At 40.4% G+C, this 72089-nt stretch overlaps 2 protein-coding genes across 5 annotated transcripts in view; both read right to left on the bottom strand.

Moving 5' to 3' along the window:
- Positions 1 to 20697: 20697 nt before the first annotated feature.
- On the bottom strand, positions 20698 to 41919 carry LOC121844783 (low affinity immunoglobulin gamma Fc region receptor II-a-like). 2 transcript variants are annotated; one of them, XM_042315302.1, is made up of 8 exons: positions 41621 to 41918; positions 40753 to 40797; positions 30863 to 31123; positions 30444 to 30704; positions 26147 to 26422; positions 25688 to 25930; positions 24480 to 24605; positions 20698 to 22549 (listed from the first exon to the last, which is right to left on the bottom strand). In XM_042315302.1, the coding sequence occupies exons 1-8, from the start codon at positions 41643 to 41645 to the stop codon at positions 22527 to 22529; spliced, it is 1260 nt and encodes a 419-aa protein (XP_042171236.1). In that variant the 5' UTR covers positions 41646 to 41918; the 3' UTR covers positions 20698 to 22526. The 2 variants fall into 2 exon arrangements, with proteins under 2 accessions (XP_042171236.1, XP_042171237.1); XM_042315303.1 differs by lacking the exon at positions 26147 to 26422 and having other exon boundaries at positions 41621 to 41919.
- Positions 41920 to 52023: 10104 nt separating this feature from the next.
- The window catches only part of LOC121844784 (unconventional myosin-XV-like), a 46051-nt gene continuing 25985 nt past the window's right edge, over positions 52024 to 72089 (bottom strand). The window contains exons 18-26 of one of the 3 annotated variants that reach the window (XR_006082177.1): positions 69920 to 69997; positions 69257 to 69353; positions 68844 to 69004; positions 67852 to 67985; positions 62198 to 62331; positions 56266 to 56406; positions 55929 to 56157; positions 52183 to 52233; positions 52024 to 52037 (exon numbers count right to left, since the gene is read on the bottom strand). Coding sequence is in view for 2 of the 3 variants with exons in the window: in XM_042315304.1 (XP_042171238.1) it covers positions 56056 to 56157; positions 56266 to 56406; positions 59651 to 59784; positions 62198 to 62331; positions 67852 to 67985; positions 68844 to 69004; positions 69257 to 69353; positions 69920 to 69997 (981 nt within the window). In the remaining variant the exon portion in view is untranslated. Of the gene's footprint in view, positions 52038 to 52182; positions 52234 to 55859; positions 56158 to 56265; positions 56407 to 59650; positions 59785 to 62197; positions 62332 to 67851; positions 67986 to 68843; positions 69005 to 69256; positions 69354 to 69919; positions 69998 to 72089 lie in introns of those variants that run through there. The other 2 variants (XM_042315304.1, XM_042315305.1) reach the window with 2 other exon arrangements.

The raw sequence follows: 72089 nt of genomic DNA, 5'->3' as shown, positions 1-72089 counted from the left end.
CTGTATGTGGTAGACAGTGTTTAATGACTGTATGTGGTAGACAGTGTTTAATGACTGTATGTGGTAGACAGTGTTTAATGACTGTATGTGGTAGACAGTGTTTAATGACTGTATGTGGTAGACAGTGTTTAATGACTGTATGTGGTAGACAGTGTTTAATGACTGTATGTGGTAGACAGTGTTTAATGACTGTATGTGGTAGACAGTGTTTAATGACTGTATGTGGTAGACAGTGTTTAATGACTGTATGTGACTGTATGTAGACAGTGTTTAATGACTGTATGTGGTAGACAGTGTTTAATGACTGTATGTGGTAGACAGTGTTTAATGACTGTATGTGGTAGACAGTGTTTAATGACTGTTTAATGACTGTATGTAGACAGTGTTTAATGACTGTATGTGGTAGACAGTGTTTAATGACTGTGACTGTATGTAGACAGTGTTTAATGACTGTATGTGGTAGACTGTATGTGTGTTTAATGACTGTATGTGGTAGACAGTGTTTAATGACTGTATGTGGTAGACAGTGTTTAATGACTGTATGTGGTAGACAGTGTTTAATGACTGTTGTGGTAGACAGTGTTTAATGACTGTATGTGGTAGACAGTGTTTAATGACTGTATGTGGTAGACAGTGTTTAATGACTGTATGTGGTAGACAGTGTTTAATGACTGTATGTGGTAGACAGTGTTTAATGACTGTATGTGGTAGACAGTGTTTAATGACTGTATGTGGTAGACAGTGTTTAATGACTGTGGTAGACAGTGTTTAATGACTGGTAGAGACAGTGTTTAATGACTGTATGTGGTAGACAGTGTTTAATGACTGTATGTGGTAGACAGTGTTTAATGACTGTACTGTATGTAGACAGTGTTTAATGACTGTATGTGGTAGACAGTGTTTAATGACTGTATGTGGTAGACAGTGTTTAATGACTGTATGTGGTAGACAGTGTTTAATGACTGTATGTGTTTAATGACTGTAGACAGTGTTTAATGACTGTTTGGTGACAGTGTTTAATGACTGTATGTGGTAGACAGTGTTTAATGACTGTATGTGGTAGACAGTGTTTAATGACTGTGTGGTAGACAGTGTTTAATGACTATGTGGTAGACAGTGTTTAATGACTGTATGTGGTAGACAGTGTTTAATGACTGTATGAGACAGTGTTTAATGACTGTATGTGGTAGACAGTGTTTAATGACTGTATGTGGTAGACAGTGTTTAATGACTGTATGTGGTAGACAGTGTTTAATGACTGTATGTGTTTAGACAGTGTTTAATGACTGTATGTGTGTTTAATGACTGGTAGACAGTGTTTAATGACTGTATTTAATGACTGTATGTAGACAGTGTTTATGACAGTGTTTAATATGTGGTAGACAGTGTTTAATGACTGTATGTGTTGTTTAATGACTGTATGTGGTAGACAGTGTTTAATGACTGTTTAATGTGGTAGACAGTGTTTAATGACTGTATGTGGTAGACAGTGTTTAATGACTGTATGTGGTAGACAGTGTTTAATGACTGTATGTGGTAGACAGTGTTTAATGACTGTATGTGGTAGACAGTGTTTAATGACTGTATGTGGTAGACAGTGTTTAATGACTGTATGTGGTAGACAGTGTTTAATGACTGTATGTGGTAGACAGTGTTTAATGACTGTATGTGGTAGACAGTGTTTAATGACTGTATGTGGTAGACAGTGTTTAATGACTGTGTGGTAGACAGTGTTTAATGACTGTATGTGGTAGTGTTTAATGACTGTATGTGGTAGACAGTGTTTAATGACTGTATTGACAGTGTTTAATGACTGGTAGACAGTGTTTAATGACTGTATGTGGTAGACAGTGTTTAATGACTGTATGTGGTAGACAGTGTTTAATGACTGTATGTGACTGTAGACAGTGTTTAATGACTGTATGTGACAGTGTTTAGACAGTGTTTAGTGTTTGGTAGACAGTGTTTAATGACTGTATGTGGTAGACAGTGTTTAATGACTGTATGTGTAGACAGTGTTTAATGACTGTATGTGGTAGACAGTGTTTAATGACTGTATGTGGTAGACAGTGTTTAATGACTGTATGTGGTAGACAGTGTTTAATGACTGTATGTGGTAGACAGTGTTTAATGACTGTATGTGGTAGACAGTGTTTAATGACTGTATGTGGTAGACAGTGTTTAATGACTGTATGTGGTAGACAGTGTTTAATGACTGTATGTGGTAGACAGTGTTTAATGACTGTATGTGTGGTGTTTAATGACTGTATGTGTTGTTTAATGACTGTATGTGGTAGACAGTGTTTAATGACTGTATGTGTTTAATGACTGTATGTGGTAGACAGTGTTTAATGACTGTATGTGTTGTTTAATGACTGTATGTGGTAGACAGTGTTTAATGACTGTATGTGGTAGACAGTGTTTAATGACTGTATGTGGTAGACAGTTTAATGACTGTATGTGGTAGACAGTGTTTAATGACTGTATGTGGTAGACAGTGTTTAATGACTGTTTAATATGTGGTAGACAGTGTTTAATGACTGTATGTGGTAGACAGTGTTTAATGACTGTATGTGGTAGACAGTGTTTAATGACTGTATGTGTGTTTAATGACAGTGTTTTAATGACTGTATGTGGTAGACAGTGTTTAATGACTGTATGTGGTAGACAGTGTTTAATGACTGTATGTGTTTAATGACTGTATGTGTATGTAGACAGTGTTTAATGACTGTATGTGGTAGACAGTGTTTAATGACTGTATGTGGTAGACAGTGTTTAATGACTGTATGTGGTAGACAGTGTTTAATGACTGTATGTGGTAGACAGTGACTGTATGTAGACAGTGTAATGACTGTATGTGGTAGACAGTGTTTAATGACTGTATGTGTTAGACAGTGTTTAATGACTGTATGTGGTAGACAGTGTTTAATGACTGTATGGTAGACAGTGTTTAATGACTGTATGTGGTAGACAGTGTGACTGTATGTGGTAGACAGTGTTTAATGACTGTATGTGGTAGACAGTGTTTACTGACTGTATGTGGTAGACAGTGTTTAATGACTGTATATGTGGTAGACAGTGTTTAATGACTGTATGTGGTAGACAGTGTTTAATGACTGTATGTGGTAGACAGTGTTTAATGACTGTATGTGGTAGACAGTGTTTAATGACTGTATGTGACTGTAGACAGTGTTTAATGACTGTATGTGGTAGACAGTGTTTAATGACTGTATGTGGTAGACAGTGTTTAATGACTGTATGTGTGTTTAATGACTGTAGTGTTTAATGACTGTATGTGGACAGTGTTTAATGACTGTATGTGTGTTTAATGACTGTATGTGGTAGACAGTGTTTAATGACTGTATGTGGTAGACAGTGTTTAATGACTGTTTAATGACTGTATGTAGACAGTGTTTAATGACTGTATGTGGTAGACAGTGTTTAATGACTGTATGTGGTAGACAGTGTTTAATGACTGTATGTGGTAGACAGTGTTTAATGACTGTATGTGGTAGACAGTGTTTAATGACTGTATGTGGTAGACAGTGTTTAATGACTGTATGTGAGAGTGTTTAATGACTGTATGTGGTAGACAGTGTTTAATGACTGTATGTGGTAGACAGTGTTTAATGACTGTATGTGGTAGACAGTGTTTAATGACTGTATGTGGTAGACAGTGACTGTATGTGTAGACAGTGTTAATGACTGTATGTGGTAGACAGTGTTTAATGACTGTATGTGGTAGACAGTGTTTAATGACAGTGTTTAATGACTGTATGTGTAGACAGTGTTTAATGACTGTATGTGGTAGTGTTTACTGTATGTGTTGTTTAATGACTGTATGTATGTGTAGACAGTGTTTAATGACTGTATGTGGTAGACAGTGTTTAATGACTGTATGTGGTAGACAGTGTTTAATGACTGTATGTGGTAGACAGTGTTTAATGACTGTATGTGGTAGACAGTGTTTAATGACTGTATGTGGTAGACAGTGTTTAATGACTGTATGTGGTAGACAGTGTTTAATGACTGTATGTGGTAGACAGTGTTTAATGACTGTATGTGGTAGACAGTGTTTAATGACTGTATGTGGTAGACAGTGTTTAATGACTGTATGTGGTAGACAGTGTTTAATGACTGTATGTGAGACAGTGTTTAATGACTGTATGTGGTAGACAGTGTTTAATGACTGTATGTGGTAGACAGTGTTTAATGACTGTATGTGGTAGACAGTGTTTAATGACTGTATGTGGTAGACAGTGTTTAATGACTGTATGTGGTAGACAGTGTTTACTGTGTATGTAAGACAGTGTTTAATGACTGTATGTGTAGACAGTGTTTAATGACTGTATGTGGTAGACAGTGTTTAATGACTGTATGTGGTAGACAGTGTTTAATGACTGTATGTGGTAGACAGTGTTTAATGACTGTATGTGGTAGACAGTGTTTAATGACTGTATGTGGTAGACAGTGTTTAATGACTGTATGTGGTAGACAGTGTTTAATGACTGTATGTGGTAGACAGTGTTTAATGACTGTTTAATGACTGTATGTGGTAGACAGTGTTTAATGACTGTATGTGTAGACAGTGTTTAATGACTGTATGTGGTAGACAGTGACTGTATGTGGTAGACAGTGTTTAATGACTGTATGTGGTAGACAGTGTTTAATGACTGTATGTGGTAGACAGTGTTTAATGACTGTATGTGGTAGACAGTGTTTAATGACTGTATGTGGTAGACAGTGTTTAATGACTGTATGTGGTAGACAGTGTTTAATGACTGTATGTGACAGTGTTTAATGACTGTATGTGTTGTTTAATGACTGTATGTGGTAGACAGTGTTTAATGACTGTATGTGGTAGACAGTGTTTAATGACTGTTTAATGACAGTGTTTAATGACTGTATGTGGTAGACAGTGTTTAATGACTGTATGTGGTAGACAGTGTTTAATGACTGTAGTGTTTATGACTGTATGTGGTAGACAGTGTTTAATGACTGTATGTTTAATGGTAGACAGTGTTTAATGACTGTATGTGGTAGACAGTGTTTAATGACTGTATGACTGTATGTGTAGACAGTGTTTAATGACTGTATGTGGTAGACAGTGTTTAATGACTGTATGTGGTAGACAGTGTTTAATGACTGTATGTGGTAGACAGTGTTTAATGACTGTATGTGGTAGACAGTGTTTAATGACTGTATGTGGTAGACAGTGTTTAATGACTGTATGTGGTAGACAGTGTTTAATGACTGTATGTGGTGTTTAGACAGTGTTTAATGACTGTATGTGGTAGACAGTGTTTAATGACTGTATGTGGTAGACAGTGTTTAATGACTGTATGTGGTAGACAGTGTTTAATGACTGTATGTAGACAGTGTTTAATGACTGACAGTGTTTAATGACTGTATGTGACAGTGTTTAATGACTGTATGTGTAGACAGTGTTTAATGACTGTATGTGGTAGACAGTGTTTAATGACTGTAGACAGTGTTTAATGACTGTATGTGGTAGACAGTGTTTAATGACTGTATGTGGTAGACAGTGTTTAATGACTGTATGTGGTAGACAGTGTTTAATGACTGTATGTGGTAGACAGTGTTTAATGACTGTATGTGGTAGACAGTGTTTAATGACTGTATGTGTTTAATAGACAGTGTTTAATGACTGTTTATGACTGTATGTAGTAGACAGTGTTTAATGACTGTATGTGGTGTTTAATGACAGTGTTTTTAATGACTGTGGTAGACAGTGTTTAATGACTGTATGTGGTAGACAGTGTTTAATGACTGTAGACAGTGTTTAATGACTAGACAGTGTTTAATGACTGTATGTGGTAGACAGTGTTTAATGACTGTATGTGGTAGACAGTGTTTAATGACTGTATGTGGTAGACAGTGTTTAATGACTGTATGTGGTAGACAGTGTTTAATGACTGTATGTGGTAGACAGTGTTTAATGACTGACTGTATGTTTAATGACTGTATGTAGACAGTGTTTAATGACTGTATGTGGTAGACAGTGTTTAATGACTGTGGTAGACAGTGTTTAATGACTGTATGTAGAGACAGTGTTTAATGACTGTATGTGGTAGACAGTGTTTAATGACTGTATGTGGTAGACAGTGTTTAATGACTGTATGTGGTGTTTAATGACTGTATGTGGTAGACAGTGTTTAATGACTGTATGTGGTAGTGTTTAATGACTGTATGTGGTAGACAGTGTTTAATGACTGTATGTGGTAGACAGTGTTTAATGACTGTATGTGGTAGACAGTGTTTAATGACTGTATGTGGTAGACAGTGTTTAATGACTGTATGTGGTAGACAGTGTTTAATGACTGTATGTGGTAGACAGTGTTTAATGACTGTATGTGACAGTGTTTAATGACTGTATGTGGTAGACAGTGTTTAATGACTGTATGTGGTGTTTAATGACAGTGTTTAATGACTGTATGTGGTAGACAGTGTTTAATGACTGTATGTGGTAGACAGTGTTTAATGACTGTATGTGAGACAGTGTTTAATGACTGTATGTGGTAGACAGTGTTTAATGACTGTATGTGGTAGACAGTGTTTAATGACTGTATGTGGTAGACAGTGTTTAATGACTGTATGTGGTAGACAGTGTTTAATGACTGTATGTGGTAGACAGTGTTTAATGACTGTATGTGTAGACAGTGTTTAATGACTGTATGTGGTAGACAGTGTTTAATGACTGTATGTGGTAGACAGTGTTTAATGACTGTTTAGACAGTGTTTAATGACTGTATGTGGTAGACAGTGTTTAATGACTGTATGTGGTAGACAGTGTTTAATGACTGTATGTGGTAGACAGTGTTTAATGACTGTATGTGGTAGACAGTGTTTAATGACTGTATGTGGTAGACAGTGTTTAATGACTGTATGTGGTAGACAGTGTTTAATGACTGTATGTGGTAGACAGTGTTTAATGACTATATGTGGTAGACAGTGTTTAATGACTGTATGTGGTAGACAGTGTTTAATGACTGTATGTGGTAGACAGTGTTTAATGACTGTATGTGGTAGACAGTGTTTAATGACTGTATGTGGTAGACAGTGTTTAATGACTGTATGTGGTAGACAGTGTTTAATGACTGTATGTTTAATGACTGTAGACAGTGTTTAATGACTGTATGTGGTAGACAGTGTTTAATGACTGTATGTTTAATGACTGTAGAGACAGTGTTTAATGACTGTATGTGTTGTTTAATGACTGTATGTTTAATGACTGTATGTGGTAGACAGTGTTTAATGACTGTATGTGGTAGACAGTGTTTAATGACTGTATGTGGTAGACAGTGTTTAATGACTGTATGTGGTAGACAGTGTTTAATGACTGTATGTGGACAGTGTTTAATGACTGTAGTGTTTAATGACTGTATGTGTGTTTAATGACTGTATGTTTAATGACTGTATGTAGACAGTGTTTAATGACTGTATGTGGTAGACAGTGTTTAACTGACTGTTTATGACTGGTAGACAGTGTTTAATGACTGTATGTGGTAGACAGTGTTTAATGACTGTATGTGGTAGACAGTGTTTAATGACTGTATGTGGTAGACAGTGTTTAATGACTGTATGTGGTAGACAGTGTTTAATGACTGTATGTGGTAGACAGTGTTTAATGACTGTATGTGGTAGACAGTGTTTAATGACTGTATGTGGTAGACAGTGTTTAATGACTGTATGTGGTAGACAGTGTTTAATGACTGTATGTGGTAGACAGTGTTTAATGACTGTATGTGGTAGACAGTGTTTAATGACTGTATGTGGTAGACAGTGTTTAATGACTGTATGTGTGTTTAATGACAGTGTTTAATGACTGTTTATGACTGTATGTAGACAGTGTTTAATGACTGTATGTGGTAGACAGTGTTTAATGACTGTTTATGTGTAGACAGTGTTTAATGACTGTATGTGGTAGACAGTGTTTAATGACTGTATGTATGTTTAATGACTGTATGTGGTAGACAGTGTTTAATGACTGTATGTGGTAGACAGTGTTTAATGACTGTATGTTTAATGACTAGACAGTGTTTAATGACTGTATGTAGACAGTGTTTAATGACTGTAGTGTTTTTAATGACTGTATGTGGTAGACAGTGTTTAATGACTGTATGTGGTAGACAGTGTTTAATGACTGTATGTGGTAGTGTTTAATGACTGTATGTGGTAGACAGTGTTTAATGACTGTATGACTGTTTAATGACTGTATGTGTATGTTTAATGACTGTATGTGGTAGACAGTGTTTAATGACTGTATGTGGTAGACAGTGTTTAATGACTGTATGTGGTAGACAGTGTTTAATGACTGTATGTGGTAGACAGTGTTTAATGACTGTAGACAGTGTTTAATGACTGTGTGGTAGACAGTGTTTAATGACTGTATGTGGTAGACAGTGTTTAATGACTGTATGACTGTATGTGGTAGACAGTGTTTAATGACTGTTTAATGACTGTATGTGGTAGACAGTGTTTAATGACTGTATGTGGTAGACAGTGTTTAATGACTGTATGTGGTAGACAGTGTTTAATGACTGTATGTGGTAGACAGTGTTTAATGACTGTATGTGGTAGACAGTGTTTAATGACTGTATGTGGTAGACAGTGTTTAATGACTGTATGTGGTAGACAGTGTTTAATGACTGTATGTGACAGTGTTTAATGACTGTATGTATAGACAGTGTTTAATGACTGTATGTGTAGACAGTGTTTAATGACTGTATGTGGTAGACAGTGTTTAATGACTGTATGTGGTGACAGTGTTTAATGACTGTATGTGGTAGACAGTGTTTAATGACTGTATGTGGTTTAATGACTATGTGACAGACAGTGTTTAATGACTGTATGTGGTAGACAGTGTTTAATGACTGTATGTGGTAGACAGTGTTTAATGACTGTATGTGGTAGACAGTGTTTAATGACTGTATGTGGTAGACAGTGTTTAATGTTTAATGACTGTATGTGGTGTTTAATGACTGTAGACAGTGTTTAATGACTGTATGTGGTAGACAGTGTTTAATGACTGTATGTGGTAGACAGTGTTTAATGACTGTATGTGGTAGACAGTGTTTAATGACTGTATGTGGTAGACAGTGTTTAATGACTGTATGTGGTGTGTTTAATGACTGTATGTGTGTTTAATGACTGTATGTGGTAGACAGTGTTTAATGACTGTATGTGGTAGACAGTGTTTAATGACTGTATGTGGTAGACAGTGTTTAATGACTGTATGTGTAGACAGTGTTTAATGACTGTATGTGGTAGACAGTGTTTAATGACTGTATGTGGTAGACAGTGTTTAATGACTGTATGTGGTAGACAGTGTTTAATGACTGTATGTGGTAGACAGTGTTTAATGACTGTATGTGGTAGACAGTGTTTAATGACTGTATGTATGTGTTTAATGACTGTATGTGGTAGACAGTGTTTAATGACTGTTTAATGACTGTATGTAGACAGTGTTTAATGACTGTATGTGGTAGACAGTGTTTAATGACTGTGTTTAAGTGTTTAATGACTATGTGGTAGACAGTGTTTAATGACTGTATGTGGTAGACAGTGTTTAATGACTGACTGTATGTGTTTAATGACTGTATGTGGTAGACAGTGTTTAATGACTGTATGTAGACAGTGTTTAATGACTGTTTATGACTGTATGTAGACAGTAGACAGTTAATGACTGTATGTGGTAGACAGTGTGTTTAATGACTGTAATGTGGTAGACAGTGTTTAATGACTGTATGTGGTATTAATGACTGTGGTAGACAGTGTTTAATGACTGTATGTAGACAGTGTTTAATGACTGTATGTGTTTTTAATGACTGTATGTGGTAGACAGTGTTTAATGTGGTACTGTATGACTGGTAGACAGTGTTTAATTTTATCGTCTAGACGTTGAAGTAAAAACCTCCAGGCTTCCTTAGTTTAAAAAAAACTGTTTGGAAAGACACATCCTGTGGAATAAGGCATAAGTCTCTAGTGATGGTACAGCTGTCTCTCTCCCCCCTATTCAAACGTTCCTGGTCAATTCATTTGATAATAATAATGACTATGTTTTTAGGAAAGGAGACATATGTCTGAGTTGGAAAAGGAGATATGTCTGAGTTGGAAAAGGAGAAATATGTCTGAGTTGGAAAAGGAGACATATGTCTGAGTTGGAAAAGGAGAAATATGTCTGAGTTGGAAAAGGAGACATATGTCTGAGTTGGAAAAGGAGAAATATGTCTGAGTTGGAAAAGGAGAAATATGTCTGAGTTGGAAAAGGAGAAATATGTCTGAGTTGGAAAAGGAGACATATGTCTGAGTTGGAAAAGGAGACATATGTCTGAGTTGGAAAAGGAGAAATATGTCTGAGTTGGAAAAGGAGAAATATGTCTGAGTTGGAAAAGGATAAATATGTCTGAGTTGGAAAAGGATAAATATGTCTGAGTTGCGCTGGTGGCTTTGATTGATGTTTCCTTTTAGGATGTGTCTGTGTGTGTGTGTGTGTGTGTGTGTGTGTGTGTGTGTGTGTGTGTGTGTGTGTGTCTGTGTGTCTGTGTCTGTGTGTGTGAGTTCGCTAATTCTTTCTATGTCCATTCAGAAAGTTTCTGTCTGGACTCCATCTCCTAATAAGAAAGAGGGACATTATTTAACAGAAATGAGCATCATAATAATGTTGAGAAAACAAATGTAATCAAGTCATGGTGATTATGTGATTAGTGTGAGGAATGGTGATGGTGGGCAGTGTGTTTCATTCATCTCTTTAATGGATTCAACTGGAACGTACACACACACACACACACACACACACAGTTCGTACACTATGTGGACGCCCCTTAATTCAATGGAAGCGACGTCAACACAATAACTGTTCGTCGGGAGTGTCTTGAAATGGGTCTCCATGGCCGAGCAGCTGCACACAAGCACAAGATCACCTCAATGCCAAGCGTCAGCTGGAGTGGAGTGGAAAGCTTGCTATCATTGGAATCTGGAGCAGTGGAAACATGTTCTCTGGAGTGATGATGCTGTTTTTCATGGTTCAGGCCTAAGCACCCAACATCGGTGTCCGACCTCACTAATGCTCTTGTGGCTGAACGGGAAGCAAGTCCCCGCAGCAATGTTCCAACATCTAGTGGAAAGCCTTCCCAGAAGAGTGGAGGCTGTTATAGCAGCAAAGGGGGGGATCAACTCCATATTAAAGCCCATGATTTTGGAATGAGATGTTTAATGAGCAGGTGTCCACATACTTTTGGTCAGTAGTGTAACTACTACGACCCCATCTAACTTGAGTGAATATATCATTATATATCTCTCATTACGGAGTCCTCTCTAGTCCTCTCCAGTCCTCTCTAGTCCTCTCTAGCCGCTATGAACAACATGATCTTGCATTGCCACTGTCTTCTCACAAGGTCACGGCGGTATTGATTGTTGATGTTGTTGTGAAAATTCTAATTCTATATTGAGCCAAAATTGCGTGCAGCTTAAGTTCCATAACGTCGTCATGGAAAATATTGATGTGGTTTCCAAGTACCAATCAGAAACTGTAAATCAGGCTGCATATTGAACATTGACATTGCTTAAAAGGCCAGTCTCTTTGACAATGACAAGGAGTGGAATGTTAGCTAAAAGACTGGTATTCAGTCTAGACTCATTCAAATGTTAGCTAAAAGACTGGTATTCAGTCTAGACTCATTCAAATGAAATGTCCCACTAACTCCGATAGTGAACGCTCCATTATTATCTGAGCTTCCGATAACTCCGATAGTGAACGCCCCATTATTATCTGAGCTTCCGATAACTCCGATAGTGAACGCCCCATTATTATCTGAGCTTCCGATAACTCAGATAGTGAACGCCCCATTATTATCTGAGCTTCCGATAACTCCGATAGTGAACGCCCCATTATTCTCTGAGCTTCCGATAACTCAGATAGTGAACGCCCCATTATTATCTGAGCTTCCGATAACTCAGATAGTGAACGCCCCATTATTATCTGAGCTTCCGATAACTCCGATAGTGAACGCCCCATTATTATCTGAGCTTCCAGTCGAAACCGGATGTAGTTCGATTTCCATCTTAAGGAGAGGTCCAATTCACAAACGTTGGACCCCCCTTGACCCTCGATTTAGCTCGAGGGAGCGAGTGAACAACTTTGGTCACTTGCGGGGTTGATATGACCCACAATTCAATGCAAACTGTAGTCACGTATTAAACTCTCTGCGATGTGTCAAATGTAATCAAAAAGGCTGTATTTTCAGCATCTAAGAGAAAAGTATGAAGCTAGCTTGCTAAAATACACATACAGTGTGGAGAACAAGTATTTGATACACTGCCGATTATGCAAGTTTTCCTACTTACAAAGCATGTAGAGGTCTGTACACTTCAACTGTGAGAGACGGAATCTAAAACAAAAATCCAGAAAATCATATTGTATGATTTTTAAGTAATTTTTTACATTTGCAGTAATTCATTTGCATTTTATTGCACCGATTCCGGTGTGAGTTATCTAAATGTATTACTTGGGGCTCAGGCCGATTGGAGATACTCTCTGGCAGATGAAAGCTGCTTTCCATAATTAACCTTTCATTATTTATTTATCCATATTTTCTCATTGTTTCTGTGCTCAAAACATAAAATTACCATTTAAATAAAATTATTTTAGAGTACTGTTTAACATCTTATGACTGAGGCAGAATTGAGTAGCTTGGATGAATAAGGTGCCCAGAGGTGCCCAGAGTAAACTGCCTGCTACTCAGTCCCAGAAGCTAAGATATGCATAGTATTAGTACATTTGGATAGAAAACACACTGACGTTTGTAAAACTGTTTGAATGATGTCTGTGAGTATAACATAACTCATATGGCAGGCGAAAACCTGTGGGAAATCTGAAGTTTGTAGTTTTTCAACTCATTGCCTATCAAAGATAGTGTCTATGGGGTCATATTGCACTTCCTAAGGCTTCCACTATATGTCAACAGTCTTTAGAACCTTGTTTGATGCTTCTACTGTGAAGTGGGGGCGAATGAGAGGTGATTGAATCAGAGGTCTGGCAGAGTGCCATTAGCTGACCACACGTGTTCATTTGAAAGTTAGCTTGCTTTCCATTGCATTTCTACAGACAAAGGAATTCTCCGGTTGGAACATTATTGAAGATTTATGATAAAAACATCCAAAAGATTGATTCTATACTTCATTTGACATGTTTCTACGGACTGTAATGGAACTTTTTTACTTTTCGTCTGCTCGTCTGCTCGCACGTCATGAATTTGGATTACTGGGCTAAAATGCAATGAATGAACAAAAAAGAGGTGTTTGGACATAAATGATGGACTTTATCGAACAAATCAAACATTTATTGTGGAACTGGGATTCCTGGGAGTGCATTCTGATGAAGATCATCAAAGGTAAGTGAATATTTATAATGCTATTACTGACTTCTGTTGACTACACAACATGGCGGATATCTGTTTGGCTGTTTTGGTCTCTGAGTGCTGTACTCAGAATATTGCCTGGTAAGGTTTTTCGGTAAAGCTTTTTTGAAATCTGACACAGCGGTTGCATTAAGTAGAAGTTTATCTGAAGTTTCATGCATATGTCACGTTTTGACCATAGTTCTTGTGTGTTTTCCTCGTTTTAGTGTTGGTCAGGACGTGAGCTGGGTGGGCATTCTATGTTGTGTGTCTAGTTTGTCTGTTTCTGTGTTTGGGCCTGATATAGTTCTCAATCAGAGGCAGGTGTTAGACATTGTCTCTGATTGGGAACCATATTTAGGTAGCTTGTTTTGTGTTGGGGTTTGTGGGTGATTATTTCCGTGCCTGTGTTTGTTTCACCACACAGAACTGTTTCAGTTTTCACATTTATTGTTTTGTATATTTGTAGTGTTCTCAGTATTCGTCTATATTAAAGATGTTGAACACTCACCACGCTGCGCTTTGGTCCTCTCCTTCCCAGGAAGAAAGCTGTTATAACAGTTGTATCTTTTAACAATGTTTGTTATGAGTATTTCTGTAAATTGATGTGGTTCTGCAAAATCACTGGATGTTTTGGAACTACTGAACATAACGCGTCAATGTATACTGAGATTTCTTTTATATAAATATGAACTTTATCGAACAAAACATACATGTATTGTGTAACATGAAGTCCCATGAGTGTCATCTGATGAAGATCATCAAAGGTTAGTGATTCATTTATCTCTATTTCTGCTTTTTGTGACTCCTCACTTTGGCTGGAAAAATGGCTGTGTTTTTCTGTGACTAGGCACTCACCTAACATAATTGCATGGTTTGCTTTCGTCGTAAAGCCTTTTTGAAATCAGACACTGTGGTGGGATTAACAAGAAGTGTATCTTTAAAATCTTTAAAATGGTGTAAAATACTTGTATGTTTGAGGAATTTTAATGAGATTTAATGAGATTTCTGTTGTTTGAATTTGGCGCCCTGCACTTTCACTGGCTGTTGTCATATCGATCCTGTTAGTGGGATCTCAGACAAAACAGGTTTAAGTAGTATTTTTGTATTCTCATACTTTGTGCAAGGCAATTGATAAGCATTAAAAACTTTGTGTATGGGGGCTCCTGGGTGGCGCAGCGGTCTAAGACACTGCATCGCAGTGCAAACTGCGTTGCTACAGATGCTAGGTCGATACCTGGGCCGGCCGCGACCGGGAGACCCATGAGGCAATGACCCTACCGATGAGTCAACAGGGTCAATGGAAGCTCTGAGGGTCTTGACAGGTTCCTGAATAATACAGCAACACCGGAGGAATCTAAAACAATGGCAACATCTTTAGGTGTTACAGGGACCTTGTAAAGTGATCAGAATTCCTTATAACTGAGTAAAAGACCCTCTGCATTTACCAGTTGGCTCCAATAGGATATTATTTCAGAACCAATATTCTGAAAACAAAGAAGTATTTTAATACAATATGTCCCGATTACTTCATATAAAATATCTGTGTGGAGAAATCTGTGTTTATAAATTAAGGACCACGACAAGAAAACCTGCAGATGGAAAGCAGAAAGTTTCACTGGAACTGTGTCAATATTATAATGTAAGGCCCCCAAAAGTAGAGAACATGATGAGGAATACAATTCCACATAGAAGTGGGTCTTCTGAGGAATTGTTTTATCCAATTGATCTTAAAAGTATTGTTTACAATTCAGCCCACCATACTCATAAGTGTTCATTACAACAGTTTTCCTATAATGTAACGGGTTTCTCCACAGACAGTTGAAAAGCATCTGATCTATCTCCTTGCTTATTTTACCATCAAGATATAAAGATAGAGGGGGGCATATGTTAGTCTAGAGATAGCCTTGGTTATTAGGACTCTACCTTTTAAAGATAAGTCCCTCTGTAGCCATTGATTTAGTTTCTACTGGGTTTTTTTAATGAGAGGGTTAAAATTTAGTAAGCCTCTAGACTTCTGATCCTTTGTAATGGTTATGCCTAAATATGTAAGTTCTTCTTTTACTGGAATACCATAATATGAAGGTGTCACACAATCTTTTCCAGTTCATTTTAATCCATCTCTATTATCCAGTTGATTTTAACCGATCTCTACTAATCCAGTTGATGTTAATCCATCTCTATTATCCAGTTGATGTTAATCCATCTCTATTATCCAGTTGATGTTAATCCATCTCTATTATCCAGTTGATTTTAATCATCTATTATCCATTTGATTTAATCTCAGTTGATTTAATATCTCTATTATCCAGTTGATGTTAATCATCTCTATTATCCATCTCTCTATTATCCAGTTGATTTTCTTATCCAGTTGATTTAATCCATCTATTATCCAGTTGATTTAATTATCTCTATTATCCAGTTGATCTCTATTATCCAGTTGATTTATTATCCAGTTGATTTAATCTCCCTCTATTATCCAGTTGATTTTAATCCATCTCTCTATTATCCAGTTGATTTAATCTCCCTCTATTATCCAGTTGATTTAATCCATCTCTATTATCCAGTTGATTTAATCTCCCTCCATCTCCAGTTGATTTAATCCATCTCTATTATCCAGTTGATTTAATCCCTCTATTATCCAGTTGATTTAATCTCCCTCTATTAATCCAGTTGATTTCTAATCTCCCTCTGATTATCTCCCCTCTATTATCCAGTTGATTTTAATCCATCTTGATTTAATCTTTAATCCATCTCTATTATCCAGTTGATTTTAATCTCCCTCTATTATCCAGTTGATTTATCCAGTTGATTTAATCCAGTCCATCTCCATTATTTCCATCTCTGATTTAATCCATCTCTATTATCCAGTTGATTTTAATCCATCTCTATTATCCAGTTGATTTAATCCATCTCTATTATCCAGTTGATTTAATCCATCTCTATTATCCAGTTGATTTAATCCTCTATTATCTCCCTCTATTATCCAGATGATTTTAATTATCTTGATTTAATCCATCTATTATCCCTCTATTATCCAGTTGATTTAATCTCCATCTCTATTATCCAGTTGATTTTAATCTCCATCTCTATTATCCAGTTGATTTTAATCCATCTCTATTATCCAGTTGATTTAATCTCCCTCTATTATCCAGTTGATTTAATCTCATCTCTATTATCCAGTTGATTTAATCTCCTCTAATCTCCATCTCTATTATCCAGTGATTTTAATCTCCCAGTTCTATTATCCAGATTTAATCTCCATCTCTATTATCCAGTTGATTTAATCTCATCTCTATTATCCATTTGATTTAATCTCCCTCTTATCTGCCTCTATCATCAGTTGATTTTAATCCATCTCTATCCAGTTGATTTAATCATCTCTATTATCCAGTTGATTTAATCCATCTCTATTATCCAGTTGATTTAATCTCCCTCTATTATCCAGTTGATTTTAATCCATCTCTATTATCCAGTTGATTTAATCTCCTCTGTTGATTTATCCAGTTGATTTAATCCATCTTGATTTAATCTCCCTCTATTATCTCCCTCTATTATCCAGTTGATTTAATCCATCTCTATTATCCAGTTGATTTTAATCCATATCTATTATCCATTTGATTTAATCTCCCTCTATTATCTCCCTCTATCATCCAGTTGATTTAATCCATCTCTATTATCCAGTTGATGTTAATCCATCTCTATTATCCAGTTGATTTTAATCCATCTCTATTATCCAGTTGATTTAATCTCCCTCTATTATCCAGTTGATTTAATCCATCTCTATTATCCAGTTGATTTAATCTCCCTCTATTATCTCCCTCTATTATCCAGATGATTTTAATCTCCATCTATTATCTCCCTCTATCATCCAGTTGATTTAATCTCCATCTCTATTATCCAGTTGATTTTAATCTCCCTCTATGATCCAGTTGATTTTAATCCATCTCTATTATCCAGTTGATTTAATCTCCCTCTATTATCCAGTTGATTTAATCCATCTCTATTATCCAGTTGATTTAATCTCCCTCTATTATCTCCCTCTATTATCCAGGTGATTTTAATCTCCCTCTATTATCCAGTTGATTTAATCTCCATCTCTATTATCCAGTTGATTTAATCCATCTCTATTATCCATTTGATTTAATCTCCCTCTATTATCTGCCTCTATCATCCAGTTGATTTAATCCATCTCTATTATCCAGTTGATTTAATCCATCTCTATTATCCAGTTGATGTTAATCCATCTCTATTATCCAGTTGATTTTAATCCATCTCTATTATCCAGTTGATTTAATCTCCCTCTATTATCTCCCTCTATTATCCGGATGATTTTAATCTCCCTCTATTATCTCCCTCTATAATCCAGTTGATTTAATCTCCCTCTATGATCCAGTTGATTTTAATCCATCTCTATTATCCAGTTGATTTAATCTCCCTCTATTATCCAGTTGATTTAATCCATCTCTATTATCCAGTTGATTTAATCTCCCTCTATTATCTCCCTCTATTATCCAGGTGATTTTAATCTCCCTCTATTATCTCCCTCTATTATCCAGTTGATTTAATCCATCTCTATTATCCAGTTGATTTTAATCTCCCTCTATTATCTCCCTCTATTATCCGGATGATTTTAATCTCCCTCTATTATCTCCCTCTATAATCCAGTTGATTTAATCTCCCTCTATGATCCAGTTGATTTTAATCCATCTCTATTATCCAGTTGATTTAATCTCCCTCTATTATCCAGTTGATTTAATCCATCTCTATTATCCAGTTGATTTCATCTCCCTCTATTATCTCCCTCTATTATCCAGGTGATTTTAATCTCCCTCTATTATCTCCCTCTATTATCCAGTTGATTTAATCCATCTCTATTATCCAGTTGATTTTAATCTCCCTCTATTATCCAGTTGATTTAATCTCCATCTCTATTATCCAGTTGATTTAATCCATCTCTATTATCCATTTGATTTAATCTCCCTCTATTATCTCCCTCTATCATCCAGTTGATTTAATCCATCTCTATTATCCAGTTGATTTAATCCATCTCTATTATCCAGTTGATGTTAATCCATCTCTATTATCCAGTTGATTTTAATCCATCTCTATTATCCAGTTGATTTGAATCCATCTCTATTATCCAGTTGATTTTAATCTCCCTCTATTATCCAGTTGATTTAATCTCCCTCTATTATCCAGTTGATTTGAATCCATATCTATTATCCAGTTGATTTTAATCTCCCTCTATTATCCAGTTGATTTAATCTCCATCTCTATTATCCAGTTGATTTAATCCATCTCTATTATCCAGTTGATTTAATCCATCTCTATTATCCAGTTGATTTTAATCCATATCTATTATCCAGTTGATTTAATCTCCCTCTATCATCCAGTTGATTTAATCCATCTCTATTATCCAGTTGATTTTAATCCATCTCTATTATCCAGTTGATTTAATCTCCCTCTATTATCTCCCTCTATCATCCAGTTGATTTAATCCATCTCTATTATCCAGTTGATTTAATCTCTATTATCCAGTTGATTTAATCCATCTCTATTATCCAGTTGATTTTAATCCATCTCTATTATCCAGTTGATTTAATCTCCTCTATTATCTCCCTCTATTTTAATCATCCAGTTGATTTAATCCATCTCTATTATCCAGTTGATTTTAATCCAGATTTAATCTCCATCTCTATTATCCAGTTGATTTATCCATCTCTATCATCCAGTTGATTTAATCCATCTCTATTATCCAGTTGATTTAATCCATCTCTATTATCCAGTTGATTTGAATCCATCTCTATTATCCAGCTGATTTTAATCTCCCTCTATTATCCAGTTGATTTTAATCCATCTCTATTATCCAGTTGATTTAATCTTCCTCTATTATCCAGTTGATTTAATCTCCCTCTATTATCCAGTTGATTGTAATCTCCCTCTATTATCCAGTTGATTTAATCCATCTCTATTATCCAGTTGATTTAATCCATCTCTATTATCCAGTTTATTTAATCTCCCTCTATTATCCAGTTCATTTTAATCCATCTCTATTATCCAGTTGATTTAATCTCCATCTCTATTATCCAGTTGATTTTAATCTCCCTCTATTATCCAGTTGATTTTGTAACTCCATCAGTTCCATCTTCTCCTCCCCCGAGAGGCTGGCTGGGGACCTCTGAGAAAGGGAAGTTACCTTAATGATCCAAGAGGCTGGCTGGGGACCTCTGAGAAAGGGAAGTTACCTTAACGATCACCTTTTCCTCCTCAGCTCTTCTGGTTTTAGCAATATCTCAAATTTAAAGAGCTCCCTCACTATCAATACATTTGGATATAAACCCCAAATCTATTCTGGATTGTCTGGAACCTGTTTTGTTGGAAACCTCTCTCTCCATATATCAGTAAGATCAAACGTCTCCATAAAAAGTATTAAACCCAAATTCTGATTGGTTGGGATAACTGGGGGGCATCTATCAGTTGAATTATCTATAGTGATGTTAAAGTCCCCTCCTATCAATAATAACGAATTGGGAAACGTAGATACTAGATAATAGATACATTTAGATAACCAATGAAATATATGTTTCTTTATAGATTCAAGCAACTCATCATTCTCATGTTTGGTGTTGTACCCATAGAAGTTTACAGTAATGAGTGTAATATCATTGTAACTGATTACAAGACAAATAAAGTGACCAAAGGGGTCACAGTCCGAGTGTAGAATATTACCACCAAAGGGGTCACAGAGTGTAGAATATTACCACCAAAGGGGTCACAGAGTGTAGAATATTACCACCAAAGGGGTCACAGAGTGTAGAATATTACCACCAAAGGGGTCACAGAGTGTAGAATATTACCACCAAAGGGGTCACAGAGTGTAGGGGTCACAGAGTGTAAATATTACCACCAAAGGGGTCACAGAGTGTAGAATATTACCACCAAAGGGGTCACAGAGTGTAGAATAGAAGAATATTACCACCAAAGGGGTCACAGAGTGTAGAATATTACACAGACCAGTGTAGAATATTACCACCAAAGGGGTCACAGAGTGTAGAATATTACACAGAGTGTAGAATATTACCACCAAAGGGGTCACAGAGTGTAGAATATTACCACCAAAGGGGTCACAGAGGTAGAATATTACCACCAAAGGGGTTACAGAGTGTAGAATATTACCACCAAAGGGGTTACAGAGTGTAGAATATTACCACCAAAGGTATTTTTCATTGTAGTGACACCAGCAGAGCGTTCAGATCCATGGGAAAGCCTAATATCGTTGCCCCACCGTGACCTCCAGAAGTTGGCATCAGCCAAAATTGAGTGAGACTCTTGAGAAAAGCAAACATCTGTTTGAAATTGTTTAGCAAATAAAAATAAGGCCTTGCACTTCACACTGTTCCGTAACCCCCTAGCATTAAGAGATAATATAGACAAAGACAAAACAACAAAGATTATATAAAAGTATAAACTGTAGTAGGATGAGTCAAAGACGTAGGAGCAGTGAACGTAAACGATGAAGAACCGAGATCTGACAGTTCCGTATCCCCCCTAGCATTAAGAGATAATATAGACAAAGACAAAACAACAAAGATTATATAAAAGGAATAGCTGTAGGAGCAGTGAATGTAAGGAACCGAGATCTGCACCATTTAAGTCAACTTAAAGTGAAAATATCTTATTCCATCAACTCTGAGCTAGACGTTATCCGGCTGTTGAAATTCAACTGAACATTATATTCAAGACCAAACCAAGGGTTCTCTGTAGTAAGAGAGACCAACAACCCTCTTTAGTGTAATCAGGAACTATTCTGAGAAATAAAATACAAAAGAATAATTTAAATTTAAGGGTACCTACTATTTTAAGTGCATATGAAAACTAATCACCAAAAAAAAATGTTTTACAAATACACGTTCCTAAGACCTTAGTTACTGTAGACATAAAAAATACAACTTTTCAGTCTTCTTCGTAAATTTGTAAACAGAATAGGCCTTCTCCTTCCTCCTTCCTCCCTCCCCGTGCAAGTGTAAACTCGTCATCAGAAGTGAGGGTGTGTCTGTTAAGTGTTTGGAAAGTAACCAAGGTTTGTTGTCAACGACACCTGTCGCATTGGAATGGTCTCCAGACATGACGCAGGGCAGAGTATTTACTTACGTTGTGAGCGTAAGGAAATCAAAAACATGTCGTTCTGTCTTTTTGACGATGGGGCCGAAAATCAACGGGAGTGTTTTATAAAAACAAGTGCCCGTTTTAATACAATTTCTCTGGTATCGGAATTTAAAACTATAATTAAAGTTTAAACCTACCTGTTGCTCTCAATGAAAGCCCGATGCACAGAATAATTCCCCCGAAACAACAAGCTGCTGACGTCTTCATTTCACATGTTTTTATTTTATTTTTATATATTGTTGCTAAAAGCTGTTTGTAATAGGAAAATAAAACTGAGTTCCGGTCAGTAAACCCGGGAAAAAAAGCCCAAAAGCCTCATAGGAACATAATCTAGGACAAACATAACAATTAAATGCGACACAAACGTGTTCAAGCAAGACCGGCAAGTAGAAGAGTGAAACAAAAAGTTACTTTCACTTTGTTTCACAGTGAGTTTAGTTGGTTATGGAAGCACGGAGAAAGAGAGCCAGCTAGTGGTTGTGATGTTTATTCATACAGGAATGAGGAAATTAATTTATGTTACAAAATGTCAGATAGTATCTAGATGTTAAATTGAAAAATAAAAAAACACGAGGCCTATATTACTTGTATATTCAAATCAATCAGTTATATTCTCAGATAGTCGTAGTCATATCAATGTCAGGAACAAAAACACACGTCGGTTGTATAGGTTACACAGCTGTTTACCAAAACAGTGGGTGGTTTTGTATTTTTGATCTGCAGATTACCCATTTAAAAGGACTGCTGCTGAATTAATTATACAACACAACATATATTGAAACACCTTAAAATAAGAAAAATCATATATATATATTTTTAAATGCCACTATTATGGGCCAGGAGAAGAAGAACTGTTTTGGGTGTAAATAACAGGTCCAGAATTAGAATGTTGTGTGTTCCATTCTGAGTGTTGTCATGGTGATCAGGTGTTTCTCAGCCTCACTGTTCTTCAAAACGCTCACCTGTCAATCACACGGAAATACTGTGTTTAGTTACTTAGAGATATACAGTATTACATAGAATCAGTAAGGTTAGTCACCTGTCAATCACACGGAAATATTGTGTTTAGTTACTTAGAGATATACAGTATTACATAGAATCAGTAGGGTTAGTCACCTGTCAATCACACGGAAATATTGTGTTTAGTTACTTAGAGATATACAGTATTACATTACATAGAATCAGTAGGGTTAAACCCCTGTCAATCACACAGAAATACTGTGTTTAGTTACTTAGAGATATACAGTATTACATTACATAGAATCAGTAGGGTTAAACCCCTGTCAATCACACAGAAATACTGTGTTTAGTTACTTAGAGATATACAGTATTACATTACATAGAATCAGTAGGGTTTAACCCCTGTTAATCAAACAGAAATACTGTGTTTAGTTACTTAGAGATATACAGTATTACATAGAATCAGTAGGGTTAGTCACCTGTCAATCAACATGGTTCAATCAGAGATACAGTTATCAACACATTACAACATGGTTCAATCAGAGCTACAGTTATCAACACATTACAACATGGTTCAATCAGAGATACAGTTATCAACACATTACAACATGGTTCAATCAGAGCTACAGTTATCAACACATTACAACATGGTTCAATCAGAGCTACAGTTATCAACACATTACAACATGGTTCAATCAGAGCTACAGTTATCAACACTTTATAACATGGTTCAATCAGAGATACAGTTATCAACACATTACAACATGGTTCAATCAGAGATACAGCTATCAACACTTTAATCATGGTTCAATCAGAACTCCAGTTATCAACACATTACAACATGGTTCAATCATGGTTCAATCAGAGATACAGTTATCAACACTAAGACATGGCTCAATCAGAGCTAGTTGTCAACTCTTTAAATCATGGTTCAATCAGAGATACAGTTATCAACTCTTTAAATCATGGTTCAATCAGAGCTAGTTGTCAACTCTTTAAATCATGGTTCAATCAGAGCTAGCTGTCAACTCTTTAAATCATGGTTCAATCAGAGCTAGTTGTCAACTCTTTAAATCATGGTTCAAAATCAGAGCTAGTTGTCAACTCTTTAAATCATGGTTCAATCAGAGCTAGTTGTCAACTCTTTAAATCATGGTTCAATCAGAGCTAGTTGTCAACTCTTTAAATCATGGTTCAATCAGAGCTAGTTGTGAACTCTTTAAATCATGGTTCAGTAATCAACACTAAGACATGGTTCAATCAGAGCTACAGTAATCAACACTAAGACATGGTTCAATCAGAGTAATCAACACTAAGACATGGTTCAATCAGAGCTACAGTAAGACATGGTTCAATCAGAGCTACAGTAATCAACACTAAGACATGGTTCAATCAGAGCTACAGTAATCAACACATGGTTCAAGACATGGTTCAATCATGGTTCAATCAGAGCTACAGTAATCAACACTAAGACATGGTTCAATCAGAGCTACAGTAATCAACACTAAGACATGGTTCAATCAGAGCTACAGTAATCAACACTAAGACATGGTTCAATCAGAGCTACAGTAATCAACACTAAGACATGGTTCAATCAGAGCTACAGTAATCAACACTAAGACATGGTTCAATCAGAGCTACAGTAATCAACACTAAGACATGGTTCAATCAGAGCTACAGTAATCAACACTTTAAGACATGGTTCAATCAGAGCTACAGTAATCAACACATTAAGACATGGTTCAATCAGAGCTACAGTAATCAACACTAAGACATGGTTCAATCAGAGCTACAGTAATCAACACTAAGACATGGTTCAATCAGAGCTACAGTAATCAACACTAAGACATGGTTCAGTGTCGTGACCCCGTTATAATGTATTTGTACAACAGGTTGTTGGAGCCAGTGGAATGTATGAACTCAGGTTCTTACCTTGAGCCCTACGTCTGATGCCTTTCACCAGCAGTATGACGGTCACCAGCAGGTAGGGACACACCACCAGTAGACTACTCAGCAGCCTGGGCAGAGACATGGACAACACTGGCACTGTAGTGGGGTCTTGGGGTTGGAGACAAAAAAAGACAAAGAGAAAGTTGACAAAGTCTTTTATACACACTAATACACACATTTTAAATGAAGTGTTTTTTCCCCCTGAAATGTACATATTTGTTACTGCAAAATACAACTTAATGGATGTATTTACCGTAGGTTTAATGGATGTATTTACCGTAGGTTTAATGGATGTATTTACCGTAGGTTTCAACTTAATGGATGTATTTACCGTAGGTTTAATGGATGTATTTACTGTAGGTTTAATTAATGGATGTATTTACCGTAGGTTTAATGGATGTATTTACCGTAGGTTTCAACTTAATGGATGTATTTACCGTAGGTTTAATGGATGTATTTACCGTAGGTTTAATGGATGTATTTACCGTAGGTTTAATGGATGTATTTACCGTAGGTTTAATGGATGTATTTACCGTAGGTTTAATGGATGTATTTACCGTAGGTTTAATGGATGTATTTACCGTAGGTTTAATGGATGTATTTACCGTAGGTTTCAACTTAATGGATGTATTTACCGTAGGTTTAATGGATGTATTTACCGTAGTTTTCAACTTAATGGATGTATTTACCGTAGGTTTAATGGATGTATTTACCGTAGGTTTAATGGATGTATTTACCGTAGTTTTCAACTTAATGGATGTATTTACCGTAGGTTTAATGGATGTATTTACCGTATGGATGTATTTACCGTAGGTTTAATGGATGTATTTACCGTAGGTTTCAACTTAATGGATGTATTTACCGTAGGTTTCAACTTAATGGATGTATTTACCGTAGGTTTCAACTTAATGGATGTATTTACCGTAGGTTTAATGGATGTATTTACCGTAGGTTTAATGGATGTATTTACCGTAGGTTTCAACTTAATGGATGTATTTACCGTAGGTTTCATGTATTTACCGTAGGTTTAATGGATGTATTTACCGTAGGTTTCAACTTAATGGATGTATTTACCGTAGGTTTCAACTTAATGGATGTATTTACCGTAGGTTTCAACTTAATGGATGTATTTACCATAGGTTTAATGGATGTATTCAACTTAATGGTACAAAGAGGGATTTAATTCACACCTGTCAGAGTCATCCGTCTCTCCGGTGATTCTCCTTCGGAGTTGGAACACTTGTAGAGTCCTTCGTCTGACCTGGATACTGCAGGGATGGTCATCTCTCCCGTAGTCTCTGTCCTGACGAGGGACCCATCTTTGTAGAAATCGGCTTTGAGGTCAGAGGGAGTTCCCTGATATCTGCAGCGCAGAGTCACAGAATCTCCCACAGTCACAGGAAGGGCAGGGCTCTCCAGGATCACAGCTCCAGCTGTATATAATATATAAACATCATATATAAACAGGTCTCTCCAGGATCACAGCTCCAGGTGTATATAATATATAATCATCATATATAAACAGGGCTCTCCAGGATCACAGCCCCAGCTGTATATAATATATTAACATCATATATAAACATAACATCAGCTATCTGAAACCAGATTAAACACTAAATACTATAATATTCGTAGATTTGTGGACATACCGTGTACTGTGATTTTGACAGCAGTGCTGTGTTCTCCAGACCCAGACTCACACCAGTACACCCCACTGTCTGATAGTATTAGTGACACGATGCATGAAAAACCTTGTTGTTTTCCCCAGTCGGTTCCACAAGCTGAAAGCTTCCCAGTCGATGTGTATCTCTTCAGTGTCCATCCAGCAGAGCTCCCTTGAACCTCACAGCTCACAATTAAAGACTCATATTCAAAGAACTGAGATCTGTTGGGACGGACACTCAGAGAGTCTGGAGGAGAGAGAACTGAGAGAAAGAGACAGAGAGAGATGCGTCAACAGCAACCTTGGGGAAATCCTCTGCATTATAATTATGTCACGTTCGTTTAGAGAAGGATTGGACCAAGGTGCAGCGTGGTAGGTGAACATCTTTGTTTATTTAAAAATGAACACCAATAAACAACAATATACAAAAACGAACGGAAAGTTCTGAAGGCTACACAGTAACGAACAAAATCAAGATCCCACAATCTAAGATGGGAAAAAGGGCTGCCTAAATAAGATCCCCAATCAGAGACAACGATAGACAGCTGCCTCAGTATGATCCCCAATCAGAGACAACGATACACAGCTGCCTCAGTATGATCCCCAATCAGAGACAACGATAAACAGCTGCCTCAGTATGATCCCCAATCAGAGACAACGATAAACAGCTGCCTCAGTATGATCCCCAATCATAGACAACGATAAACAGCTGCCTCTGATTGGGAACCATACTAGGCCAACAAAGAAATAGAAACATAGATTGCCCACCCTAGTCACACCCCGATCTAACAAAATAGAGAATAAAAAGGATGTCTAAGGTCAGGGCGTGACAGTACCACCCCCCAAAGTACAGTCTCCCGGCCGCAAACCTGAACCTTTAGGGGAGGGTCTGGGTGGTAATCTACCCTCAGTGGCGGCTCCAGTGCGGGACGCAGAACCCGCTCCGCACATGGCTGCACTAACTTTGGTGGCGCCTCTGGTGCCGTGATCGTCGCTCTGGACTGCCGACCATCACTGGAGGCTCTGGACTGCCGATCATCACTGGAGGCTCTGGACTGCCGACCGTCGCTGGAGGCTCTGGACTGCCGACCGTCGCTGGAGGCTCTGGACTGCCGACCGTCACTGGAGGCAACGGGCCATGGATCACCACTGGAGGCTTCGGGCCATGGATCATCATTAGAGGCTTCGGGCCATGGATCATCACTGGAGGCTTCGGGCCATGGATCATCACTGGAGGCTCTGGGCCATGGATCATCACTGGAGGCTCCGGGCCATGGATCATCACTGGAGGCAACGGGCCATGGATCATCACTGGAGGCTTCGGGCCATGGATGATCACTGGAGGCTTCAGGCCATGGATCATCACTGGAGGCTCCGGGCCATAGATCATCACTGGAGGCTCCGGGCCATGGATCATCACTGGAGGCTTCTGGCCATAGATCATCACTGGAAGCTTTGTGTGTGGAGCAGGCATAGGACGTACCGGGCTGGGGAGACACACAGGAGGCCTGGAGTGTAGAGCTGGCACAACATGTCCTGGACGGATGACAACCTTCGCACGGCAAGTGTGGGTAACTGGCACAGGACGTACCGGGCTGTGGAGGCGCACTGGAGACGGTGCGTAGAACCGGCACACATTGTACCGGAACGATAACACGCTCCTCAAAGCGAGTGCGGAGAGCTGGCACAGAATGTGCAGGGCTGGGGAGACGTACTGGAGACCCGGTCCGTGGGGCCGGGCACAGTCTTCACCAGACGGTTCCTCAGGACGAGTACGGAGAGCTGACTCAGGTGGCATTAAACTAAGGACACACTCTCCTTCAATTTCCCCATCAACTCATTAACTGTCTCTGAGTCCCTTCACTCCCCTCCAAGTTCACCTTCCTCTCCCAGACTGGCTCTGGTTCACTCCTTGACTCCACCGACCCCCCGTGTGCCACCCTCCCCAATACATTTTTGGGGCTGCCTCTCGTGCTTGCGTCGTGATTGCGAACCCCGGAGTCGTAGTTTACCGTCCTTCGCTGCCTCCACCTGCTTCCATGGCAGGGTCTTGTCCCCTGCCATTACCTCTTCCCATTGTCCATTATGTCCTCCATTATGTCCTCCACTCCCTTTTCTCCCGGGTCCAGGATCCCTGCTCCTCCTGGCCATGCTGCTTGGTCCTTTGGTGGTGGGATCTTCTGTCACGTTCGTTGAAATGATTGGACCAAGGCGCAGCGTAGAGTTCCACATTATATTTAATCGTGAAACTTACAACAAAAACAACAAAGAATATAACAAACGTGCAGTATTGCAGTGCACAAGGCAACTATACAAAAACAAGATCCCACAAACTAAGGTGGGAAAAAGGGCTGCCTAAATAAGATCCCCAATCAGAGACAACGATACACAGCTGCCTCAGTATGATCCCCAATCAGAGACAACGATACACAGCTGCCTCAGTATGATCCCCAATCAGAGACAATGATAGACAGCTGCCTCAGTATGATCCCCAATCAGAGACAACGATACACAGCTGCCTCAGTATGATCCCCAATCAGAGACAACGATACACAGCTGCCTCAGTATGATCCCCAATCAGAGACAACGATACACAGCTGCCTCAGTATGATCCCCAATCAGAGACAACGATAGACAGCTGCCTCTGATTGGGAACCATACCAGGCCAAACAAAGAAATAGAAAAACTAGAATGCCCACCCAAATCACACCCTGACCTAACCAAATAGAGAAATAAAAAGGATCTTTAAGGACAGGGCATGACACATTAACAGCAGATTTGTACATTTCCTCAGTGAAAACAATGTACTGAGCAAATGTCAAATGTACTTTTTACCAAAATACCATACAACAGACCATGTATTCACCCTGCTCACCCTAACTGACAAATAAACAAACCAAAACAAAGGCAAAGTCTTCTCATGCTTTGTTGATTTAAAAACATTTTTTGACTGAATTTGGCATAAGGGTCTGCTATACAAATTGATGGAAAGTGGTGTTGGGGGAAAAACATATGACATTATAAAATCCATGTACACAAACAACAAGTGTGCAGTTAAAATAGGCAAAAAACACACACATTTCTTCCCACAGGGCCGTGGGGTGAGACAGGGATGCAGCTTAAGCCCCAACCTCTGACATATATCAACGAATTGGTGCAGGCACTAGAAAAGTCTGCAGCACCCGGCCTCGCCCTACTAGAATCTGAAGTCAAATGTCTACTGTTTGATGATGATCTGGTGCTTCTGTCACCAACCAAGTAGGGCCTACAGCAGCACCTAGATATTCTGCACAGATTCTGTCAGACCTGGGCCCTGACAGTAAATCTCAGTAAGACCAAAATAATTGTGTTTAAAAAAAAGGTCCAGTCAGCCAGACCACAAATACAAATTCCATCTAGACACTGTTCCCCTAGAGAACACAAAAACTATACATACCTTGGCCTGAACATCAGCGCCACAGGTAACTATACATACCTTGGCCTGAACATCAGCGCCACAGGTAACTTCCACAAAGCTGTGAACGATCTGAGAGGCAAGGCAAGAAGGGCATTCTATGCCATCAACAGGAACATAACATTTGACATCCCAATTTGGATCTGGCTAAAAATACTTGAATCAGTTATAGAAACCATTGCCCTTTATGGTTGTGAGGTCTGGGGTCCGCTCACCAACCAAGACAAACACCAAATTTGAGACTCTGCATGCAGAATTCTGCAAAAATATCCTCAGTGTACAACGTAGAACACCAAATAATGCATGCAGAGCAGAATTAGGCCGATACCCACAAATTATCCAAATCCAGAAAAGAGCCGTTAAATTCTACAACCACCTAAAAGGAAGCGATTCCCAAACCTTCCATAACAAAGCCATCACCTACAGAGAGATGAAGCTGGAGAAGAGTCCCCTAAGCAAGCTGGTCCTGGGGCTCTGTTCACAAACACAAACACACCCCACAGAGCACCAGGACAGCAACACAATTAGACCCAATCAAATCATGAGAAAACAAAAAGAGAATTACTTGACACATTGGAATTAACAACAATACAGAACAAACTAGAATGCTATTTGGCCCAAAACAGAGAGTACACAGTGGCAGAACACCTGAAAAGTTTGACAGACAGACAGACAGACAGACAGACAGACAGACAGACAGACAGACAGACAGACAGACAGACAGACAGACAGACAGACAGACAGACAGCACTGAATTTCTGAATGGCTTAAAATGTGCATTTCCTAAAACAAAATAGAACTATTTGGAATGTGATTTTTTTTTCCTCACCTGTCAGAGTCATCAGCCTCTCCGGTGATTCTCCTTCAGAGTTGGAACACTTGTAGAGTCCTTCATCTGACTTGGATACTGCAGGGATGGTCATCTCTGCTGTAGTCTCAGTCCTGATGAGGGATCCATCTTTGTAGAAATCGGCTGTGAGGTTTGAGTGTGTTACATTAATTTCCTTGTCCTTTCTGTATCGGCAGCGCAGAGTCACAGAATGTCCCTCAGTCACAGGAAGGGCAGGGCTTTCCAGGATCACAGCCCCAGCTGTATATAATATATAAACATCATATATAAACAGGTCTCTCCAGGATCACAGCTCCAACTGTATATAATATATAATCATCATATATAAACATAACATCAGCTATCTGAAACCAGATTAAACACTAAACACTATAATATTAGTAGATTTGTGGACATACCATGTACTGTGATGTTGACAGCAGTGCTGTGTTCTCCAGACCCAGACTCACACCAGTACACCCCACTGTCTGATAGTATTAGTGACACGATGCATGAAAAACCTTGTTGTTTTCCCCAGTCGGTTCCACAAGCTGAAAGCTTCCCAGTCGATGTGTATCTCTTCAGTGTCCATCCAGCAGAGCTCTCTTGAACCTCACAGCTCACAATTAAAGACTCATATTCAAAGAACTGAGATCTGTTGGGACGGACGCTCAGAGATACTGGAGGAAGAGAGAGGGGGGGACAGAGAGGAGTGGGACACAGAGAGACAGAAAGACAGAGGAGGGGGAGACAGAGAGACAGGGAGACAGAGAGAGATAGAGGAAGGGGAGACAGAAAGAGAGAGAAAGGGTCAGTCTGAGAGATGTATCACTCTCACATCTAAGTTACTCTTTGATTAGTTCTACCAGTCTACACCAGATTCAATATGACACCCTTTGATTAGTTCTACCAGTCTACACCAGATTCAATATGACACCCTTTGATTAGTTCTACCAGTCAACACCAGATTCAATATGAAATCCTTTGATTATTCTACCAGTCTACACCAGATTCAATATGAAACCATTTGATTAGTTCTACCAGTCTACACCAGATTCAATATGAAATCCTTTGATTATTCTACCAGTCTACACCAGATTCAATATGAAACCATTTGATTAGTTCTACCAGTCTACACCAGATTCAATATGAGACCATTTGATTAGTTCTACCAGTCTACACCAGATTCAATATGAGACCATTTGATTAGTTCTACCAGTCTACACCAGATTCAATATGAGACCCTGGTTTGAACCCAGATCTCCTGCACCGCAAATGACTGTTTTAGCCCACTGAGCTTAAAACCTGTTAAGGAGGCTGCGGATTTTCGCAGCTTTTTGTTAAAAATCGCATTTCAGCGTCCTGCTACTCATGCCAGGAATATAGTATATGCATATGATAAGTGTGTGTGTATAGAAAACACTCTGAAGTCTCTAAAACTGGTTAAATCGTGTCTGTGGCTATAACATAACGTGTTTAGGAGTAAAAATCCTTCGAAAAACTGTTCACCAAAAACACAAAAATAATATTCATCCGCCAGTCAATGTATTGTCTAAGGCTGAAGAAAATACATGAGGATCCCCTGTAAACGCCTACAGCACGATGTCGCCAGTACTGGCATTTTCAGTCTGCTTTATCCTTGGTTAGATGACGTATTGGCACTACCTTTCTTGGGGCGCACCACAGGATGTTATGAAAGTGAAAACATGGAGTATGATTTCAAGACTTGCTGCTATCGAATACAGATCGCCCCGTGATCAATTTGATAGATTATTAACGTTTATTAATACCTAAAGTTGGTTTAGAAAAGTAATTTGAAGTAATTTGTAAAAGTTTATAGGCAACTTTTGTAATTTTAAAAAGTGACGTTGCGTCTTGTAAAGGGGCATTTTTCTGGATCAGACCGGTCTTCAGCAAATCACATTTTGGGTATACAATGACGGATTTAATCGGGAAAAAGACCCAATTGTGATGTTTATGTGACATATAGGAGTGCCAAGAAAGAAGCTCGTCAAAGGTAATGAATGTTTTATATTTTATTTCTGCGTTTTGGGTAGAGCTGGCTACCGCAAAATCTGTTGTTTTGTTGACGGTCTGGTATTCTGGGGGGTGCATGCTATCAGATAATAGCTTCTCATGCTTTCGCCGAAAAGCATTTTACAAATCTGACTTGGTGGCTAGATTCACAACAAGTGTAGCTTTAATTCAGTACCTTGCATGTGTGTTTTAATGAAAGTTTGAGTTTTATCGAAAACTATAGGTGGCGCTCTAAAATTTCCGCTGATTTGATTCCGCCACAGGGACCAAGTCCCAAACAAGTAAGCCTTGTGTACCCAATACAAGTCTTCATGTCTCAGACCAGGTTACTTGTCATCACGTGGGCGTGTTTCAACAAACCACTTCTGTTACACAGTAGTCTTTCCAACTAAACCAAATCATTGACTCAGTCATTCAAACTGTTGGCTGTTGAAGAGGCTGACTGAGACTGCAAGCAGGTGACATCACAGAGAGAAGAGTCTTGTAAAAAGCACGAGCTGACTCACATCCAGGTGACATCACAGGTGACATCACAGAGAGAATAGTCTTGTAAAAAGCACTAGCTGACTCACATCCAGGTGACATCACAGAGAGAATAGTCTTGTAAAAAGCACTGACTCACATCCAGGTGTCATCACAGAGAGAATATTATTGTAAAAAGCACTGACTCACATCCAGGTGACATCACAGAGAGAATAGTCTTGTAAAAAGCAATAGCTGACTCACATCCAGGTGTCATCACAGAGAGAATAGTCTTGTAAAAAGCACTAGCTGACTCACATCCAGGTGACATCACAGAGAGAATAGTCTTGTAAAAAGCACTAGCTGACTCACATCCAGGTGACATCACAGAGAGAATAGTCTAAAAGCTGACTGACATCCAGGTGTCATCACAGAGAGAATAGTCTTGTAAAAAGCACTGACTCACATCCAGGTGACATCACAGAGAATAGTCTTGTAAAAATCACTAGCTGACTCACATCCAGGTGTCATCACAGAGAATAGTCTTGTAAAAATCACTAGCTGACTCACATCCAGGTGTCATCACAGAGAGAATTGTCTTGTAAAAAGCACTAGCTGACTCACATCCAGGTGACATCACAGAGAGAATAGTCTTGTAAAAATCACTAGCTGACTCACATCCAGGTGTCATCACAGAGAATAGTCTTGTAAAAAGCACTGACTGACTCCAGGTGACATCACAGGTGACATCACAGAGAGAATAGTCTTGTAAAAAGCACTAGCTGACTCACATCCAGGTGACATCACAGAGAGAATAGTCTTGTAAAAAGCACTGACTCACATCCAGGTGTCATCACAGAGAGAATAGTCTTGTAAAAGCACTGACTCACATCCAGGTGACATCACAGAGAGAATAGTCTTGTAAAAGCAATAGACTGACATCCAGGTGTCATCACAGAGAGAATAGTCTTGTAAAAACTGCTCACATCCAGGTGTCATCACAGACTTGTAAAAAGCACACTCCAGGTGACATCACAGAGAGAATAGTCTTGTAAAAATCACTAGCTGACTCACATCCAGGTGACATCACAGAGAGAATAGTCTTGTAAAAAGCACTGACTCACATCCAGGTGTCATCACAGAGAGAATAGTCTTGTAAAAAGCACTGACTCACATCCAGGTGACATCACAGAGAGAATAGTCTTGTAAAAATCACTAGCTGACTCACATCCAGGTGACATCACAGAGAGAATAGTCTTGTAAAAAGCACTAGCTGACTCACATCCAGGTGACATCACAGAGAGAATAGTCTTGTAAAAATCACTAGCTGACTCACATCCAGGTGTCATCACAGAGAATAGTCTTGTAAAAAGCACTAGCTGACTCACATCCAGGTGACATCACAGAGAGAATAGTCTTGTAAAAAGCACTAGCTGACTCACATCCAGGTGACATCACAGAGAGAATAGTCTTGTAAAAATCACTAGCTGACTCACATCCAGGTGACATCACAGAGAGAATAGTCTTGTAAAAGCACTAGCTGACTCACATCCAGGTGACATCACAGAGAGAATAGTCTTGTAAAAGCTGACTGACATCCAGGTGTCATCACAGAGAGAATAGTCTTGTAAAAAGCACTGACTCACATCCAGGTGACATCACAGAGAGAATAGTCTTGTAAAAATCACTAGCTGACTCACATCCAGGTGTCATCACAGAGAGAATAGTCTTGTAAAAAGCACTAGCTGACTCACATCCAGGTGTCATCACAGAGAGAATAGTCTTGTAAAAAGCACTGACTCACATCCAGGTGACATCACAGAGAGAATAGTCTTGTAAAAAGCACTAGCTGACTCACATCCAGGTGACATCACAGAGAGAATAGTCTTGTAAAAAGCACTGACTCACATCCAGGTGTCATCACAGAGAGAATAGTCTTGTAAAAAGCACTGACTCACATCCAGGTGTCATCACAGAGAGAATAGTCTTGTAAAAAGCACTGACTCACATCCAGGTGACATCACAGAGAGAATAGTCTTGTAAAAAGCACTGACTCACATCCAGGTGTCATCACAGAGAGAATAGTCTAAAAGCTGACTCACATCCAGGTGTCATCACAGAGAGAATAGTCTTGTAAAAAGCACTAGCTGACTCACATCCAGGTGTCATCACAGAGAGAATAGTCTTGTAAAAAGCACTGACTCACATCCAGGTGTCATCACAGAGAGAATAGTCTTGTAAAAAGCACTGACTCACATCCAGGTGTCATCACAGAGAGAATAGTCTTGTAAAAAGCACTGACTCACATCCAGGTGTCATCACAGAGAGAATAGTCTAAAAGCTGACTCACATCCAGGTGTCATCACAGAGAGAATAGTCTTGTAAATAGCACTAGCTGGCTCACATCCAGGTGTCATCACAGAGAGAATAGTCTTGTAAAAAGCACTAGCTGACTCACAGGTGACATCACAGGTGTCATCACTCACATCCAGGTGACATCACAGAGAATAGTCTTGTAAAAAGCACTGACTCACATCCAGGTGTCATCACAGAGAGAATAGTCTTGTAAAAAGCACTGACTCACATCCAGGTGTCATCACAGAGAGAATAGTCTTGTAAAATCACAGCAGAATAGTCTTGTAAAAGCTGACTCACATCCAGGTGTCATCACAGAGAGAATAGTCTTGTAAAAAGCACTGACTCACATCCAGGTGTCATCACAGAGAGTCTTGTAAAAAGCAGTCTTGTCATCAAAGAATAGTCTTGTAAAAAGCACTGACTCACATCCAGGTGTCATCACAGAGAGAATAGTCTTGTAAAAAGCACTAGCTGACTCACATCCAGGTGTCATCACAGAGAGAATAGTCTTGTAAAAAGCACTAGCTGACTCACATCCAGGTGTCATCACAGAGAGAATAGTCTTGTAAAAATCACTAGCTGACTCACATCCAGGTGTCATCACAGAGAGAATAGTCTTGTAAAAAGCACTGACTCACATCCAGGTGTCATCACAGAGAGAATAGTCTTGTAAAAAGCACTGACTCACATCCAGGTGTCATCACAGAGAGAATAGTCTTGTAAAAAGCACTAGCTGACTCACATCCAGGTGTCATCACAGAGAATAGTCCAGGACTCACATCCAGGTGTCATCACAGAGAATAGTCTTGTAAAAATCACTAGCTGACTCACATCCAGGTGTCATCACAGAGAGAATTGTCTTGTAAAAAGCACTAGCTGACTCACATCCAGGTGACATCACAGAGAGAATAGTCTTGTAAAAATCACTAGCTGACTCACATCCAGGTGTCATCACAGAGAATAGTCTTGTAAAAAGCACTAGCTGACTCACATCCAGGTGACATCACAGAGAGAATAGTCTTGTAAAAAGCACTGACTCACATCCAGGTGACATCACAGACTGACATCCAGGTGTCATCACAGAGAGAATAGTCTTGTAAAAAGCACTGACTCACATCCAGGTGACATCACAGAGAGATAGTCTTGTAAAAACTCTGACTCAGCCAGGTGACATCACAGAGAGAATAGTCTTGTAAAAAGGTGTCAGGTGTCATCACAGAGAATAGTCTTGTAAAAGCACTGACTCACATCCAGGTGTCATCACAGAGAGAATAGTCTTGTAAAAAGCACTGACTCACATCCAGGTGACATCACAGAGAATAGTCTTGTAAAAATCACTAGCTGACTCACATCCAGGTGTCATCACAGAGAGAATAGTCTTGTAAAAAGCACTGACTCACATCCAGGTGTCATCACAGAGAGAATAGTCTTGTAAAAAGCACTGACTCACATCCAGGTGTCATCACAGAGAGAATAGTCTTGCAAAAGCACTGACTCATATCCAGAAAGGTGCTGACGACAGAGGGTCAAATCAAAACAATTTTCATTTGTCACACCCGCCGAACACAACAGTTGAATACACAGGTATTTCACCTTACAGTGAAATTTTAACTTACAAGCCCTTAACCAACAATGCAGTGTTAAAACCTCTTGCGACGATCAAACCCGGATCCGGGAGCGTAATCATAGCCTCAAACGCATTAGCATAACGCAGCGGTCATAAATACCCCTAGAAACTAGATCATTACCAAAACGCAACGTTTCCTATTCATGAAAATCGCAAATGAAATGAAATAAATATATTCAAACACAAGCTTAGCCTTTTGTTAACAACACTGTCATCTCAGATTTTCAAAATATGTGTTACAGCCAACGCTAGACAAGCATTTGTGTAAGTTTATCATGGCATAATGCTATGCTAGGCTCTGCTGGCAGCAGGCAACATTTTCACGAAAATAAGAAAAGCAACCAAATTAAATCATTTACCTTTGAAGAACTTCAGATGCTTTCACTCAGGAGACTCCCAGTTAGATGGCAAATGTTCCTTTTTTCCAAAAATATTATTTTTGTAGGCTCCCGTTTCTTCATCAGGCTTGGCTGAGAAATCGACCGGAAAATGCTGCAACTATAACGCCAAAACGGCAAACCTTTTTCAAATTAGCTCCATAATATCGACAGAAACACGGCAAACGTTGTTTTTAACATATATATTCGATAATATATCCATCGAGGCAATTGGTTTCTCATAAGAAGCGATTGGAAAAATGGCTACCTCAGTATTTTACGCGAGATTTTCTGCGGGAGACATCATGTGACCACTCGCTATATATGGTCCCTTACGGCTATTCTTCAATGGAAATGCCTAAAAATACGCCACAATGCTGTAGACACCTTGGGGAATGCGTGGAAAACGTAAGCTCATTCATAGCTCATAGCTCATTCACAGCCATATAAGGAGTCATTGGCATGAGGCGTTTCAAAAAATGCGACACTTCCTGGTTGGATTTGTAGCTGGGTTTCGCCTGTAACATCAGTTCTGTGGCACTCACAGACAATATCTTTGCAGATTTGGAAACGTCAGAGTGTTTTCTTTCCAAAGCTGTCAATTATATGCATAGTCGAGCATCTTTTCGTGACAAAATATCTTGTTTAAAACGGGAACGTTTTTCATCGAACATTTTTAATAGCGCCCCCTAATGCATAACTGGTTGAAAAATACCTAAAATAATAAATAAACATAACAAATAATTAAAGAGCAGCAGTAAAATAGCAATAGATAGGCGTTATACAGGGTTATCGGTACAGAGTCAATGTGGAGACTATATACAGGGGGTACCGGTGCAGAGTCAATGTGGAGGCTATATACAGGGTTACGGGTACAGAGTCAATGTGGAGGCTATATACAGGGTATTACAGAGTCAATGTATATACAGAGTCAAGTCAATGTGGAGGCTATACAGAGTCAATGTGGAGGCTATATACAGGGGTACCGGTACAGAGTCAATGTGGAGGGTACTCAATGTGGAGGCTATATACAGGGGAGTCAATGTGGAGACTATATACAGGTACAGAGTCAATGTGGAGGCTATATACAGGGGGAGGCTATATACAGGGTGTTACCGGTACAGAGTCAATGTGGAGGCTATATACAGGGGTACCGGTACAGAGTCAATGTGGAGGCTATATACAGGGGAGTCAATGTGGAGGCTATATACAGGGGGTACCGGTACAGAGTCAATGTGGAGGCTATATACAGGGGGTACCGGTACAGAGTCAATGTGGAGACTATATACAGGGGGTACCGGTACAGAGTCAATGTGGAGACTATATACAGGGGTACCAGTACAGAGTCAATGTGGAGACTATATACAGGGGTACCGGTACAGAGTCAATGTGGAGCTATATACAGGGGGTACAGAGTCAATGTGGAGACTATATACAGGGGGTACCGTACAGAGTCAATGTGAATAGTCTGGTCAATGTGGAGACTATATTACCGATCAATGTGAATAGTCTGGGTAGCCATTTGATTAGCTGTTCAGGAGTCTGAATGCTTGGCACTCTGGTACAGCTTACCATGCGGTAGCAGAGAGAACAGTCTATGACTAGTGTGGCTGGAGTCTTTGACAATTTTAAGGGCCTTCCTCTGACACCGCCTGTCATAGAGGTCCTGGATGGCAGGCAGCTCAGCCCCAGTGATGTCCAGGGTTGAACGCATTCCCCTCTGTAGTGCCTTGAGGTCGGAGGCAGAGCAGTTGCCATACCAGGCAGTGATGCAACCCGTCAGGATGCTCTCGATGGTGCAGCTGTAAAACCTTTTGAGGCTCTGAGGACCCATGCTAAATCTTTTCTGTCACCTGAAGAGGAAAAGGTTTTGTCTGGAGTAAATCCATCTCGTCTGACTCATTTAAAGAAAAATGATTTGTCTAGTTCAAGATGACTAATCGCTGTTCTGATTTCCAGAAGCTCTTTTCGGTCATAAGAGACGGGTAGCAACAACATTATGCATAAAATAAGTTACAAACAATGCGAAATAAACTAACAAAATAGCACAGAGCCCATAAAACAGCAGCCATCCACTCCGGCGCCTTCTTAAATCACATTTAAGATTAAAGAAAGAAAGAATGTCACAATCTAAATCTGCTCCAAACAATTAGAACGTCAGGAAGGTGACCTCACAGAGAGAAAGAACTAGCTTTGGTTGTCAGGAAGGTGACCTCACAGAGAGAAAGAACTAGCTTTGGTTGTCAGGAAGGTGACCTCACAGAGAGAAAGAACTAGCTTTGGTTGTCAGGAAGGTGACCTCACAGAGAGAAAGAACTAGCTTTGGTTGTCAGGAAGGTGACCTCACAGAGAGAAACAACTAGCTTTGGTTGTCAGGAAGGTGACCTCACAGAGAGAAACAACTAGCTTTGGTTGTCAGGAAGGTGACCTCACAGAGAGAAACAACTAGCTTTGGTTGTCAGGAAGGTGACCTCACAGAGAGAAACAACTAGCTTTGGTTGTCAGGAAGGTGACCTCACAGAGAGAAACAACTAGCTTGTGTCTGCTACGTTGTTGGAGACAGACCTCCCAATTGTATTCCTGTGCAGTTTTTTGTTGTCGTCTTGTCTAGCTAGAAGAGAACTGAGAAGGGAACTGAGAAGAGAAACGCTTTACCTGCTTGACCACAAGACCTTCCTTCTGGCCCTGCTCATGCGTAAGCTACTCAGTAACCTATGTACTGCTCACTGACTGGTTGCAGAAACACAACACACACAACACACACACACAAGATCACTACACCAGACAGAGAATCACAACTACAGACTTGATATGAGAGGAGTAGCAGGAGTAGAGAGAGAGAAGAGGAGGAGAGGAGAAGAAGAGGAGAAGAGGAGGGAGAGACTTGATATGAGAGGAGTAGCAGGAGTAGAGAGAGAGAAGAGGAGGAGAGGAGAAGAAGAGGAGAAGAGGAGGAGAGGAGAAGAAGAGGAGAAGAGGAGGGAGAGACTTGATATGAGAGGAGTAGCAGGAGTAGAGAGAGAGAGAAGAGGAGAGCAAGAGGAGAAGAAGAGGAGGGAGAGACTTGATATGAGAAGAGAAACAGGAGTAGAGAGAGAGAGAGAGAAGAGGAGAGGAGAAGAAGAGGAGAGAAGAATAAGAGGAGGGAGAGACTTGATATGAGAGGAGTAGCAGGAGTAAACAGAGAGAGAGAAGAGGAGAATAAGAGGAGGGAGAGACTTGATATGAGAGGAGTAGCAGGAGTAAACAGAGAGAGAGAGAGAGAGAATAAGAGGAGGGAGAGACTTGATATGAGAGGAGTAGCAGGAGTAAACAGAGAGAGAGAAGAGGAGAATAAGAGGAGGGAGAGACTTGATATGAGAGGAGTAGCAGGAGTAAACAGAGAGAGAGAAGAGGAGAATAAGAGGAGTAGGGAAATTGAGCAGGTGATGAATAAATAGATACATACCTCCATTATGACTGAGGCCGGAGTATACCAGTGTACTGAACAGCACTGAAACACAGAGAAAACTATCACTACGGTACATGATGTAAACACTGAGCTGTTCCACAGATATTAAACTATATAGATATTAAACTATACAGATATTAAACTATACAGATATTAAACTATAGAGATATATTAAACTATAGAGATATTAAACAATACAGATATTAAACTATATAGATATTAAAACTATACAGATATTAAACTATACAGATATTAAACTATAAAGATATTTAACTATAGAGATATTAAACTGTATAGATATTAAACAATACAGATATTAAACTATAGAGATATTAAACAATATAGATATTAAACTATAGAGATATTAAACTATAGAGATATTAAACTATATAGATATTAAACTGTATAGATATTAAACTATAGAGATATTAAACTATATAGATATTAAACAAGACATATATTAAACAATATAGATATTAAACTATACAGATATTAAACAATACAGATATTAAACTATACAGATATTAAACTATACAGATATTAAACTATAGAGATATTAAACTATATAGATATTAAACTATACAGATATTAAACTATAGAGATATTAAACTATACAGATATTAAACTATAGAGATATTAAACTATAGAGATATTAAACTATAGAGATATTAAACTATATAGATATTAAACTATAGAGATATTAAACTATAGAGATATTAAACTATACAGATATTAAACTATACAGATATTAAACTATACAGATATTAAACTATATAGATATTAAACTATATAGATATTAAACTATACAGATATTAAACTATACAGGTATTAAACTATACAGGTATTAAACCATATAGGTACTCACAGAGTAGAAGACAGGTGTGTTCCATCTCAATGTATTCTATCACTTCCTCTCTCTAAACGCTTTAATGACTTATATCCTGTCCACCCAGCCTATTCTCTCCACACTGCCCACTTCCTCTCTGCTGAGAAGGGCTGGGAGGTGTGAAAGACCGTGTGGTGATGTGAGGGGGGTAGAGAGAGAAGAATGCTTATTTGAGTTTTTCTTGCCATAATATGGACTTATACGGCTTCTTCTTCTGTATACAACACCTACCTTGTAACAACACAACTGATGGCGTTCTGCATTAGCATCGAACAGCCCCTGTGATATGCAGCTGTTCAGGGAAGCTAGAAACCATTATACACAGGCAGTTAGAAAAGCCAAGGCTAGCTTTTTCAAGCAGAAATTTGCTTCCTGCAACACAAACTCAAAAAAGTTCTGGGACACTGTAAAGTCCATGGAGAATAAGAACACCTCCTCCCAGCTGCCCACTGCACTGAAGTTAGGAAACACTGTCACCACTGATAAATCCACCATAATTGAGAATTTCAATAAGCATTTTTCTATGGCTGGCCATGCTTTCCACCTGGCTACTCCTACCCCGGTCAACAGCACTGTACCCCCCACAGCAACTCGCCCAAGCCTTCCCCATTTCTCTTTCTCCCAAAATCGTTCAGCTGATGTTCTGAAAGAGCTGCAAAATCTGGACCCCTACGCTAGACACCCTGGACCCTTTCTTTCCAAATTATCTGCCGAAATTGTTGCCACCCCTATTACTAGCCTGTTCAACCTCTCTTTCGTGTCATCTGAGATTCCCAAAGATTGGAAAGCAGCTGCGGTCATCCCCCTCTTCAAAGGGGGGGACACTATTGACCCAAACTGCTACAGACCTATATCTATCCTACCATGCCTTTCTAAGGTCTTCGAAAGCCAAGTGAACAAACAGATTACCGACCATTTCTAATCTCACCATACCTTCTCTGCTATGCAATCTGGTTTCAGAGCTGGTCATGGGTGCACCTCAGCCACGCTCAAAGTCCTAAACGATATCTTAACCGCCATCGATAAGAAACATTACTGTGCAGCCGTATTCATTGATCTGGCCAAGGCTTTCGACTCTGTTAATCACCACATCCTCATCGGCAGACTCGACAACCTTGGTTTCTCAAATGATTGCCTCGCCTGGTTCACCAACTACTTCTCTGATAGAGTTCAGTGTGTCAAATTGGAGGGTCTGCTGTCCGGACCTCTGGCAGTCTCTATGGGGGGTTCAATTCTGCCACAGGGTTCAATTCTTGGACTCTGTATACATCAATGAGGTCTCTCTTGCTGCTGGTGAGTCTCTGATCCACCTCTACGCACACGACACCATTCTGTATACTTCTGGCCCTTCTTTGGACACTGTGTTAACAACCCTCCAGGCAAGCTTCAATGCCATACAACTCTCCTTCCGTGGCCTCCAATTGCTCTTAAATACAAATAAAAATAAATGCATGCTCTTCAACCGATCGCTACCTGCACCTGCCCGCCTGTCCAACATCACTACTCTGGGCGGCTCTGACTTAGAATACGTGGACAACTACAAATACTTAGGTGTCTGGTTAGACTGTAAACTCTCCTTCCAGACCCATATCAAACATCTCCAATCCAAAGTTAAATCTAGAATTGGCTTCCTATTTCGCAACAAAGCATCCTTCACTCATGCTGCCAAACATACCCTTGTACAACTGACCATCCTACCAATCCTCAACTTTGGCGATGTCATTTGCAAAATAGCCTCCAATACCCTACTCAACAAATTGGATTTAGTCTATCTCAGTGCAATCCGTTTTGTCACCAAAGCCCCATATACTACCCACCATTGCGACCTGTACGCTCTCGTTGGCTGGCCCTCGCTTCATACTCGTCGCCAAACCCACTGGCTCCATGTCATCTACAAGACCCTGCTAGGTAAAGTCCCCCCTTATCTCAGCTCGCTGGTCACCATAGCATCTCCCACCTGTAGCACACGCTCCAGCAGGTATATCTCTCTAGTCACCCCCAAAACCAATTATTTCTTTGGCCGCCTCTCCTTCCAGTTCTCTGCTGCCAATGACTGGAACGAACTACAAAAATCTCTGAAACTGGAAACACTTATCTCCCTCACTAGCTTTAAGCACCAACTGTCAGAGCAGCTCACAGATTACTGCACCTGTACATAGCCCACCTATAATTTAGCCCAAACAACTACCTCTTTCCCTACTGTATTTAATTTATTTATTTTGCTCCTTTGCACCCCATTATTTTTATTTTTATACTTTGCACATTCTTCCATTACAAATCTACCATTCCAGTGTTTTACTTGCTATATTGTATTTACTTTGCCAACATGGCCTTTTTTTGCCTTTACCTCCCTTATCTCAACTCATTTGCTCACATCGTATATAGACTGGTTTATACTGTATTATCAACTGTATGTTTGTTTTACTCCATGTGTAACTCAGTGTCGTTGTATGTGTCGAACTGCTTTGCTTTATCTTGGCCAGGTCGCAATTGTAAATGAGAACTTGTTCCCAACTTGCCTACCTGGTTAAATAAAGGTGAAATAAATAAAATAAAAAGAAAATTTGTTGAAACGCATTAATAAGAAGGAAAGAAATTCCACAAATTAACTTTTAATAAGGTGCACCTGTTATTTGAAATGCATTCCAGGTGACTACCTCATGAAGCTGGTTGAGAGAATGCCAAGAGTGTGCAAAGCTGTTATCAAGGCAAAGGGTGAAGAAGATCTGAAGAATCTAAAATAGCAAATATATTTTGATTTGTTTAATACTTTTTTGGTTACTACATGATTCCATATGTGTTATTTCATAGTGTTGATGTCTTCACTATTATTCAACAATGTAGAAAATAGTAAAAAAATAAATAAAAACCCTTGAATGAGTAGGTGTTCTAACACTTTTGACTGGTACTGTAAATATTCAGACCATTTACTCAGTACTTTGTTGAGGCACCTTTGGCAGTGATTACAGCCTCAAGTCTTCTTGGGTATGACGCTACAAGCTTGGCACACCTGTATTTGGGGAGTTTCTCCCATTCTTCTCTGCAGATCCTCTCAAGCTCTGTCAGGTTGGATGGGGAGCGTCGCTGCACAGCTATTTTCAGGTCTCTCCAGAGATGTTCGATCGGGTTCATGTCCGGGTTCTGGCTGGGCCACTCAAAGACATTCAGAGACTTGTCCCGAAGCCACTCCTGCGTTGTCTTGGCTGTGTGCTTAGGGTCGTTGTCCTGTTGGAAGGTGAACCTTCGCCCCAGTCTGAGATCCTGAGCGCTCCGGAGTAGATTTTAATCAAGGTTCTCTCTGTATTTTGCTCCATTCATCTTTCCCTCGATCCTGACTAGTCTCCCAATCCGACAGCTGAAAAACATCCCCACAGCCTGATGCTGCCACCACTATGCTTCACCAGCTCTCTGAATGAACCCGGCAGCTTGGACTCCCTCTACCACCATGCTTCACCAGCTCGCTGAATGAACCCGGCAGCTTGGACTCCCTCTACCACCATGCTTCACCAGCTCGCTGAATGAACCCGGTAGCTTGGACTCCCTCCACCACCTGCTGCGGCAGCCTGGGTGGCTTTATGGAGGAAGTCTCTGCCATGTCACTGCCAGATTTACACCCCCCTGACTCTCTTTTTCTGCAGGTTCACCCAACTCAGTGAACCTCGCTCTCACAAGCCTGGCCCACAATCTGCCAGAGATGAGCACTCTGGTCATGTCACTGCCAGATGTACACATCCTAGTGATGTCTATCTAAATGAGGGATCAGATCCTGATCATACATCCTAGTGATGTCTATCTAAATGAGGGATCAGATCCTGATCATACATCCTAGTGATGTCTATCTAAATGAGGGGTCAGATCCTGATCATACATCCTAGTGATGTCTATCTAAATGAGGGATCAGATCCTGATCATACATCCTAGTGATGTCTATCTAAATGAGGGGTCAGATCCTGATCATACATCCTAGTGATGTCTATCTAAATGAGGGGTCAGATCCTGATCATACATCCTAGTGATGTCTATCTAAATGAGTCTCCTCTACACTATATATAGCATGACCTCTACACTATATATAGCATGACCTCTACACTATATATAGCATGACCTCTACACTATATATAGCATGACCTCTACACTATATATAGCATGACCTCTACACTATATATAGCATGACCTCTACACTATATATAGCATGCATGACCTCTACACTATATATAGCATGACCTCTACACTATATATAGCATGACCTCTACACCTCTACACTATATAGCATGACCTCTACACTATATATAGCATGACCTCTACACTATATATAGCATGACCTCTACACTACACTATATAGCATGACCTCTACACTATATATAGCATGACCTCTACACTATATATAGCATGACCTCTACACTATATATAGCATGACCTCTACACTATATATAGCATGACCTCTACACTATATATAGCATGACCTCTACACTATATATAGCATGACCTCTACACTATATATAGCATGACCTCTACACTATATATAGCATGACCTCTACACTATATATAGCATGACCTCTACACTATATATAGACATGACCTCTACACTATATATAGCATGACCTCTACACTATATATAGCATGACCTCTACACTATATATAGCATGACCTCTACACTATATATATGACCTCTACACTATATATAGCATGACCTCTACACTATATATAGCATGACCTCTACACTATATATAGCATGACCTCTACACTATATATAGCATGACCTCTACACTATATATAGCATGACATGACCTCTACACTATATATAGCATGACCTCTACACTATATATAGCATGACCTCTACACTATATATAGCATGACCTCTACACTATATAGCATGAGCATGACCTCTACACTATATATAGCATGACCTCTACACTATATATAGCATGACCTCTACACTATATATAGCATGACCTCTACACTATATATAGCATGACCTCTACACTATATATAGCATGACCTCTACACTATATATAGCATGACCTCTACACTATATATAGCATGACCTCTACACTATATATACACATGACCTCTACACTATATATAGCATGACCTCTACACTATATATAGCATGACCTCTACACTATATATAGCATGACCTCTACACTATATATAGCATGACCTCTACACTATATATAGCATGACCTCTACACTATATATAGCATGACCTCTACACTATATATAGCATGACCTCTACACTATATGTATCATGACCTCTACACTATATATAGCATGACCTCTACACTATATATAGCATGACCTCTACACTATATATAGCATGACCTCTACACTATATATAGCATGACCTCTACACTATATATAGCATGACCTCTACACTATATATAGCATGACCTCTACACTATATATAGCATGACCTCTACACTATATATAGCATGACCTCTACACTATATGTATCATGACCTCTACACTATATATAACATGACCTCTACACTATATATAGCATGACCTCTACACTATATATGCATGACCTCTACACTATATATAGCATGACCTCTACACTATATATAGCATGACCTCTACACTATATATAGCATGACCTCTACACTATATATAGCATGACTCTACACTATATATAGCATGACCTCTACACTATATATAGCATGACCTCTACACTATATATAGCATGACCTCTACACTATATATAGCATGACCTCTACACTATATATAGCATGACCTCTACACTATATATAGCATGACCTCTACACTATATATAGCATGACCTCTACACTATATATAGCATGACCTCTACACTATATATAGCATGACCTCTACACTATATATAGCATGACCTCTACACTATATATAGCATGACCTCTACACTATATATAGCATGACCTCTACACTATATATAGCATGACCTCTACACTATATATAGCATGACCTCTACACTATATATAGCATGACCTCTACACTATATATAGCATGACCTCTACACTATATATAGCATGACCTCTACACTATATATAGCATGACCTCTACACTATATATAGCATGACCTCTACACTATATATAGCATGACCTCTACACTATATATAGCATGACCTCTACAATATATATAGCATGACCTCTACACTATATATAGCATGACCTCTACACTATATATAGCATGACCTCTACACTATATATATATATAGCATGACCTCTACACTATATATAGCATGACCTCTACATGACTCTACACTATATATAGCATGACCTCTACACTATATATAGCATGACCTCTACACTATATATAGCATGACCTCTACACTATATATAGCATGACCTCTACACTATATATAGCATACACACTATATATAGCATGACCTCTACACTATATATAGCATGACCTCTACACTATATATAGCATGACCTCTACACTATATATAGCATGACCTACACTATATATAGCATGACCTCACTATATATAGCATGACACTATATATAGCATGACCTCTACACTATATATAGCATGACCTCTACACTATATATAGCATGACATATATATAAGATGACCTCTACACTATATATAGCATGACCTCTACACTATATATAGCATGACCTCTACACTATATATAGCATGACCTCTACACTATATATAGCATGACCTCTACACTATATATAGCATGACCTCTACACTATATATAGCATGACCTCTACACTATATATAGCATGACCTCTACACTATGACCTCTATATATATATAGCATGACCTCTACACTATATATATAGCATGACCTCTACACTATATATAGCATGACCTCTACACTATATATAGCATGACCTCTACACTATATATAGCATGACCTCTACACTATATATAGCATGACCTCTACACTATATATTGACCTCTACACTATATGTATCATGACCTCTACACTATATATAGCATGACCTCTACACTATATATAGCATGACCTCTACACTATATATAGCATGACCTCTACACTATATATAGCATGACCTCTACACTATATATAGCATGACCTCTACACTATATATAGCATGACCTCTACACTATATATAGCATGACCTCTACACTATATATAGCATGACCTCTACACTATATATAGCATGACCTCTACACTATATATAGCATGACCTCTACACTATATATAGCATGACCTCTACACTATATATAGCATGACCTCTACACTATATATAGCATGACCTCTACACTATATATAGCATGACCTCTACACTATATATAGCATGACCTCTACACTATATATAGCATGACCTCTACACTATATATAGCATGACCTCTACACTATATATAGCATGACCTCTACACTATATATAGCATGACCTCTACACTATATATAGCATGACCTCTACACTATATATAGCATGACCTCTACACTATATATAGCATGACCTCTACACTATATATAGCATGACCTCTACACTATATATAGCATGACCTCTACACTATATATAGCATGACCTCTACACTATATATAGCATGACCTCTACACTATATATAGCATGACCTCTACACTATATATAGCATGACCTCTACACTATATATAGCATGACCTCTACACTATATATAGCATGACCTCTACACTATATATAGCATGACCTCTACACTATATATAGCATGACCTCTACACTATATATAGCATGACCTCTACACTATATATAGCATGACCTCTACACTATATATAGCATGACCTCTACACTATATATAGCATGACCTCTACACTATATATAGTACCCAGTTGCACATGAGATAGCATGACCTCTACACTATATATAGCATGACCTCTACACTATATATAGCATGACCTCTACACTATATATAGCATGACCTCTACACTATATATAGCATGACCTCTACACTATATATAGCATGACCTCTACACTATATATAGCATGATGACTATATATAACATGACCTCTACACTATATATAGCATGACCTCTACACTATATATAGCATGACCTCTACACTATATATAGCATGAGCTCTACACTATATATAGCATGACCTCTACACTATATATAGCATGACCTCTACACTATATATAACATGACCTCTACACTATATATAGCATGACCTCTAAAATATATATAGCATGACCACTAGATACACTATATATAGCATGACCTCTACACTATATATAACATGACCTCTACACTATATATAGCATGAACTCTAAAATATATATAGCATGACCTCTACACTATATATAGCATGACCTCTAAAATATATATAGCATGACCACTAGATACACTATATATAGCATGACCTCTCTACTATATATAGCATGACCTCTACACTATATATAGCATGACCTCTACACTATATATAGCATGAGCTCTACACTATATATAGCATGACCTCTACACTATATATAGCATGACCTCTACACTATATATAGCATGACCTCTACACTATATATAGCATGACCTCTACACTATATATAGCATGACCTCTACACTATATATAGCATGACCTCTACACTATATATAGCATGACCTCTACACTATATATAGCATGACCTCTACACTATATATAGCATGACCTCTAACTATATATAGCATGACCTCTACACTATATATAGCATGACCTCTACACTATATATAGCATGACCTCTACACTATATATAGCATGACCTCTACACTATATATAGCATGACCTCTACACTATATGTATAGCATGACCTCTACACTATATATAGCATGACCTCTACACTATATATAGCATGACCTCTACACTATATATAGCATGACCTCTACACTATATATCATGACCTCTACACTATATATAGCATGACCTCTACACTATATATAGCATGACCTCTAAAATATATATAGCATGACCTCTACACTATATATAGCATGACCTCTACACTATATATAGCATGACCTCTAGATACACTATATATAGCATGACCTCTACACTATATATAGCATGACCTCTACACTATATATAGCATGACCTCTACACTATATATAGCATGACCTCTACACTATATATAACATGACCTCTACACTATATATAGCATGACCTCTACACTATATATAGCATGACCTCTACACTATATATAGCATGAACTCTACAATATATATATATATAGCATGACCTCTACACTATATATAGCATGACCTCTACACTATATATAGCATGACCTCTACACTATATATAGCATGACCTCTACACTATATATAGCATGACCTCTACACTATATATAACATGACCTCTACACTATATATAACATGACCTCTACACTATATATAGCATGACCTCTACACTATATATAGCATGACCTCTACACTATATATAGCATGACCTCTACACTATATATAGCATGACCTCTAAAATATATATAGCATGACTTCTAGATACACTTGTATCTAGAATGTAGTTTCCTGTTGAAAAATTACTGCAAAAAAACAAATCTTTTTTTGGCAAATCTAAATGTTTTACACAGGTTTTAATGTTTTAAACACTGACGTTAAGGTTGTAAACATGTCACTTGTTTTATGGTTTTACAGTGACCTCCCTGGGTGGCAGGGTGAGTCTCTTCTCCCTGAGAGACAGACAGACAGTGTCTTATAACACAGTGACCTCTCTGGGTGGCAGGGTGAGTCTCTTCTCCCTGAGAGACAGACAGTGTCTTATAACTAAGTGACCTCTCTGGGTGGCAGGGTGAGTCTCTTCTCCCTGAGAGACAGACAGTGTCTTAACACAGTGACCTCCCTGGGTGGCAGGGTGAGTCTCTTCTCCCTGAGAGACAGACAGACAGTGTCTTATAACACAGTGACCTCCCTGGGTGGCAGGGTGAATCTCTTCTCCCTGAGAGACAGACAGACAGTGTCTTATAACACAGTGACCTTGCTGGGTGGCAGGGTGAATCTCTTCTCCCTGAGAGACAGACAGACAGACAGACAGTGTCTTATAACACAGTGACCTCTCTGGGTGGCAGGGTGAGTCTCTTCTCCCTGAGAGACAGACAGACAGACAGTGTCTTATAACACAGTGACCTCCCTGGGTGGCAGGGTGAGTCTCTTCTCCCTGAGAGACAGACAGACAGTGTCTTATAACACAGTGACCTCTCTGGGTGGCAGGGTGAGTCTCTTCTCCCTGAGAGACAGACAGACAGACAGTGTCTTATAACACAGTGACCTCTCTGGGTGGCAGGGTGAATCTCTTCTCCCTGAGAGACAGACAGACAGTGTCTTATAACACAGTGACCTCGCTGGGTGGCAGGGTGAATCTCTTCTCCCTGAGAGACAGACAGTGTCTTATAACACAGTGACCTCTCTGGGTGGCAGGGTGAATCTCTTCTCCCTGAGAGAGACAGACAGTGTCTTATAACACAGTGACCTCTCTGGGTGGCAGGGTGAGTCTCTTCTCCCTGAGAGACAGACAGACAGACAGACAGTGTCTTATATCACAGTGACCTCTCTGGGTGGCAGGACCTCTACACTCTCTTCTCCCTGAGGTAGACAGTGTCTTAACACAGTGACCTCTACACTGGGTGATAGGGTGACCTCTTCTCCCTGAGAGACAGACAGACAGACAGTGTCTTATAACACAGTGACCTCTACTGGGTGGCAGGGTGACCTTCTACACTATATGAGACAGACAGACACTGTCTCACAGTGACCTCTACACTATATGGCAGGGTGACTCTTCTACACTAGACAGACAGTGTCTTATATACACAGTGACCTCTACTATATGGCATGACCTTCTCCCTATATACAGACATGACCTCTACACTTATATACAGTGACCTCTACGGGTGGCAGGGTGACTCTCTACCCTGAGAGACAGACAGACAGACAGACATGTCTTATATATACAGTGACCTCTCTGGGTGGCAGGGTGAGTCTCTTCTCCCTGAGAGACAGACAGACAGACAGTGTCTTATAACACAGTGACCTCTCTGGGTGGCAGGGTGAATCTCTTCTCCCTGAGAGACAGACAGACAGTGTCTTATAACACAGTGACCTCTCTGGGTGGCAGGGTGAGTCTCTTCTCCCTGAGAGACAGACAGTGTCTTATACACAGTGACCTCTCTGGGTGGCAGGGTGAGTCTCTTCTCCCTGAGAGACAGACAGTGTCTTATAACACAGTGACCTCTCTGGGTGGCAGGGTGAGTCTCTTCTCCCTGAGAGACAGACAGACAGTGTCTTATAACACAGTGACCTCTCTGGGTGGCAGGGTGAGTCTCTTCTCCCTGAGAGACAGACAGTGTCTTATAACACAGTGACCTCTCTGGGTGGCAGGGTGAGTCTCTTCTCCCTGAGAGACAGACAGACAGTGTCTTATAACACAGTGACCTCTCTGGGTGGCAGGGTGAGTCTCTTCTCCCTGAGAGACAGACAGACAGTGTCTTATAACACAGTGACCTCTCTGGGTGGCAGGGTGAATCTCTTCTCCCTGAGAGACAGACAGACAGTGTCTTATAACACAGTGACCTCCCTGGGTGGCAGGGTGAGTCTCTTCTCCCTGAGAGACAGACAGACAGACAGACAGTGTCTTATAACACAGTGACCTCTCTGGGTGGCAGGGTGAGTCTCTTCTCCCTGAGAGACAGACAGACAGTGTCTTATAACACAGTGACCTCCCTGGGTGGCAGGGTGAGTCTCTTCTCCCTGAGAGACAGACAGACAGTGTCTTATAACACAGTGACCTCTCTGGGTGGCAGGGTGAGTCTCTTCTCCCTGAGAGACAGACAGACAGTGTCTTATAACACAGTGACCTCTCTGGGTGGCAGGGTGAGTCTCTTCTCCCTGAGAGACAGACAGACAGTGTCTTATAACACAGTGACCTCTCTGGGTGGCAGGGTGAGTCTCTTCTCCCTGAGAGACAGACAGACAGTGTCTTATAACACAGTGACCTCTCTGGGTGGCAGGGTGAGTCTCTTCTCCCTGAGAGACAGACAGACAGTGTCTTATAACACAGTGACCTCTCTGGGTGGCAGGGTGAGTCTCTTCTCCCTGAGAGACAGACAGACAGTGTCTTATAACACAGTGACCTCTCTGGGTGGCAGGGTGAGTCTCTTCTCCCTGAGAGACAGACAGACAGTGTCTTATAACACAGTGACCTCTCTGGGTGGCAGGGTGAGTCTCTTCTCCCTGAGAGACAGACAGACAGTGTCTTATAACACAGTGACCTCTCTGGGTGGCAGGGTGAATCTCTTCTCCCTGAGAGACAGACAGACAGTGTCTTATAACACAGTGACCTCCCTGGGTGGCAGGGTGAGTCTCTTCTCCCTGAGAGACAGACAGACAGACAGACAGTGTCTTATAACACAGTGACCTCTCTGGGTGGCAGGGTGAGTCTCTTCTCCCTGAGAGACAGACAGACAGTGTCTTATAACACAGTGACCTCCCTGGGTGGCAGGGTGAGTCTCTTCTCCCTGAGAGACAGACAGACAGTGTCTTATAACACAGTGACCTCTCTGGGTGGCAGGGTGAGTCTCTTCTCCCTGAGAGACAGACAGACAGTGTCTTATAACACAGTGACCTCTCTGGGTGGCAGGGTGAGTCTCTTCTCCCTGAGAGACAGACAGACAGTGTCTTATAACACAGTGACCTCTCTGGGTGGCAGGGTGAGTCTCTTCTCCCTGAGAGACAGACAGACAGACAGACAGTGTCTTATAACACAGTGACCTCGCTGGGTGGCAGGGTGAGTCTCTTCTCCCTGAGAGACAGACAGACAGTGTCTTATAACACAGTGACCTCCCTGGGTGGCAGGGTGAGTCTCTTCTCCCTGAGAGACAGACAGACAGACAGTGTCTTATAACACAGTGACCTCTCTGGGTGGCAGGGTGAATCTCTTCTCCCTGAGAGACAGACAGACAGTGTCTTATAACACAGTGACCTCTCTGGGTGGCAGGGTGAATCTCTTCTCCCTGAGAGACAGACAGACAGTGTCTTATAACACAGTGACCTCTCTGGGTGGCAGGGTGAGTCTCTTCTCCCTGAGAGACAGACAGACAGACAGACAGTGTCTTATAACACAGTGACCTCTCTGGGTGGCAGGGTGAGTCTCTTCTCCCTGAGAGACAGACAGACAGTGTCTTATAACACAGTGACCTCTCTGGGTGGCAGGGTGAGTCTCTTCTCCCTGAGAGACAGACAGACAGACAGTGTCTTATAACACAGTGACCTCTCTGGGTGGCAGGGTGAAATCTCTTCTCCCTGAGAGACAGACAGTGTCTTATAACACAGTGACCTCTCTGGGTGGCAGGGTGAGTCTCTTCTCCCTGAGAGACAGACAGTGTCTTATAACACAGTGACCTCTCTGGGTGGCAGGGTGAATCTCTTCTCCCTGAGAGACAGACAGACAGTGTCTTATAACACAGTGACCTCTCTGGGTGGCAGGGTGAATCTCTTCTCCCTGAGAGACAGACAGACAGACAGTGTCTTATAACACAGTGACCTCTCTGGGTGGCAGGGTGAGTCTCTTCTCCCTGAGAGACAGACAGACAGACAGACAGTGTCTTATAACACAGTGACCTCGCTGGGTGGCAGGGTGAGTCTCTTCTCCCTGAGAGACAGACAGACAGACAGTGTCTTATAACACAGTGACCTCTCTGGGTGGCAGGGTGAATCTCTTCTCCCTGAGAGACAGACAGACAGACAGACAGTGTCTTATAACACAGTGACCTCGCTGGGTGGCAGGGTGAATCTCTTCTCCCTGAGAGACAGACAGACAGTGTCTTATAACACAGTGACCTCTCTGGGTGGCAGGGTGAGTCTCTTCTCCCTGAGAGACAGACAGTGTCTTATAACACAGTGACCTCGCTGGGTGGCAGGGTGAGTCTCTTCTCCCTGAGAGACAGACAGACAGTGTCTTATAACACAGTGACCTCTCTGGGTGGCAGGGTGAGTCTCTTCTCCCTGAGAGACAGACAGACAGTGTCTTATAACACAGTGACCTCTCTGGGTGGCAGGGTGAGTCTCTTCTCCCTGAGAGACAGACAGACAGACAGACAGACAGTGTCTTATAACACAGTGACCTCTCTGGGTGGCAGGGTGAGTCTCTTCTCCCTGAGAGACAGACAGTGTCTTATAACACAGTGACCTCTCTGGGTGGCAGGGTGAGTCTCTTCTCCCTGAGAGACAGACAGTGTCTTATAACACAGTGACCTCTCTGGGTGGCAGGGCGAGTCTCTTCTCCCTGAGAGACAGACAGACAGTGTCTTATAACACAGTGACCTCGCTGGGTGGCAGGGTGAGTCTCTTCTCCCTGAGAGACAGACAGTGTCTTATAACACAGTGACCTCTCTGGGTGGCAGGGTGAATCTCTTCTCCCTGAGAGACAGACAGTGTCTTATATCACAGTGACCTCGCTGGGTGGCAGGGTGAGTCTCTTCTCCCTGAGAGACAGACAGACAGACAGACAGTGTCTTATAACACAGTGACCTCGCTGGGTGGCAGGGTGAATCTCTTCTCCCTGACTGACAGCATGTTCTCCACGTGCATGGCAATGACCCGACACAGCTCCAATCCCTAAACACACACACACACACACAAAACATGAAATTGTTACCATGTGTGTGTGTGTGTGTGTGTGTGTGTGTGTGTGTGTGTGTGTGTGTGTGTGATGTGTGTGTGTACCTGTTTGAGCTGTATCTGCGTGACTCTGTGAGTGGTCAGATCTCCCAGAGTGAGGTCTACGTAGGGGTAGCTGGTCCCGGCCGAGGGTCTCTGGGTGCGGGTAGACTGCACCTCCACCAGGGGGACCACTGTCTGCAGCTCCTGCACCACAGGGACCAACCATACAATTACTACTGGGGCGGGACTTAGTGAGCAGAGTTTACAGGACCAAGACCTTCTTTTTTTTTTTTTACATTTTATTTCACCTTTATTGAACCAGGTAGGTATTTATATATTATATATATAACCCTAACCCTTTATTGAACCAGGTATTTATATATTATATATATAACCCTAACCCTTTATTGAACCAGGTATTTATATATTATATATATAACCCTAACCCTTTATTTAACCAGGTAGGCTAGTTGATAACAAGTTCTCATTTAAAACTGCAACCAGGCCAAGATTAAAGCAAAGCAGTGCGACACAAACAACAACACAGAGTTACACATAAACAAACGTACAGTCAATAACACAATAGAAAAATCTATGTACAGTGTGTGCAAATGTAGAAGAGTAGGGAGGTGAGGCAATAAATAGACAATAGAGGTGAAATAATTACAATTTAGTATTAAGATGATAGTGATAGATGTGCAGACGATGATGTGCAAGTAGAGATACTGGGGTGCAAAAGAGCAAGAGGGTAAGTAATAATATGTAATAATATGGGGATGAGGTAGTTGGATTGGCTATTTACAGATTGGCTGTGTTCAGGTACAGTGATCGGTAAGCTGATCTGACAGCTGATGCTTAAAGTTAGTGAGGGAGATATGAGTCTCCAGCTTCAGTGATTTTTGCAATTCGTTCCAGTCATTGGCAGCAGAGAACTGGAAGGAAAAGCGGCCAAAGAGTGTGCTGACTTTGGGGGTGACCAATGAAATGTACCTGCTGGAGCGCATACGGGTAGGTGTTGCTATGGTGACAAATGAGCTGCGATAAGGTGGAGCTTTACCTAGCAGAGACTTATAGATGACCTAGAGCCAGTGGGTTTGGCAACGAATATGTAGTGAGGGCCAGCCAATGAGAGCATCCAGGTCGCAGTGGTGGGTGGTATAATGGGGCTTTGGTGGCAAAACGGATGGCACTGTGATAGACTGCATCCAGTTTGCATCCAGTTTGCTGAGTAGAGTGTTGGAGGCTATTTTGTAAATGACATAGTAGTCAAGGATCGGTAGGATAGTCAGTTTTACGAGGGTATGTTTGGCAGCATGAGTGAAGGAGGCTTTGTTGCGAAATAGGAAGCCAAATCTAGATTTAATTTTGGATTGGAGATGTTTAATATGAGTCTGGAAGGAGAGTTTACAGTCTAACCAGACACCTAGGTATTTGTAGTTGTCCACATATTCTAAGTCAGAACCGTCCAGCATAGTGATGCTAGTCGGGCGGGAGGGTGTGGGCAGCAATCGGTAGAAGAGCATGTGGTGCTCTTATTCTCCATGGACTTTACAGTGTCCCAGAACCTTTTTGAGTTAGTGTTGTAGGAAGCAAATTTCTGCTTGAAAAAAGCTAGCCTTGGCTTTTATAACTGCCTGTGTATAATGGTTTCTAGCTTCCCTGAACAGCTGCATATCACGGGGGCTGTTCGATGCTAATGCAGAACGCCATAGGATGTTTTTGTGTTGGTTAAGGGCAGTCAAGTCTGAGGTGAACCAAGGGCTATATCTGTTCTTAGTTCTACATTTTCTGAATGGGGCATGCTTTTTTAAGATGGTGAGGAAAGCACTTTTAAAGAACAACCAGGCATCCTCTTCTGATGGGATGAGGTCAATATCCTTCCAGGATACCCGGGCCAGGTCGATTAGAAAGGCCTGCTCGCTGAAGTGTTTCAGGGAGTGTTTGACAGTGATGAGTGGTGGTCATTTGACAGCGGACCCATTACACACGCAGGCAATGAGGCGGTGATCACTGAGATCCTGGTTGAAGACAGCAAATGTGTATTTAGAAGTTTGTCAGGATGATATCTAAGAGGGTGCCCATGGTTACTGATTTAGAGTTGTACCTGGTAGGTTCCTTGATAATTTGTGTCAGTTTAGGTCACCTACCTGACACAACGAACTCTGAACATAAATGGGGGGCAATCAAGGGCACAGCTGGGGGCTGAGGGGGGTCTATTACAGGTGTCAACAGTTACAGACTTATTTCTGGAGAGATTAATTTTTTAAATTAGAAGTTAGAACTGTCTGGGCATAGGCCTAGAAAGTATGACAGAACTTTGTAGGCTATCTCTGCAGTAGATTGCAACTCCTCCTCCTTTGGCAGTTCTATCTTGACGGAAAATGTTGTAGTTGGGGATGGAAATCTCAGAATTCTTTGGTGGCCTTCCAAAGCCAGGATTCATCTATCTTAGATTGTAGGACGACCGGGGTGTTAAGCATGTCCCAGTTTAGGTCACCTAACAGACACAACGAACTCTGAACATAAATGGGGGGCGATCAGTTCAGGTGTCCAGGGCACAGCTGGGGGTTGAAGGGGGTCCATAACAAGTGGCAACGGTGAGAGGCTTGTTTTTTGGAAAGGTGGATTTTTAAAAGTAGAAGTTCAAATTGTTTTGGGCACAGACCTGGATAGTAGGACATATCTCTGCAGTAGATTGCAACTCCACCCCCCTTGGCAGTTCTATCTTGTCGAAAAACATAATTATGGATGGACATTTCAGGATTTTTGGTTCCTAAGCCAGGATTCAGACACGGCTAGGACATCAGGGTTAGCAGAATGTGCTAAAGCAGTGAGTAAAACAAATTTAGGGAGGAGGCTTCTAATGTTAACAAAAGGCTAAGCTTGAGAGCTAGCATTTTATTTCATTTCATTTGCGATTTTCATGAATAGTTAACGTTGCGTTATGGTAATGAGCTTGAGGCTGTATTCACGATCCCGGAGCCGGGATGGCTAGACGCAAGACATGCATGAAACCAAGGCTTTTACGGTTACAGAAGTCAACAAATGAGAGCGCCTGGGGACACGCAGGGCCTGAGTTAACCTCCACATCACCAGAGGAACAGAGCAGGAGTAGGATGAGGGTATGGTTAAAGGATATAAGAACTGGTCGTCTAGTGCGTTCAGAACAGAGAGTAAAAGGAGCAGATTTCTGGGCGCGGAAGAATAGATTCAAGGCATATTGTACAAACAAGGGTATGGTAGGATGTGAGTACAGTGGAGGTAAACCTATCCGTTGAGTGACGATGAGAGAGGTTATGTCTCCAGAGGCACCATTTAAGCCAGGTGAGATCACCGCATGTGTGGGGTGGAACACAAGGGCAAAGTGGGTGGGACTTAATGAGCAGCGTGGGCAGGACTTAGTGAGCGGTGTGGGTGGGACTTAGTGAGCGGTGTGGGCGGGCCTTACGTGAGTGTCCTTGTTGAGAAAGTGCAGTCCATTTTGATTGACAGCCAGGATACAGGGAGCGTAGATGGAGCCACTGCTGCTAGACTGAACGTAGAAGAAGGAGGAGCCAAACATGGGGAACGCACTGACCAGACCTGGGGGAGGGGGGGCACAGTCAGACACACACACAGCATATCCTGGTGGGTATGTCACAGGAAGTTGGTGGCACCTTAATTGGAGGGGACGGGCTCGTGGTAATGTCTGGAGGTGGAATGGCATCATTATGAGCCGTCCTCCCCTCAGCAGGTTGCTATAACAGCCTCCACTCTTCTGGGAAGGCTTTCCACTAGATGTTGGAACATTGCTGCTATAACAGCCTCCACTCTTCTGGGAAGGTTTTCCACTAGATGTTGGAACATTGCTGCTATAACAGCCTCCACTCTTCTGGGAAGGCTTTCCACTAGATGTTGGAACATTGCTGCTATAACAATCTCCACTCTTCTGGGAAGGCTTTCCACTAGATGTTGGAACATTGGTGCTATAACAGTCTCCACTCTTCTGGGAAGGCTTTCCACTAGATGTAGGAACATTGCTGCTATAACAGCCTCCACTCTTCTGCTTTCTACAGCCTCCACTCTTCTGGGAACTTTCCACTAGATGTTGGAACATTGCTGCTACAACAGCCTCCACTCTTCTGGGAAGGCTTTCCACTAGATGTTGGAACATTGCTGCTATAACAGCCTCCACTCTTCTGGGAAGGCTTTCCACTAGATGTTGGAACATTGCTGCTATAACAGCCTCCACTCTTCTGGGAAGGCTTTCCACTAGATGTTGGAACATTGCTGGGGACTTGTTTCCATTCAGCCACAAGAGCATTAGTCAAATTGGGCACTGATTGGGCACTGGCTCACAGTCGGCGTTCCAATTCATCCCACACTGATCACAACAAACAATTTCTTTATGGATCTTGCTTTGTACTTGGGGGCATTGTCATGCTGAGACAGGAAAGGGCATTCCACAAACTGTTGCCACAAAATTGGAAGCACAGAATCGTCTAGAAGGTCATTGTATGCTGTAGCGTTAAGATTTCCCTTCACTGGAACTAAGGGGTTCGAACCATGAAAAACAACCTCAGATAATTTTTCCTCCTCCACCAAACTTTACAGTTGGCACTATGCATTGGGGCAGGTAGCGTTCTCCTGGCATCTGCCAAACCCAGATTCGTCCATCGGACTGCCAGATGGTGAAGTGTTAATTTTCACTCCATAGAAAGCGTTTCCATTGCTCCACAGCCCAATGGCGGTGAGCTGTACATCACTCCAGCCGACACTTGGCATTGAGCATGATGATGATCTCAGGCTTGTGTGCGGCTGCTCGGCCATGGAAACCCATTTCATGATGCTCCCTACGAACACTTATTGTGTTGATGTTGCTTCCAGAGAAAGTTTGGAACTCGGTAGTGATGTGTTGCAACCGAGGACAGATGATGTTTACACACTATACAGTGGGGCAAAAAAAGTATTTAGTCAGCCACCAATTGTGCAAGTTCTCCCACTTAAAAAGATGAGAGAGGCCTGTAATTTTCATCATAGGTACACTTCAACTATGACAGACAAAATGAGAATTTTTTTTCCAGAAAATCACATTGTAGGATATTTAATGAATTTATTTGCAAATTATGGTGGAAAATAAGTATTTGGTCAATAACAAAAGTTTATCTCAATACTTTGTTATATACCCTTTGTTGGCAATGACAGAGGTCAAACGTTTTCTGTAAGTCTTCACAAGGTTTTCACACACTGTTGCTGGTATTTTGGCCCATTCCTCCAAGTGGGAGAACTTGCACAATTGGTGGCTGACTAAATACTTTTTTGCCCCACTGTATGCTTCAGCAGCCTTCCATTCTGTGAGCTTGTGTGTCCTACCACTCTGCGGTCTCGTTCTGTGAGCTTGTGTGTCCTACCACTCGGCGGTCCTGTTCTGTGAGGTTGTGTGGCCCACCACTCGGCGGTCCCATTCTGTGAGATTGTGTGGCCTACCACTCGGCGGTCCGATTCTGTGAGGTTGTGTGACCTACCACTCGGCGGTCCCATTCTGTGAGGTTGTGTGGCCTACCACTCGGCGGTCCCATTCTGTGAGGTTGTGTGGCCTACCACTCGGCGGTCCCATTCTGTGAGGTTGTGTGGCCTACCACTCGGCGGTTCCGTTCTGTGAGCTTGTGTGTCCTACCACTTTGCTACTGAACCGTTGTTGCTCCTAGACGTTTCCACTTCACAATAACAGCACTTACAGTTGACCGAGGGCAGCTCTAGCAGAACAGAAATGTGACGGACTGACTTGTTGGAAAGGTGGCATCCTATGACAGAGCTACGTTGAAATCACTGAGCTCTTCAGTAAAGGCTATTCTACTGCCAATGTTTGTCTATGGAGATTGCATGGCTGTGTGCTCGATTTGATACACCTGTCAGCAATGGGTGTGGCTGAAATAGCCGAATCCACTAAGGGGTGTCCACATACTTTTGTATATGTATTGTATGTGTATTAGTGTGTGTTAGGTCTGTGTCGTACCCAGAAACTGAGCTTTGGCCTGGTGCGGGTTGAGGGTCTGGACCTGTTGCATGTGCTGCGTTACCATAGTGACCCATGCCTGGGGGGGCTGCTTCCCAAACAGAAGGTGGGGGATGTACTCCGACAACTCATGGCTGGCGAGAGAAAGGATACAGGATAAAAATGTATGTATATATATTTTCAATGTTTCTCAGTTCTAGGTTGTTTTTTTTTACATTCATTGACATGATGGAGAGATGACATAGAGATTACATAGGGATGACATAGAGATTACATAGGGATGACATAGAGATTACATATAGATGACACAGAGATTACAGAGATTACATAGAGATGACGTAAAGATGACGGACAGATGACATAGAGATGTCATAAAGATGACGGAGAGATTACATAGAGATGACAAAAAGATGACGGAGAGATGACATAGAGATGACAAAAAGATGACGGAGAGATGACATAGAGATGACAAAAAGATTACGGAGGTATTACATAAAGATGACATAGAGATGACATAGAGATGACGGAGAGATTACATAGAGATGACAAAAAGATTACGGAGGTATTACATAAAGATGACATAGAGATGACGGAGAGATGACGGAGAGATGACATAGAGATGACGAAGAGATGACATAGAGATGATGGAGAGATGACAGAGATTACATAGAGATGACAGAGAGATTACATAGAGATGATGTAGATATTACATAGAGATTACATAGAGATGATGTAGGGATTATGTAAAGATCGCATAGAGATGACATAGAGATGATAGAGAGATTACATAGAGATTACATAGAGATGATGGAGAGATTACATAGAGATTACATAGAGATTAAATAGAGATTACAGAGATGATGGAGAGATGACGTAGAGATTACAGAGAGATGATGGAGAGATTACAGATAGATGATGGAGAGATTACAGAGAGATTACAGACATATGATGGAGAGATTACAGAGAGATTACAGACATATGATGGAGAGATTACAGATAGATGACAGAGATTACATTACAGAGAGATTACAAAGGGATGACATAGAGACGATGGAGAGTGTACAGAGAGATTACATATAGATGACGTAGAGATTACAGAGAGATTACATAGAGATGACATAGAGATTACATAGAGATGATGGAGAGATTACATAGAGATTACATAGAAATGATGGAGAGATGACGTAGAGATTACAGAGAGATTAGTGAAATTACATAGAGATGATGGAGAGATTACAGAGAGATTACATGGAGATGATGGAAAATTACTTAGAGATTAGAGAGATTACATAGAGATGGTGGAGAGATGATGGAGAGATTACATAGAGATTACATAGAGATGATGGAGAGATTACATAGAGATGACATAGAGATTACAGAGAGATTACATAGAGATTATTTAGAGATAATGGAGAGATTACATAGAGATGATAGAGAGATTACATAGAGATGATGAGAGATTACATAGAGATGATGGAGAGATTACATAGAGATTACATAGAGATGATGGAGAGATGATGGAGAGATTACTTAGAGATTACGTAGAGGTTACATAGAGATGATGGAGAGATTACATAGAGATGATGGAGAGATTACAGAGAGATGGCATAGAGATTACAGAGAGATTACAGAGAGATTACAGAGAGATGATGGAGAGATTACAGAGAGATTACGTAGAGATTGCATAGAGATGATGGAGCGATGATGTAGAGATTACAGAGAGATTAGAGAGATTACATAGAGATGATGGAGAGATTACATAGAGATGATGGCGAGATTACAGAGAGATTACATAGAGATGATGGAGAGATTACTTTGAGATAATAGAGAGATTACATAGAGATGATGGAGAGATTACAGAGAGATTACATAGAGATGATATAGAGATTACATAGAGATGACGTAGAGATTACATAGAGATGATGGAGAATTACAGAGAGATTACATAGAGATGATAGAGAGATTACATAGAGATTACGTAGAGATTACATAGAGATGATGGAGATATTACATAGAGATTACATAGAGATTACGTAGAGATTACATAGAGATGATGGAGCGATGACGTAGAGATTACAGAGAGATTAGAGAGATTACATAGAGATGATGGAGAGATGATGGAGAGATTTCTTAGAGATCACAGAGAGATTACATAGAGATGACAGAGAGATTATAGAGAGATTACATAGAGATGATGGAGAGATTACATAGAGATGATGGAGAGATTACATAGAGATGATGGAGAGATTATGTAGAGATTACAGATAGATTACATAGAGATGATGGAGAGATTACAGAGAGATTAGAGCGGTTACATAGAGATGATATAGAGATTACATAGAGATTACGTAGAGATTACATAGAGATGATGCAGAGATGATGTAGAGATTACAGAGAGATTCGTGAAATTACATAGAGATTATGGAGAGATGCTGGAAAATTACTTAGAGATTACAGAGAGATTACATAGAGATGATGGAGAGATTACGGAGAGATGATGGAGAGATTACATAGAGATTACGGAGAGATACATAGAGATTATGGAGAGATGCTGGAAAATTACTTAGAGATTACAGAGAGATTACATAGAGATGATGGAGAGATTACGGAGAGATGATGGAGAGATTACATAGAGATTACGGAGAGATGATGGAGAGATTACATAGAGTTTACATTAAAATGATGGAGATATTACGGAGAGATGATGGAGATATTACACAGATGATGGAGAGATGATGGAGAGATTACATAGAGATGATGGAGAGATGATGGAGAGATTACATAGAGATAATTAAAATGATGGAGAGATTACATAGAGATAATGGAGAGATGATGGAGAGATTACACAGAGATGATGGAGAGATGATGGAGAGATTACATAGAGATAATGGAGAGATGATGGAGAGATTACATAGAGATTATGGAGAGATGATGGAGAGATTACATAGAGATTACGGAGAGGTGATGGAGAGATTACATAGAGATTACGGAGAGATGATGGAGAGATTACATAGAGATTACATTAAGATGATGGAGATATTACGGAGAGATGATGGAGAGATTACACAGAGATGATGGAGAGATTACATAGAGATGATGGAGAGATGATGGAGAGATTACATAGAGATGATGGAGAGATGATGGAGAGATTACACAGAGATGATGGAGAGATTACATAGAGATGATGGAGAGATTACATAGAGATTATGGAGAGATGATGGAGAGATTACATAGAGATGATGGAGAGATGATGGAGAGATTACATAGAGATGATGGAGAGATGATGGAGAGATTACATAGAGATTACGGAGAGATGATGGAGAGATTACATAGAGATGATGAAGTGTATTCACTTATGGGAGAGGTGTTGCTGTATACAGTGATAATAACCCCTATATACAGTGATAATAAACCCTATATATACAGTGATAATAACCCCTATATATACAGTGATAATAACCCCTATATATATACATGCATTTGGAAAGTATTCTGACCCATTCTCTTTTCCACATTTTGTTACGTTACAGCCTTATTCTGAAATGGATTATATTACATTTTGTTACGTTACAGCCTTATTCTGAAATGGATTATATTACATTTTGTCCTCATTAATCCATACACAATAGCCCATAATGATATCACAATACCTCATAATGACATCACAATACCCCATAATGACATCACAATACCCCATAATGACATCACAATACCCTGTAATGACAAAAAGCAAAAACACATTGTTATTAATTAAGGACTCTCAGACCATGAGAAACAAGATTCTCTGGTCTGATGAAACCATGATTGAACTATTTGGCCTGAGTGCCAAGTCTGGAGGAAACATCTGGAGGAAACCTGGCACCATCCCTACGGTGAAACATGGTGGTGGAAGCATTTTGCTGTGGGGATGTTTTTCAGCGGTCGGATTGGGAGACTAGTCAGGATCGAGGGAAAGATGAACGGAGCAAAGTACAGAGAGATCTTTGATGAAAACCTGCTCCAGAGCGCTCCAGATCTCAGACTGGGGCGAAGGTTCACCTTTCAACAGAACAATGACCCTAAGCACACAGCCAAGACAACGCAGGAGTGGCTTCGGGACAAGTCTCTGAATGTCCTTGAGTGGCCCAGCCAGAGCCCGGACTTGAATTTGATGGAACATCTCTGGAGAGACCTGAAAATAGCTGTGCAGCGACTCTCCCCATCCAACATGACAGAGCTTGAGAGGATCTGCAGAGAAGAATGGGGGAAACTCCCAAAATACAGGTGTGCCAAGCTTGTAGCGTCATACCCAAGAAGACTCTAGGCTGTAATCGCTGCCAAAGGTGCTTCAACAAAGTACTGAGTAAATGGTCTGAATATTTACAGTACCAGTCAAAAGTATTAGAACACCTACTCATTCAAGGGTTTTTATTTATTTTTTACTATTTTCTACATTGTTGAATAATAGTGAAGACATCAACACTATGAAATAACACATATGGAATCATGTAGTAACCAAAAAAGTATTAAACAAAGCAAAATATATTTTAGATTTTAGATTCTTCAAATTGCCTCCCTTTGCATGATGACAGCTTTGCACACTCTTGGCATTCTCTCAACCAGCTTCATGAGGTAGTCACCTGGAATGCATTTCAAATAACAGGTGCACCTTGTTAAAAGTTAATTTGTGGAATTTCTTTCCTTCTTATTAATGCGTTTCTGTATAGTTTAATATATATATGGTTAAATATCTGTATAGTTTAATATCTGTATAGTTTAATATCTGTATAGTTTAATATCTCTATAGTTTAATATCTGTATAGTTTAATATCTCTATAGTTTAATATCTCTATAGTTTAATATCTCTATAGTTTAATATCTGTATAGTTTAATATCTGTATAGTTTAATATCTGTATAGTTTAATATCTCTATAGTTTAATATCTGTATAGTTTAATATCTATATAGTTTAATATCTGTATAGTTTAATATCTGTATAGTTTAATATCTCTATAGTTTAATATCTATATAGTTTAATATCTGTATAGTTTAATATCTGTATAGTTTAATATCTATATAGTTTAATATCTATATAGTTTAATATCTATATAGTTTAATATCTCTATAATTTAATATCTATATGCACTTTAATATCTATATAGTTTAATGGCATCTCCCCCATAATGCACTGTTTACACATGGTTTAACCAGCTTTAGTAATGTATAGTTTAATATCTATATATAATGCACTGTACACATCAACCAGCTCCCCCATAATGCACTGTACACAGCAACCAGCTCCCCCATAATGCACTGTACACAGCAACCAGCTCCCCCACTGTACACAGCAACCAGCTCCCCATAATTCACTGTACACAGCAACCAGCTCCCCCATAATGCACTGTACACAGCAACCAGCTCCCCCATAATGCACTGTACACGGCAACCACCTCCCCCATAATTCACTGTACACAGCAACCAGCTCCCCCATAATGCACTGTACACAGCAACCAGCTCCCCCATAATGCACTGTACACAGCAACCAGCTCCCCCATAATGCACTGTACACAGCAACCAGCTCCCCCATAATTCACTGTACACAGCAACCAGCTCCCCCATAATGCACTGTACACAGCAACCAGCTCCCCCATAATGCACTGTAATATGTGTTCTTACATGCTGGGTATGAACGTCATGTCCTTGGCTCTGTGTTGTAGAGCTGATAGTTTAGAGATCTGGAGGAACAGCTGTTCAGAGACTTTACCTCTGGGCAGGATGTTCATCAAGCCCTTACGGTAGTCTGGAAGCACCTGTTATAAAGCATCGTAAATACAGAGCAGACTGTTATAGCTGGTTATAATGCATCATAGTGTTGTTATAGCTGGTTATAATGCATCATAGTGTTATACCTGGTTATAATGCTTCATAGTGTTGTTATACCTGGTTATAATGCTTCATAGTGTTGTTATACCTGGTTATAATGCATCATAGTGTTATACCTGGTTATAATGCATCACAGTGTTGTTATACCTGGTTATAATGCTTCATAGTGTTGTTATACCTGGTTATAATGCATCACAGTGTTGTTATACCTTGTTATATTGCTCCATAGTGTTGTTATACCTGGTTATAATGCATCATAGTGTTGTTATACCTGGTTATAATGCATCATAGTGTTGTTATACCTGGTTATAATGCTTCATAGTGTTGTTATACCTGGTTATAATGCATCACAGTGTTGTTATACCTGATTATAATGCTCTATAGTGTTGTTATACCTGGTTATAATGCATCACAGTGTTGTTATACCTGGTTATAATGCTTCATAGTGTTGTTATACCTGGTTATAATGCATCATAGTGTTGTTATACCTGGCTATAATGCATCATAGTGTTGTTATACCTTGTTATATTGCTCCATAGTGTTGTTATACCTGGTTATAATGCATCACAGTGTTGTTATACCTGGTTATAATGCTTCAAAGTGTTGTTATACCTGGTTATAATGCATCACAGTGTTGTCATACCTGGTTATAATGCTTCATAGTGTTGTTATACCTTGTTATAATGCATGGTAAGGCAGATCTGGTTATTATACCTGATTATAATGCATCATAGTGTTGTTAAACCTGGTTATAATGCATGGTAAGGCAGAGTTGGTTATTATACCTGGTTATAATGCATGGTGACACAGAGCTCGTTGTCAAATTTGAGCGTCTGTGTCCAGATGACCCTCCTGAACCACAGGCTGTAGTTACAGTCCATTGGCTCCGCCTCCGTAGCAATGTCCAGGATGTACTCCCTCTTATTGAGGGGACGGACATTCTCACCTGCAGACGGACAGACAGACACACAAACACAAACTGTAATATTAAAGTATGGACAGTCTGACCTGTAGATAGATAGACAGACAGACAGACAGACAGACTGTCTGAGATAGTGTCTGAGACACAGAGATACACACACACACACGGACGGACGGACGGACGTATGGACAGTCTGACAATGTGGTGTGTGTGTCTGTGTGTCTGTGTGTGTGTGTGTGTGTGTGTGTGTGTGTGTGTGTGTGTGTGTGTGTAAACCTCTTTTTGTGACCAGGAAGACAGCGTACTCGTCAACGGCCTCCAGTCTGTGTAGACCCATCTCGTAACACAGCTCCTCTATCACGTCCAGCGCCACCTGCAGCACAGGAGGACAAATGATCAGCACCCACTGTAATACACAGAGTTACACACAACAGAACATGATCAGAACCCACTGTAATACACAGAGTTACACACAACAGAACATGATCAGAACCCACTGTAATACACAGAGTTACACACAACAGAACATGATCAGAACCCACTGTAATACACAGAGTTACACACAACAGAACATGATCAGAACCCACTGTAATACACAGAGAGAGATATACAGAAACAGAACAGTCAGAGACTGATAGAACATCATCCTAGTAGACACTGAGACAGAAGGGAACAGAACAGTCTAGAGACTCAGAGACAGAACACAGTCTAGTAGACTCAGACAGAAGGGAACAGACACAGATACTGACAGAGACACAGAGTAGACTGAGAGAGGGGAACAGACACAGAAGACTAGACTCAGAGACAGAACACAGTCTAGGAGACTGACAGAGACAGAAGGGAACAGACACAGTCTAGTAGACTCAGAGACAGAAGGGAACAGACACAGTCTAGTAGACTCAGAGACAGAAGGGAACAGACACAGTCTAGGAGACTCACAGAGCACGTCTTGATCTTCAGGTGCCGTTCGATGCCTCCTGGGAACAGGAACAGTTGTCGCTTGGAGCTCCTCCCCGCCTGTTAGAGGTCAGGGGTTAGACAGTAGAGGTCAGCGGTTAGACAGTAGAGATCAGGGGTTAGACATTAGAGGTCAGGGACTAACCAGTAGAGGTCAGGGGTTAGACGTCAGGTGTTAGACATTAAAGGTCAGGGGTTAAACTGTAGAGATCAGGGGTTAGACATTAGAGGTTAGGGGTTAGACATTAGAGGTCAGGGGTTAGACATTAGAGGTCAGGGGTTAGACAGTAGAGGTCAGGGGTTAGACAGTAGAGGTCAGGGGTTAGACATTAGAGGTCAGGGGTTAGACATTAGAGGTCAGGGGTTAGACATTAGAGGTCAGGGGTTAGACATTAGAGGTCAGGGGTTAGACATCAGAGGTCAGGGGTTAGACATCAGAGGTCAGGGGTTAGACATTAGAGGTCAGGGGTTAGACGTTAGAGGTTAGACATTAGAGGTCAGGGGTTAGACATTAGAGGTCAGGGGTTAGACATTAGAGATCAGGGGTTAGACATTAGAGGTCAGGGGTTAGATGTTAGAGGTCAGGGGTTAAACAGTAGAGGTCAGGGGTTAGACGTCAGGGGTTAGACAGTAGAGGTTAGGGGTTAGACTTTAGAGGTCAGGGGTTAGACTTTAGAGGTCAGGGGTTAGACAGTAGAGGTCAGGGGTTAAACTGTAGAGATCAGGGGATAGACATTAGAGGTCAGGAATTAGACATTAGAGCTCAGCGGTTAGACATTAGAGGTCAGGGGTTAGAAAGTAGAGGTCAGGGCTTAGACATTAGAGGTCAGGGGTTAGACGTCAGGGGTTAGACAGTAGAGGTCAGGGGTTAGACTTTAGAGGTCAGGGGTTAGACAGTAGAGGTCAGGGGTTAGACAGTAGAGGTCAGGGGTTAGACATCAGGGGTTAGACATTAGAGGTCAGGGGTTAAACTGTAGAGATCAGGGGTTAGACATTAGAGGTCAGGGACTAACCAGTAGAGGTCAGGGGTTAGACGTCAGGTGTTAGACATTAAAGGTCAGGGGTTAAACTGTAGAGATCAGGGGTTATTAGACATTAGAGGTCAGGGGTTAGACATTAGAGGTCAGGGGTTAGACATTAGAGGTCAGGGGTTAGACATTAGAGGTCAGGGGTTAGACATTAGAGGTCAGGGGTTAGACATTAGAGGTCAGGGGTTAGACATTAGAGGTCAGGGGTTAGACATTAGAGGTCAGGGGTTAGACAGGTTAGACATTAGAGGTCAGGGGTTAGACATTAGAGGTCAGGGGTTAGACATTAGAGATCAGGGGTTAGACATTAGAGGTCAGGGGTTAGATGTTAGAGGTCAGGGGTTAACAGTAGAGGTCAGGGGTTAGACGTCAGGGGTTAGACATTAGAGGTTAGGGGTTAGACAGTAGAGGTCAGGGGTTAGACAGGGGTTAGAGAGGTCAGGGGTTAGACAGTAGAGGTCAGGGGTTAAACTGTAGAGATCAGGGGATAGACATTAGAGGTCAGGAATTAGACATTAGAGCTCAGCGGTTAGACATTAGAGGTCAGGGGTTAGAAAGTAGAGGTCAGGGCTTAGACATTAGAGGTCAGGGGTTAGAGGTCAGGGGTTAGACAGTAGAGGTCAGGGGTTAGACTTTAGAGGTCAGGGGTTAGAGGTCAGGGGTTAGACTTTAGGGTCAGGGGTTAGACAGTAGAGGTCAGGGGTTAGACATCAGGGGTTAGACATTAGAGGTCAGGGGTTAAACTGTAGAGATCAGGGGATAGACATTAGAGGTCAGGAATTAGACATTAGAGGTCAGGGGTTAGACATTAGAGGTCAGGAATTAGACATTAGAGGTCAGGGCTTAGACATTAGAGGTCAGGGGTTAGACGTCAGGGGTTAGACAGTAGAGGTCAGGGGTTAGACAGTAGAGGTCAGGGGTTAGACATCAGGGGTTAGACATTAGAGGTCAGGGGTTAAACTGTAGAGATCAGGGGATAGACATTAGAGGTCAGGAATTAGACATTAGAGGTCAGGGGTTAGACATTAGAGGTCAGGGGTTAGACTTTAGAGGTCAGGGGTTAGACATTAGAGGTCAGGGGTTAGACATTAGAGATCAGGGGTTAGACATTAGAGGTCAGGGGT

Source organism: Oncorhynchus tshawytscha, unplaced genomic scaffold (genome assembly GCF_018296145.1).
Source record: "Oncorhynchus tshawytscha isolate Ot180627B unplaced genomic scaffold, Otsh_v2.0 Un_contig_976_pilon_pilon, whole genome shotgun sequence".
Taxonomy (NCBI): domain Eukaryota; kingdom Metazoa; phylum Chordata; class Actinopteri; order Salmoniformes; family Salmonidae; genus Oncorhynchus; species Oncorhynchus tshawytscha.
The sequence above is the reverse complement of the archived record's forward strand: the minus strand, read 5'-3'. Positions and strand labels throughout refer to the sequence as shown.

What these genes read in the sequence shown, in the direction of transcription:
- LOC121844783 (XM_042315302.1), bottom strand. Translation starts at nt 41,645, where the DNA reads ATGGAACACACCTGTCTTCTACTCT. An exon ending in ACACACCTGTCTTCTACTCT is followed by an intron (nt 40,798 to 41,620) that starts GTGAGTACCTAT and finishes TCTGTGTTTCAG; the next exon opens with TGCTGTTCAGTACACTGGTA. An exon ending in GAGACGGATGACTCTGACAG is followed by an intron (nt 24,606 to 25,687) that starts GTGTGAATTAAA and finishes TCCAACCCCAAG; the next exon opens with ACCCCACTACAGTGCCAGTG.